Source organism: Megalobrama amblycephala, linkage group LG1, assembly GCF_018812025.1.
Source record: "Megalobrama amblycephala isolate DHTTF-2021 linkage group LG1, ASM1881202v1, whole genome shotgun sequence".
Classification (NCBI taxonomy): domain Eukaryota; kingdom Metazoa; phylum Chordata; class Actinopteri; order Cypriniformes; family Xenocyprididae; genus Megalobrama; species Megalobrama amblycephala.
Window position 1 is genome coordinate 14076734 of NC_063044.1, and position 72089 is coordinate 14148822.

At 37.7% G+C, this 72089-nt stretch overlaps 1 protein-coding gene and 1 long non-coding RNA gene across 3 annotated transcripts in view; one reads left to right on the forward strand and one right to left on the reverse strand.

Annotated features, from left to right (window-relative positions):
- Positions 1 to 26168: 26168 nt before the first annotated feature.
- LOC125263616 lies at positions 26169 to 36663 on the reverse strand. Its single transcript, XR_007183863.1, has 3 exons — positions 36399 to 36663; positions 33363 to 33608; positions 26169 to 27311 (listed from the first exon to the last, which is right to left on the reverse strand). It is a non-coding gene; the product is annotated as an uncharacterized LOC125263616 (long non-coding RNA).
- Positions 36664 to 56760: 20097 nt separating this feature from the next.
- Positions 56761 to 72089, forward strand: part of LOC125263621 (fructosamine 3 kinase related protein) — an 18987-nt gene continuing 3658 nt past the window's right edge. The window contains exons 1-7 of one of the 2 annotated variants that reach the window (XM_048182686.1): positions 56761 to 57008; positions 67746 to 67834; positions 67909 to 68063; positions 70533 to 70684; positions 70814 to 70905; positions 70982 to 71064; positions 71168 to 71290. In XM_048182686.1, the coding sequence (XP_048038643.1) occupies positions 67923 to 68063; positions 70533 to 70684; positions 70814 to 70905; positions 70982 to 71064; positions 71168 to 71290 (591 nt within the window). In that variant the 5' untranslated portion in view covers positions 56761 to 57008; positions 67746 to 67834; positions 67909 to 67922. The remainder of the gene's footprint in view (positions 57009 to 67745; positions 67835 to 67908; positions 68064 to 70532; positions 70685 to 70813; positions 70906 to 70981; positions 71065 to 71167; positions 71291 to 72089) is intronic. The other variant, XM_048182676.1, reaches the window with a different exon arrangement.

The following is a 72089-nucleotide window of genomic DNA, read 5'->3' on the forward strand; positions in this document are numbered from 1 at the left end:
TGTGCCGCAATTCATGCAACACTTATTCAGACCCGGCCTGTTAATGCAAGTGATAATGAAACAAGTGCAGCCTGGCGCACAACCCCAAAAATCATGCGAAATATTTCTGTCCTAACACCTCGCATCTCGCTTCGCAAATCTCACACGCCCATTTCCTGGACATGGGGCGAGAGTATTTTCCTTCCTTATGTGTTGATCGCTCCCTCCTAGGAGTTGTATCATAACACTAATCACTGTCAGCTTTGGAAAGACAGCGTTCCCCACCGTCAAGGGAATAAAGGGAATACCTAGCTAATTACTCTCTCGTAAGCACGGACCTGCTGAGGGTCTAATGAGCTTACACGAGTCTACCGTTGAGATCTGATTTCAGATGAGGAAAAGAAGTGTCGAGTTAGCTGGAGAGGGCCAGAGGAGGTGAACTTGTCTCCCTTGATGTGCACTTAATTGACAGGAAGCCAATGTGCGGGAAGAAATCCCCATGAGCAATTATTAATAATGGAAGACGGAGAAATATTTATACACACAGAATAACCTGATCTAGCGGCTTTCCTTTCACTAACTCACCTGCCTCCATCCAGTTACATTTCTCGGCATTCGTGGGTGTGCGTTGCCGTGCCTATTCTCGTCGTTTAATGTGAAAAACACGAAAGTGCTGTTCGTTCCTGCCGGAAAATAGAGTTCTTTGTGGGAGAGAGAGCATGGTGGAGCATGTGAGACAGCTGGGGTAGTCGGCCAGCAAAGGCGTTTAACCTTGAGACACCTGAAATGGACCTGATACTCCTGTGTAATTTTGCCAGGAGAGCAGTTCAGATATTCTCGCCTGAATTTCACATGAAAAGTCCAAATGTCTGAACAGTTCGTGCCAACTTTTACATTTCCAAAAAGCAGTCAGGGAGGAAATAACTTGATTTCTCTAGAAGCTTATGGGTGCTGAGAAAAGAAGGCAGAACACTGCTGCTGTAACAGATGTTACCATGTATTTTGGTTTCCATTTGCGGCTGCGGCTTTAATACCAAATTACAGTTTACTCTAATGGAAGATTGGCTCAATTTTCTGGCCATTGAATGGGCCAGCTGGAACAGATGTTGAACACGTAAGATGCTAAGATTGTTTATGGATTGTTTATGTTTGTTTGCTGCCTTGTTATGCGCATCTTTCCTCTTGTTAACATGTTTATGGTTAGCTGGTTTTGCGGTGCACTCTGTCCATGCAGGATTTGGAATGTCGTTTTATGGTGTTTGGGCGTAACAAGGTATGAAGTACAGAATTTTATGGGAACATCGCTTTATGAGAGTAAACATTGGTGTGTCTCGAAACAGCTGAAATCCCACACAGATTAGCCCACACAGAATATTCTAGGACAAGAGAGGTGGCAGCAAGAATAGTTTTCCCCAACAGACAAGGCTTTTCTTGGTGGTACAACACCTGCCTGCCAGTCTACCTGTCTTCATTTTGTTGCTCTGCCTTCAACATTTATGTTAAAATTTGAGTTTTCAAGATTCAGAGTCCGACTTTCCATATGTTGTTGCTAGTGGATGCAGATGTTTGCTGGCTAACAAGTCTTGGCTTGAAATGGATGTGTTACGCTTTGTGTGGAAATCCAAGTTTGATGTGAATGGCAGCATGATGTGGCTTTACGGAAGAAAAGAGGATGCAGTTTATGAAGGGACTTTACACCTCCACACACAAAGAACTTTTCACTTAGTGATCTCCTTTGGGAACACTTTACAACAAAATATTATCTCCCTAACTCTTCTCTTCCTCTCTCTCCCTCCATCTTCTCTTGCTCTCCCTTTCAGGGGTGGCTATCTAATTCTGTGTATTAAAAAGTGCCTGCGGTTCTTGGCTGTTGAATATTTCATGCCTTTTAATTTTTTCTTGCTGCTAAGAGTAAATTTAACAGTCATTCTCTTTCTTTCCCGCCTTCCCTTCATCCCTCAAACCTACCATGAAATCACATTTGGATTCATACATACATTTCATTTCAGTAATCTGTAAAACAAACCCAGCCCTGTATGGTGTAAATTAACAATATATCACGGAGAAATTAGCATCTTTGCACTGCTAACATATACTATCGCTACACAATCAACATTGCTTGATATTTAGAGTGATACAAACAACAATTTCTATGCAAATTTCCAAAGAAAATTCCAAAGAAAATCTTCCAAAGAAGAGAACTCAATTTAACAGGCTATTCTCATGCTGTCTGAGAATAGCCTGTTAAATTGAGTTCTCTTCTCTTACGTCTTCTTGCTCTTGAACGGACAAATTCACACATAATTATGTCAAAATTCAAGTATCCTTGTGAAACATGTTCGATTGTCTTAAGTGAACATAAACAGTTGAGAAAGAAAACGCATGTGTAAAAGTATAGCCACGTTTCCACCGCAGGAACTTTCCCCAGGAACTAGGGACTTTGGGGTGATACTCTGTGTGTTTTGACAGCAGGGACGAGTCTAAATGAAGTTCCAGGTAAAAATTTCCCCCTCAGAAAGTCCCTTCTCGCTAGGAAGTACTTTTTCAAACGTTCAGATACTTTCGAGGGCGGGACTTGGGTGCTGAACATGCTGATTGGTTGAGTTCACGCAGCATTTTATTTCAACCATTATTTTTAAAAGAGATGTTTGCTATTCGAATCAACAATGGAGTTTAAAAAATACGACAGATGGACCGATGACAAGGTTCAGGCTTTATTAAGTTTATATGCGTAGAACGAAATCCAACGGAGAACTGGAAAGTTGCGTGCAGTCCTACGTCACTTGCCTAATCTTCACGGTACTTTAGACCGCGATGGAAATGCAGACAGTAACAGGTCTGGGGGGGGGGGAAAGTTCCTGGGAAAAAAGTCCCTCGGACAGATAGTTCTGGGTAATTTTGGTGGAAAAGCAGCTTATGTTGGATACGTGCAGCTTTTAAAGTGACAGTAGCCTTATAAACCTGCTGTCTTTGTCATCAGTGATAATCTAACAAAAGACAAAGAGAAGATCACTCACTGCTCTTGCCTGAATAACATTTGCAACTTAAATAATAATTCATCTACATTTATTTTATACTGTGAAGACTATGCAGTTTTGTTTTACATTTGATTACGTTTTAAATTATCAATTTCTAAATTATCAATCTCTGTACCTGAAAATTGTGATGTTTCACTGGTGTCTAAAAATTTGAAACACTGGCCCATCCAAACTAGTAGAAAAAAGTCTGTATCATTGAGCCCTGCTGGAGCACCTCGATTCACTGTGCTATTAAATTAAAGATACAATATGAACAGCGAAAGTAACAGTAGCTCCTACAATACATTTTAACATGCATAATTAGGTGTGAAAATAGCTGAAGGAAGTATCTATTTGCTAGGCCAACTCATTTGATTCATATTCTTTTGGTTTTTATGTCCAATATTTTTAAAAATGAAAAATGCTATGAAAATACAGGTATCAGTACTCGGTATCGGCAAGTACTAAAAATGATGGTATCAGACTCATTCTGGAAAAAGAGATATCGGTGCACTCTAAAAAATGCTGGGTTAAAAACAGCCCAAGTTGGGTTAAATATGGACAATCCCAGCTATCGGGTTGTTTTAACCAAGCAGTTGGGTTAAATGTTTGCTCAAAGTGCTGGGTAGTTTTAAAATGCGATTTCACTTTTTTAACTTCAGTTAGTGTGTAATGTTGCTGCTTGAGCATAAACAGTATCTGCAAATTTACAGCGCTGAAAGTTCAACGCAAACGGAGATATTGTCTTTTAAAGTTATGGCAGTTTATTGCCTACAAAAACGACCAGTTTGGACTACAACAAGCTTCTTCCCGGGTTGGTGAGGCCATGTGGCGCAGCATAATGAAAGCAGAAGAGTTGTGCACACCGGATGCGAGCGACGCAATGCGTCAATAGATAATAGAACCCATTATAATCTGTGATATTTTCTACACTGGATGCGGCGCTGAAGACAGCTTCCACAATCTACACGAGTTCAATGCTGGATTTGCACAAAGGCTTTTACTGAAAGATGGAGCAGTTCCCACTTTAACCCTCTGGAGTCTGAGGCTGATTTGGGGCCTGGAGAAGTTTTGACATGCTCTGACATTTGTGCTTTTTTCAGTTGTTCATAAACATATAAATGACAAAAGTGTCATTAAACTGTATTCAGCACAAACTAGGCTACAATAATATGTGAGGAACATGTATGTACATGTTTGTGTTTTTGAAGGAATAATGTTTATGCGTGGTTACTGAAAAAACAAAAAACTTAAGTTACTGAAATAAGGCCAAAATAAGTATATTAAATCTGTGTTCACAAGACTTTTGGGTATTGGAGGTTGTAGACTAGAGTTTTTGCTTCAAAATTATGTAAAAATTATGCTGCCTACTCCTTCATATAAAACAATATATTGATTTAGTTTTTGTAAGACACTTTTTGCCAAGAAACACCGTATGCATGGAGGCGTGAATCACCACTGAAAAATGGGCCATTCTCACCTGAGAAGACAAAAGAATTGGATAGTAATGAGCTGAAATGACTTGCATATTAATGAGGCATTTCAGTCAGGTAGGCTGTGAAAAAAACCTTCTGTGATGTCTCAAGCTCATCATGATATATGAAACATACAGAAAAATATTATTACAATATAAAGTAATGGTTTTATATTATACTTTAAAATATAATGTATTTCTGTGATGCAAAGAGTCTGAATATAGGCTTTTAGTTTAAAAGCATGCACATTTGGAGAAATATTGGAATCTCATATGCTTATGTCAATTTTCTATACAGAGAAGTTATATTTATTTAATATTCATTGTCATTACTATGAGCGCTGGTGTTTTCAATTCATCCTTGAAGTCGGAGGGCGCTCTCTGTGCATTTTTAGTCCACAAATTCATCTAAAAGAAGAAGAGGCTATTCCATGAATGGAGTTTCCAATACATACTGCAGCCGGAGGGCGCTAAAGAAACAAAAACTCATCTAAAATTCATAAATAGAAGAAAAGAAAACAGGAACTAACTGCATGTCTTCTAGAGCTCCCTAACCATGACTTTTACATTCAGATAAACACTTTTCAAGACAATAAATACACGATTGAGACGATGAATGCATGTATTGCCTCTGAATTTGCGTCTGAATAGCGCTGGCTCTGTGGGCGTGGCCGCATTAGCAGATAATGAGCTGAATCACGGACTTCTGACATGGCTCTCTTTTCATACAGATTACATAAACACAGAAGGTTTGTTTTCGATTTGACTTACATGATTTAAAACCTGACATCTTAACGTTTTTTTAGACATAAGTTTAATTTTTCTGTGATTAGTATTCACTAAGTTACAGTTCATTTTCTGAGAACTATCAGATTGGACTTCGTTCAGAGGGAGAGGAGAAATCACGCATCATGTTAGTTTTCTTTATTTTACAAAAAGCACAACATTGTGTTTTTACTCTGAGTGTATACAAATAAAAGAAGATATTCTATAGTTTCAATTGATATATTACTTATGTCTCTATGACAAAAAATGACGGAGTATTTTAAGTCTGTTTTGCTGCAATGTGAAAAAAAACCTGCAAAACGCGCCGGCGCGTTTTTAGACCTCAGAGTGTTAAAAGCAGAAGTTGCTGTTTATTGGCTTCAAACTGTAAGTACGTTTTATTGTTTGAACATGTCTTTTAAACGTATAGTTCTGTTGCTATTTTTGGTTGCATCAAGGACATATACAAAGAGCAACTCGTTTTTGCTTCGGTAGCCAGTTAGCTGTATTATAATGCATACTTCTCCAACAAACACCAACAAACAGACAAACAGTTGTTCATGCTGTAAATTAAACGCTACCTTTACAAAAATGCAACTACTCAGTCATGTATTCGGCTACAGTAAAGCTTTAATCAGGATAAAACTGTATATTGAAAGCTAACAAACAGCAGTGATAGCATATCCAAACACTTTGACACAAATACCAAATGAAATACCATTCTTAAACGTCCTTTAAAAACCGGGATTGCTGTTCATCTGGGTCTGATTCGGGCTCAATTTGATACAGCAATATAATCAAATTGAGCATACAATATAACCGAAGCCCACGTAACCGGTAACAAATGTGGCCTTTCCGGGCTCTTGAGCAAATCATGGTGGCTCTGGATTACACTGGGCCAGCTAACCAATCTGAGCACATTGTGTATTTCGGAGGGAGTGGCTTCATAGAAGCAGGAAGTCAAACGAGCCGTTCAAATGACAGTGGAAACAGGTGTAGAATAAAGCTAAAACATATGAAAAATACAGCGTTTTCAAAAAAAACGAAGCATTAAGACATGTTAAACTGCGCCCCAAAAACACAATCAATCCTAGAAAAAATCCACTGAACCACCCCTTTAACTCAACTATTTTTAAAAAATTTACTGTATTTCTTGCTTAAAATGAACCCAAGATTAAACTAAATTAACATTTTTTTAATAAGTTTAATAAATAATAATTAAATAATAAACATTTATTAAATTGCTTATTAAAAAAAGGTTAACTGTTTGATTATTATTGTTGCCTCTAGTGATTATGTTTCTAGGTATTATGAACCTATTTTGGGTTTATTTTAAGCCAACCATATAGTTATTTTTATTGGGCAAACATTTAACCCAACCGCAGGGTTAAAACAACCCAATCGTTGGGATTGTCCATTTTCAACCCAACTTGGGTTGTTTTTAACCCAGCATTTTTTAGAGTGTGCATCCCTAAATGAAAGTCTTACAGCTTTGGAACGACATGAGGGTGAGTAATTGATGACTTTTTTTTTTTCTTTCCATTTATTCATTTTTGGGTGTACTATAAATGTGTAAATTCCAATAAACGTGAAATGAAACAGCTCATATTGAATATGAAAATCAACATTTTCTCCTTTTACAGATTTTTAGACGCTATTGGTAACCAATTTGTGGAGAGTGCCTAAATACCTCTCAGCAGTGGATTAATTTAAAGTCATGATACTTAATTCTAAAAGAAGCGTTTTGAAGAGTTCTATTGGACGCGCCTTTCATGCACACAAACGTTCAAAGCTCTATAATCGCCATTATGATTAAAATGAACACTAAGTTATGTCTGGCATAATAATGAAACATGAGCGTGAGTCTGAGTCTCAGTGGTCCATCCCCTCTTTATGAATGGAGGATAACATGCCAATCAAATAAAAGAGGGGGTTGAAAATCTAATTACAAGCCAGCAAAGCCAGAGTTTAATTAAATCACCTTTTGATACTCAGATTTCTTCTTCTAATAACTCACTTTCTCCTCAAAGTATTCAATTGGATGCACCTCTTGATTTAACCTGTTAGCATGCTAACTGCTTTAATGAAGTGAACTACTTTATTCAAGTAAACACTGTGTCCTTGATTTCTTCCTTGAGTATTGTAGCCTATTTGGGAGAGAAAATGAGAAGATGGCCATCAGATAATAGGAGCCCACCATGTTGTTTTGTATGAAAGGCTTGATTGGACCTTTAACAGGATGTGGCACGTATGAGCAGCAGTCTTAATCTTTAGCTTCACTTTCGGCCTCATTACAGGCTGATTGATCACCTGAGCAGGCAACATCAGTTTTCTGCTACAGTATATAATTACGCTGTAAAAATAATATTCATTGAGCCAAACACACAGACTGCAGGCGATACAAAGACTCAGTGGGCATTCTGAGGGTAAATAACTCTGGAAGAACGGAGGTTTTATGCAAAAACTTAAACAGAAAGTCCAGTTGCTTACACAGCCTCTGGTTGAAATAGTAGCATCAGAGGCTTGTTGTGGTAATTTGTTTGTAAGATGTTGTTTTGCAACTGTTTCATCAGATTGATTATCATATTGTATTCAGAGGATCGTCCCCTATAGGAATCATCAAGGGGACAACATTACCAAAATACGTGAGCGCTTCTTTTTAGTGGAGAGCAGTGCAGACGGCATGGGCAACACTACTGATGGGCTTCGGGGATTTAGATGTTTTTTTGGGAAAAGCCCTAAATGTTTTTTCATCATCTTGTTGTGTTATGCTTCATTTTTTTTTTTCTTCTTTGTCTGTAATAAAATAATTCAAATCTGCAATTCTGCTTTATAAATCAGATGTAGTCTTGCGAGCCAGACTTTCGACTACTGGCACTGTGTCTGGTGTATATTGATGTTTGTTCTGAAACAAAGTGAAAGCTCTTTTAAATGATGCTGCAGCTTTTTTGTTCAGCAGAGAACACCACAGAAATTAGAGGAACCTGCTTCTTGACTTTTTGGACCAGGGTCTCCTTGCATCCATACATAATAAGTATACTGAATCTTTCAGAGACATAATGTGAGCATTTAAGTTTAATGTTTATTTCACTGTGGCATGACGATTGAAAACTTTAGCAAACGCAGCTACATATACATAATATCGTTCTAAAGTTTCATGTCAGAATGATTTTTTTGAAGATACTTTTATTTAGCAAGGATGCACTAAATTGATTACAATTCATTTATAATGTTAAAAAAGATTTATTTCAAATGAATGTGGTTCTTTTGAACTTTGTCCATCAAAGAATCCTGAAAAAAAATGTATCACAGTTTCCACCAAAAATATTAGGCAGCACAACTGTTTTCAATATTGATAATAATAAATGTTTCTTGAGCATTAAATCATATTAGAATGATTTCTGAAGAATCATGTGACACTGAAGACTGGAGTAATGATGCTGAAAATTCAGCTTTGTTATTTTACAGCTTACCGTTATTTTAAATTGTAACAATACTTCACAATATTACTGTTTTTTGGTCAAGTAAATGCAGCCTTGGTAAGAAAAATCTTGTTGACCATAGGCCTCTGAACAGTGTGTATTCTCATAGCTTACATACACTGTTGACTTAAACATACTTAAAAACAATCATATACAATTAAATAAAACTCTCTAAAAACATTCTAAAAATGTAAAGTGATAACATTGTTAGAGAATTATCCCCTAACGTTCTTATAAAGTTTGCAGCAGGAAGTTTCTCAGTGGGCAATGGACATGAAAAATTTGGGTTGACGGGTTTCTTTAGTTGGACAGTTTCACTTTGTAAGGTTATTTTTTCTCCGGCTGTGTTTGTTATGGAACAATTCTTCAGGTTATCTGATTAAAACACTGCTGGATCTCATGCTGTGGAATCACAGGCTTACTATAATCAATGATGTAAAATTAGTAACATATCTATATAGATTAGATTTTGGATGAGGTCAGTGAATCAGACCACTACAACTGATTATATCTTTATCATCAATAAGCAGCCAAGCAGCTGTTCTTGCCATAACAAACACTTACAGCAGCCAGAGAAAAACTAACATTAAAAAAAGTCAAACAGCCCAACTAAAACAAACACTAATCACCATAATGGTGACCAAATTATAATTTTCAATAAAACAAAACCTCTGTTAATTCTCAATGAGAACTTTGACAGAAATAAAGTCAAACTGGTCTGAAATAAGAGAAGCTAGTAATGCTGTTGTTGGAGTTATTTAATCTTCTTTTGCTGAGATCTTAAGAGGATAGTCTATAGAACAGAGAACAGTCTTCTTTTATCTTCAATTGATTTCATCTAAGGCTCTGTCTGGAAGTCAGTTGTAGTGTGAGTTTCAGTGTGGTGTTTATTCCAACCAAAATGCAATGTTTGCCCAACATTGGAGCTTGACATCAAACAAACACTGGGTTTAGACATCAACCCAATTTTCATTTTCAACCAAATTCATTCATTTCCAGTCCATGTCCAGGGCGAATCGGTAAACTTCCCTCTAAAAAAAATATAAGAATGTTAGGGGATAATGTTCTAACAATGTTATCACATTTTTTTAGAGAATGTTATCCTACCTTTTAGGAGAACATTCTGGGGGAAAAAAATAAAACTTGCCACTGAAAACATTACTAGAACACAAATCAAATTCTAGCTGGGTTACTTTTACTTACAGGTTTCTGAAACATCCAATGGAGCAACTTGGACATATCATCAGTGATTAACACACAACTGACCTGATCTATGGTCATACCTGAGACTAAGACTAAGGTCAGTGGGATCCTATTATTTTTAGTTCCAGCCACATCATGTGAACGAAACCTCAAAGATTCACTGTATTACAATTGTTATTAAAAGATACAGAGGTCTGGGCTAAGCCCTGAATATCCTCTTAACCTAGAACCACCCATGACAGACTCTACTATTGTTCCTTAATTGGAATGCGACACATTTTGTTGTATTAGTCAATACAGTGCACCACTAATTGTGAATTTGGTCTGCCATCAACATTCATAAACACAATCCATACAGTCACATGGATGTTACAAGAATGAGATTAATTTCCCATTTCTTACTCCTTTTCTTGCGGAAAGAAGTAATTATTAGTAGTATTATTTTAAAAACCGTCTTCACTGTTATTCCTTTGGCATTTGCATTCAACCTCCATGCAATGTAATACGGCAAACAAATAACCTCATCATTAAGTCCATATCAGTCATAAGCATGCTTCATTGTTTAGAAACACTTTTTTGTTTTTTTCCCCTCACAAAATAATGGAACTTTTGGTAGATAATGTGTCTGTTTGAAGAAAAGACCAGTGGGTGTCAAGCTGAATGTAATGGTTTCATAAATGTAAATTCAAGCAAGATTATACTTCCCCACATTAGTTACCAGGGTTTGCCCTTAGTTACGAAATTAGTTATTCATGAGTAAAACCTTTAGAAAAGGTGACAGAAATGAATTATTAATAGCCAATAGGTCCAGACCAGGACAATATATCTCCTGCTTCCCCTCTGCCACATTATTAATAAGTCATTTAAGTGTCATAAATAAGCAATATGAAAGGAGAATACGGGAGTCGCATGATTACATACTAATTACCCAATAAGATGTATGCTAATTAATTTCTCAACTCACATGCGTATGGATTGGTGTACAGTAAATCATGATCAGATTGAATAGTGCACAGTAGTTTCATTTAGCAAGACATTTGACTATCGACAGAGTCTGAAACACATTGTAGCTTATTCTGGTCTGCTTAGGAAGAGACTGCCTGACTAACATAAGCGACCAAGCATAGTTTTCTTTTTTACATCAAGGAATGAGCACCCTGAAACAAAACATAAAAGGTTAAAGGTTAGTCCACCCAAAAATGAAAATAATGTCATTTATTACTCACCCTTAATGTCGTTCTACACCCGTAAGACCTTCGTTCATCTTCGCAACACAATTTAAGATATTTTTGATGAAATCCGATGGCTCAGTGAGGCCTCTATTGCCAGCAATGTCACTGAAGCTCTCAAGATCCAAAAAAGGTACTAAAAAGACATATTTGAAACGGTTCATGTGAGTACAGTGGTTCTACCTTAATATTATAAATCAACGAGAATACATTTTGTGTACCAAAAAAACAAAATAATGACTTTTCAACAATATCTAGTGATGGGCAATTTCAAAACACTGCTTTGAAGCTTTACAAATCTTTTGTTTCAAATCAGTGGTTTGGAAGGCCAAAGTCACATGATTTCAGTAAACGAGGCTTTGTTTATGCGATCCGAACTACTGATTCGAGACAGATTCGTAAAGCTTCGAAGCAGTGTTTTGAAATCGGCCGTCACTAGACATTGTTGAAAAATCATTATTTTGTTTTGTTTTTTGGCGTACAGAAAGTATTCTCGTTGCTTTATAATATTATGGTTGAACCACTGTAGTCACATGAACTGTTTTAAACACGTCTTTAGTAGCTTTCTGGATCTTGAGAAGTTCAGTGATATTGCTGGCAACAGAGGCCTCACTGAGCCATTGGATTTCATCAAAAATATCTTAATTTGTGTTCCGAAGATGAACGAAGGTCTTGCGGGTGTGGAACAACATGAGGGTGAGTAATAAATCAAAGAATCTGATTTTGGGTGAACTAACCCTTTAAGGATTTACATTAATTCATTTAGAAAACGCTTTTATCCAAAGTGAAAACTAAACAAGGACTGCTTCAGTATAAGCAAATCATCCTGAAAAGACAGGATATATCATGTGCTTAGTGTTGCAACTCTTGAATATCTTTCAAATTAAATAAAGTGAAGTTCCTGGTAGCTTATATGACTTTGTTTCTCTGCAGATCAATAAAAACCTGCGCACCTGTGCAAAATAAGAAATTTTTGTGACCCCTGCTGAATGTCTAAAAGCCAAGACAGAACATAACATCTGACACACAGTGCAGGTAAAATGGTGGTGTATGTCAGATGGATGACTGAACTGATGTCGGGGCAGGACTTCCTGCTGGGGAGATGGGCGGCAATAAATATACACCAGAGCAAGAAAGAGACAGAGAAGGAGAGATGCCATGTTCAAAATAGCATACTACCGTACAATTATTCCTACAGAATGTAGTATGTGTATTTGCCAAAATATGCTGTATACAACAGTGCCCACTGCATGGAATATTGTATCCCACAATGTAATGCCCTTAACTTGACCTTCAATTTCCAGTATGATCAATAAACCAGAAGTAACATATTTTGTTGATCCTGGAACAACATTCCTGTCTGAAAATGTAGTCCTAAACCTATCCCTACCCCTAAACCTAACTCTACCCATAACTTATCCCTAAAATCAGAGGGAAATGATAGGTGAATAACACTGATTAAAAAGCACCTAACCCTGGTTGTAAACCTAAAATGACATAAACTGTAAACTTGTCCCTCAAATTGGATTGGTTGATCTGAATTTTATTCCAGAATCAACAAAGATGTTGATCAAGCAACATGTTGTACTTGGTGAAATGTTCACCAAAAAGTATGCATTATCTTTCCCATACATGTCAATGTCAGTTGCTCAGTTGATGCAGGATCTTCTCACGAGTTTGCAAATTGCCATTTTTGCTTAAGGACAGCACTGACTGGCTCCAATTAAAAGAGGCTATTCTGAGTTGTAATGTCTCAAAGTACAAGCAAAAAAATAATTGCCGCGCAGAGAACAGACATGAAAATGATTGTAGTATTTTAAATGAGAAATAATTGCAGTGCTCTGGACAACCGCTATAGAGTTATTTTCACTACAGAGTTGGAACCGGTGAATGCGGTTTACAGGTTTCACAGAAAGAGAACGATTGAGCGCGTGTGAGCTGGCTGGCCCTGAGCCAAATCAGTCGCGGTAAGAATACTGTCATGTTTGCGGACTAAATACCTCAATACGAGAGGCAACGCGAAACGAAAAGAAATGTGAAATAAAACGCCATGTTTAATGAAAAGTGGTGGAAATAACGGATGATGGGCACAGAATGCTAACAAAACTCTGAGACATTTACAATCACACACCCACCACAGGTGTAGCTTGCAAACTCAAAATACATCAGTGATATACCTCAGTTTAAATAGATTTTTGTGTGTGGTGGTGGTGTGGGTTTCAGGGATGTTTAGATAACTATACAAGAGTTAACGTTCACTTTTCTTAAAAATATTTAGCTATCAGATCTGTTTAAATGCTTCAGTTTATTTTCATATTATAATATATTAAAACAAATTGAAGCATTTAAACTGATATAATACTGTATATCAGTTTAAATACTTAAATATTATATTTTATTATATTATAATGTAAGCCTAATAAAAAATTGAGCTCACAAGGGGATTGTTTAGGGCACCTTGCCACGAAAAATCTTAACCTCCTGGTATATAAAATCTGGGAAATTCATAAGCAATAGACATGTAATTTTGATGGTTTAACACTGTCTGTTGCTAATAATTTACGGTACAAAAACACATTATGGTTGTCTCAAACCATCATTGTAACTGCTCATATTATATTATTATAAAGAATTGAACTGTCCTGCAGGAGGACAGAAATTATTTTTTAATAGAATTTCTTGGTAAAGACTAGTACAGTTAATACAGCAATGTGAAAAATCTCAAGAAACCTAAAATGTGCTTAATTTAGTGACTGAACTGCTTGTTTTCAAACAGATTATTTAATAAATCACTAAGTTACATCAAGGGTCAAATAAAATAGAAACGGCACATTAAAGTTAAATGTTACAGTTGCATGATGAAACCATTTTTTTTGTGCGTGTGTTTACGTTCATTGTACAGGTCTGATTTAAAGTATGTTTTTGCTCAGGTGGCCAAAATGTGCGCTCAACAGAGAAAAGTTTTGCTCAGCCAGAAAAAAAATTAGAGGGAACATTGCTAGTATTATATTCTGAACATAGTGGAGGCTTGAGACAGAGCCGATGAGATATGAGATGAAATGAGGAAAGGATAGATGCTCTTACTCTAACATTCCAATGCTGATTGTGACTCTCTGATCCACACACACACAGAGACACACACACTCACACTCTAATTAAAGGTTAAGCCGATTCCACCACAGTCTGATAGCACTGAGAAGCAGAGGATGTACCATTTAAAAAACCCAGTAATTAATGCTGCTCACTCTGCAATCATACGAGAAACGAGGTTGAAAGGCGCAAAAGACTAAATATACGCTCAAATAAGAACGGCGGTACATCACGTTTTTTATTCTCCACTTCAATAGAGCTCTATTCCATCAATGACACTCACCTTTCACAAACAGAGCAAAATTCGTCCACACCTCACTTCCTTTGAACCAGAAAAACTATAATTATTTCTGTAAAGGGAAAAGATATGGAGACGGAAAAAATGTGTTTAATTAAATTTAGAGCTGAAACAGGAAGTACCTGCTTTGGTGATATCCAAGTAAAAGGTTTGTTTAGCTCTTAAGGTATTTACAGGAGGTCAGTAATCCCTCCGTATACTGCTAGCAGTAAAACACATAACCCCGACTCATGCTCTACGAAACACGGTATTGGTGCAGAGCTTAAGCTGCCAGCCGCCGAGAAAAAGCCCCAGAGTTTTTTTTCCCCATCCAGGCAGGTTTTTCTCCTGCTCTTCAGTCGTGCTGTTGGACGCCTGTATTTTGGGGATTAGTAGCTTAATCGACCTTGTAATGGGGAGATCAGAGCAGCGTGGAGCCATGGAGAGGAGTTCTCACACACATACTGTATACACACACTTTTCTCGTACAAACACACTTATACACAATCTACCCTCACCCTGCTGCGTCTCTCTAGTATTTTTATACGTTATGTTCCTTCTAAAATGCATAAGCGTTTCAAACACTGTCACAGTCTCAGAGGGGGGATAGAGATAAGGTCGCCTCGCAAACATGCATACGCATGTTCACTTCACATCATTAATTGGCTCTTCAAACATGCAGCCTTTTCCTGTAACTCTAACTCTAATTTAACAGCTTTCTTTTTTCTAAACAGAAATGTGCACAAGACCCATTGTTAAAATGTCTATAAATCAGCTCTGTCACTTTACTCGTTACACTTACAATTCCAGTTTGTATTGATGCTGTGTTTGACCAAAGCAGTAAGATTAACAGTTTGAGCGAGTATGAGGTTAAGATGCTCTGACATTATAAGTCGGCTGTCAAATTTCTGTTGTCCTGTGATGTGGGAGTAAAAACTTTCTGTCTGTGTTGTGGATAGAACTTACATCAAATTGGACAGATGCTTAAAAGAAAAGATGTATTTCTATTCAAGTAAATAAAGAAAATAATCAGGGCCGTAACCACAATAGTCATTGAGGGGGACAAGTAAGCTGGTCTGCCTTAGTGGTCTAACAGTGCTCATCAATGTCAACATGATGGCCAATCAGATCAAAGAAGGCAGGGCCTACTGTTCACTGAAGATGAGTGTGAATTCCAACGTGACGCTTTTAGTTTTTACAGTGAAAGAGTGCGTGCCTCAGTGCATGGTAAGCTATAAGTAGCTAAACATTTAATATTTGACAACAATGGATATGTTTAGCGACCCAAAGTAACATACTGTGATGCAAACTACTCAACTTTATGGATTTTCTCCATTTTGAATTGAAAATATGCTATCATTTAAACAATGTTATTCATAACTGAATGTGACGAGATGAGACTTTTTTTTTTTTTTTTTTTTTTTGACATTTTTGACATATTAAACATACAAACAAGTGTGAACATGCAATATTTTAAATGAAATATTATTTACAAAAAGTTTAAATGGACTACTTCACAACTGTAGGCTATTAGTAAGCAATAAGGTATGAGAGGCTGTGCTGTATCGTGAATAAGTACTTATTCACAATACAGCCCTAGCCTTGAGTACCTTATTGCTTTTAAAAAATGGTTACCACATACAAATATTAAAGCCAAAAATATGTAACAATGTAACTTTCATGAAGTAAAATCTTACTAAAAGCCTTCCTTCCACCTGAAAAAATAGTCCCTGACCGTGAACAGCAACAGAAGTTACATTATTACGCCATTAGGTGGCGGCAAAGATTGTCTTTATGAGTGTGTCAGTCAGTACCGAAGACCTTTACATTGAAAAGACTGAATTGTTGTGAACACGGAACAAGACGCAACTGACAAATGCTTTGACTAGTGCTGTCAGTCACGGGAAAACCCCTTAACTGTTAAAAGGACAAGATAATACATCGGACATTTAAACAGATATTTTATTTTGAACATAGGACTGACCTGCTAAAATGCTAAATCTGAATGCAGGTAATAAACTCGCTCACTCGATCTCTTTCTCACAACACACTTTTACATACAGTAAGCTTCAATGAACAATATCAATTGAGAACATACAATTTACGTTGCTAAGAGTGGTTGCTAAGGGTGTTGTGCAGTGATACACAGAACTGTTAGGTGAAGCGGTCATAGCCGTGTTTTATTGTGAACAAACAAGGATAGGAACTAACCATTTTATAATTATACCTATAACGTCTTTTAGCATTCTTATTTCATATTCCCTTAAATCCCTTTTAATCCTTTAATTATTTAATTTATTTATAAAAAAAAAAATAAAAAAAACTTTGGTCCCCCCTCCAATGTTCAAGACATGGTTACAGCCTTGAAATGAATCAACAAATTACTGAAACAGTTATGCTGCTTTTACAGTTCACTATTTCAGCCCTAATATTCCACTCGTCGACAGTTAATGTAGCCTGAAATCAGAGGCAAATCGGTGCTTTTTCATAAGGCCGTGAATTTAAAAAAAAAAAAAAAAAAAAAAAAAAATTGCAATCTCAGAGGAGTACTGATGTGTCACAGATGCCCAAGAGATATTTATCAGGTTAAATATCTAGACCTGTCTGCGACTCCAAGTCCTGCAGAGCAAAATGTGTTTTGACTGGAAAAGACATCAGCGATGTCAGACAGTTGTGTAGTGTGAAAAGAACAGTAATCTGACAACTTTGAAAGTCATATAGTGTGTGGGCAGCATCAGAGATGACAACATAACTGAGAAACAAGGTATACATAACCAAGGCAGAAGACAACACTATTTTATTGGCATTTTTGTGTGGATGTGGATGGTAGCAATACAGATAAAATACAGAATTCCACTGCCTATGTCTGCAGAAAAAAACATAATCTGGAGATTTCACTGCAATTGATTGGATTAGTTATGTGAAAGTAGCTGTTGTATACTGGTGGTCAGTGGCCTGTTGCACAAAGCTGGTTTCAGTTTCTACTTAGGTACGTTTGAGATTAGTTTGAGAAAACTTGTTTTTCGGGCTCAAGAAGGATTGGTTTTTAGCGGTGTTTATCACCATGGTAACTTACGCTACACGGCTAACCTGCTCCGGAGCAGGTTTTATTCTGGGTTAGAGATTGCAAACCAAAACTGGAGCAATCAACTGTGTGTGACATGTCTGTGATGCAATAAAGACACTCCCCACTATTACATTTTGCACACACTTCAGAGTTAATCGCAAACCCTGGAACAAACCTGAGTTGACGGTTACCGAGTGTTGTGAGCCCGGTGAACTTGATCTAAACCAGGTTGGATTTATCTGGATTTGTCAACTCTAAAACTACTCTGAAACTCAGTGTTTGTTCAGCTAGCTTCATGCAACAGGCCACAGGTCACCAAGACATGTTTTGCTTTGGATGCTATGTCCCAGCAATGGATACTGCTGCGTGTGTTCCCACCAGGATTTTTAAATAGCTAAACCAGCATGACTCAAGCTGCATAACCAGAATGATAGCATATATTGCTCCAGCAGCAACAACAGTACAAAAGCAGCACGAACCAGCATGAATTAATTTGGTTAAGTAGGTCTTTTCAGCAGGGTGGTTTGGTTTTGTTGAGGGCCGAGGCCTGGTGAGGGGTCACAATAGTGCATCTCTTACTGGTGGGGATTTGGCTAATGTCTGTCAGGGAAACATGGGAATGCATTGTACAGTCATCCTTCTCTCTCTGGGGCGTTAATCCTGTGTTATCTCATATCAGAGATGGTGTAGGGATCAGGTGCATGAGGGATGATAAGATGAACAAACACTGCGGCTCATTAGAGCGAAGACATTGTGTAATCACTGCTCTAATCTCCCATAATCCCAGCATCTACAATCAGCCACACTCTCACAGCGGGTTTTCTCCTCCACCTCTTCTGCCCTCTCACTCCAGACATAAAGGTCAGCTTTACATTAAATTGAAGCCTGAACCAGTTGAGACCCTGTAGACCCTGTAATGGGTGTCCAGTCCAAGGTCTTCTGGATTACTACAAATCTGGGCGTTAGGTGCCTTGCTCAAGGGCACCTCAGTTGTGGGTAATGCAAGTGTAAGAGAGTGCTGTTCATTTACTCCCTCTACCCATATTTCCTGCTGGTACTAAGACTCGAACCCATGACCTTCGGGTTACAAGTCCCCGAAGGATTTGTAACCCAAAGATTAGGGTTAGAATCTCATCTGCCAATCATGACATAAAACCCCCATTTTTATAGTATCAAATAACTTGATGGTTCCAATGTAACATCTGTTTAACTTATAACATCAAAGTAAGGTTAATAATATAACTTAGATTACACATTTTTAAGTTTTACTCAAATTAGGGTGATGCAAAAATGAGTACACCCCACAACAAAAACTACTACATCTAGTACTTTGTATGGCCTCCATGATTTTTAATGACAGCACCAAGTCTTCTAGGCATGGAATGAACAAGTTGGCAACATTTTGCAACATCTATCTTTTTCCATTCTTCAAGAATTACCTCTTTTAGAGACTGGATGCTGGATGGAGAGTGATGCTCAACTTGTCTCTTCTCCATAGGTGTTTGATTGGGTTCAGATCAGGAGCCACTGAATCACTTTCACCCTGTTCTTCTTCAGAAATCCAACAGAGGCCTTAGATGTGTGTTTAGTATCATTGTCATGTTTGAAAAGTGCACAACGACCAAGGGCACGGAGTGATGGTAGCATCTTCTCTTTCAGTATAGAGCAGTACATCTGTGAATGTATGATGCCATCAATGAAATGCAGCTCCCCGACACCAGCAGCACTCATGCAGCCCCACATAAGGACACTGCCACCACCATGTTTCACTGTAGGCACCATGCATTTTTCTTTGTATTCCTCACCTTTGCAATGCCATACAGTTTTGAAGCCATCAGTTGCAAAAACATTTATCTTGGTCTCATCACTCCAGAGTATAGAGTCCCAGTAGTCTTCATCTGTGTCAGCATGGGCCCTGGCAAACTCTAGGTAGGCTTTTATGTGCCTGAGCTTTAGGAAAGGTTTCTTTAGTGGACGGCACCCATGCATGCCATTCCTCTGCAGTGTACACCGTATTGTGTCACAGGAAGTAGTCACCCCAGTTTGGCTTTCTACTTCTTTAGATAACTGCAGTGAACTTGCATGCCAATTTTCTTCAACCCTTCTCATCAGAAGATGCTCCTGTTGAGGTGTTAACTTCTGTGGACCACATGGACGTCTCTGTGAGATGGTTGCAGTTCCATTTTTTTTAAAATTTTTGTACCACTTTTGCTACAGCATTCTGACTGATAAGTAAAGCTTTGCTGATCTTCTTGTAGCCTTCACCTTTCTGGTGTAAAGAAATTATTTTCTTTCTCAGGTATTGTGACATTTCTCTTCCATGTGGTGCCATTGCTGACAGCATGAAATGGGAAGGGGTTTTACCACCCTTTTATAGTCAGCTGTCTGCTGGACACCTGTGTAATGAATAATTAGACTCACCTGTGGTTGAATTCTTGTAAAATTAGACATTTGTAGTCTAAAATTTAGCTTTGCTCCAGAGTCTTTCAGTGGGATGTACTCATTTTTGCATCACCCTAATTTGAGTAAAACTGAAAATTTTGTTCTCCAAGTTATATTATTAACCTTACTTTCATGTTATAAGTTAAACAGATGTTATATAAAACTTAGTCTTGTCAACATTTTGTAAATTGTTGACAAGACTAGGCATGCATTCCTTCAGACCTGGACAAACATCAATACGCCTATCGGACCAACAGATCCACAGACGATGCAATTTCATACCATCAGTCCAATAAAACTGGTCAATAAACTACAAGCACTGGGTCTGGGACCCCTTCTCTGTCACTGGCTCAAAAGTTTCCTCACCGATAGACCCCAGCATGTCAGGTTTGGCCACCACTGCTCTACAACCTTCATTGTTAACACTGGGGTCCCTCAAGGCTGTGTTCTCAGTCCAGTACTTTACTCTTTTCACACACGATTGCACCTCTTCCTACAACGCTAATACCCTTATCAAATTTGCAGATGACACAACCATAGTGGGACTCATAACTGATAATAATGAAACTGACTACAGAGAGGAGGTCCGGACACTTTCTATCTGGTGTAAAGACAATAACCTCATTCTCAACACAAAAAAACAAAACAAAAGAAATCATAATAGACTTCAGGAGAAGTAAAAAACATCCCATGATGCTTTGTGTATTAATGGAGAGGAAGTGGAGAGAGTCCCAAGTTTTAAGTTCTTGGGGGTACATATCACTGAAGACCTGACCTGGAGCTTAAATATTTCCTCCATCATTAAGAGAGCCCAGCAAAGGCTGTTTTTCCTGAGGACTTTGAGATGCAATAAGCTTCCCCAGAGACTGCTGATAAGCTTCTACCGCTGTATGATAGAGAGCATTTTAACATACTGCTGTACTGTGTGGTATTCTAGCTGCACTGTTGCGGACAGGAAAGAGCAGCGGGTTGTGAGGACGGATGAAAGGATTGTCGGCTCTTCTCTTCCAAGTCTGGGTGACATCTACTCAAACCGTCTTCTCACATGAGCTACAACATCCAGCAGGACTCTTTACATCCTGGGAATCCCTTTTTTGCCACTCTCCCCTCAGGTAGACTAAGAACCCCAGGAACACAAACAAATAGGCTGCGGAACAGTTTTTTTTTTTTCCCCAGGGCAGGTTGCAGAAGCTTAAGTAATCCCAGACACAAATATGCAATACACTTTATTAGGGGTGACCCTGAATAGTTGATGATTCCAATATTCAATAGGAGGAGCCTGATTCGACTACCAATCTCATAGTTGAATCTTCGCAGAGGTTTTATGAAACAAGATATGGCACCGCTCATTATCTGATTTTACATAGACATACCGGTTCTTTCCCAATAGGTTAATATACAGCCTATTATGTTAATACTACAAATAAAAACGTGAAAAGAAAGAAGCTTTTAATAAATATTTTTTAATGTGTGTGAATAAATCCAACCACCCCTGTGACCGATTTAAGTTTCACTTCCATGATCCGTGACCGGCAGAGGAGCATCTTTGCGGCAGGGATTAAATCTGTAACAATGTCTGGGATAAAGAGTACAATTGGATGCACGTTGAAATGGTAAAAGATAATCCAAAAAACGTATGATGCAAGTTGAATGCATGAAGCTCATGTCCTAGAACTCAACAACGACAAACATTGCGGCGCACTTCTGTCGGCCAATGAGCTGACTATAGCGCTATTTGAAAAAACTCAAATGGACAAAGGCAGATTGCGTGAAAGACTGGATTTTTCTCTCTCAATCAGGTAGGGTAGCTACAAGTGATTTCAAACTATTTCAGCCGGATGTAATTTGATTTTTGGATGCTGTGAATGTTTAGCTAAAAAGACTGCCACTCCAGTTTAGCGTTTATTGTCTCTGCAGTTAAAAAGACAAAGTTGACAATTCTGGCTATACTTTCGTTATTTTAATAATTTCTTTAATTTTAATTTATTTATTGATCACTCTGGGTTATCTAATTTAACCATTTGTGGCTTGTGTTTTCAATATATGTTCCCCTGCACTTCAGGCATTTTGCATTTTGACTTGATCATATTTCATTTTTTTTTTTTTTAATTAGGCTATTTTTATTTATTAGAATGGTATATTCTGTTCTAATTCAATTATGTAAATTAATGTTTGATAAAAAACATTTTTTTATTAAATTAATTAAATTTTTTTGGTGCATCGATGTTGCGATGTAGATTAGTTAAAGCTTGCTTGCACAATTTAGCCGATGTAATTTGATTTGCTGACATATGAAATGTATATCTATATTTGCAGTGTGGCCTTTCTGCAGTTATTTATATATATATATATATATATATATATATATATATATATTAAGGTTTATTGATCCAAAATGTTTTAATTCATTTTCTTCTATATCTTTGAGTGTGCTCTGTACATCGTGGCTGTGAATGTTTATCCACATTGCCTTTCATTTGTTTAAAAAAGATAAATTCATTGTTAGTTTCGTCTATCACTTGACAGGCAGTTTGGTTGGTTTATCAGAAAGATGTTTCTCTGTGCTGTGTGTGAAAAAAAATAAAAGTTGTCTTAAGCCGCGGGTAGGCTATAGGCCTTACTTCATTTTCCATCTCGTGCACAGTTCAGCGCGCGAACCTTTCAAAGTCCGTGCGCACTCTCTAGTGGACTGCTGTTTTTCATCGGATTCGACTATGTAAATCTGTAGTCGAGGACACCCCTAAACTTTATGCATAATGCACTTTGCTTACTATTATGTGTGCATAGACTGTATCCAATCAGACTGTGTGCAATAATTTGGACTCCTGGGCAGTAATAATTTTGAATGTGTACTTTTATTTATTTTTTTATTTATCTGGGCAATAACTTTTTAACTGTGTGTATTTTTAGTTATTTATCTATCTGGGCATCTATTAGGGCAATAATTCATTTTAACTGTGTGTATTAATTTATCTGTTCTTATATATATATATAAATATATTTTTATTGTGCTGCATACTGGATTGCTCCAAACTGAATTTCATTGTATTAAATATGCAATGACAATAATAAAGACCTTGACCTTGACCTTGAATTTTTTTTGTGTTCATTGACATATTGTTTAAAATGTTACTTTTCAAAGGGGGTGTACTCATTTACGCTGAGCACTGTACATCAGCGTGATAAGAACTACCAAAAATGACAGAAACCATATTTGGAAAAATGTATTTGAAGTGTAATTTGATTGTTTAGTTTGTATAAAGTACCATTAGATTCCATCAGGGGTGTCCAAACTCGGTCCTGGAGGGCCGCGGTCCTGCAGAGTTTAGCTCCAACCAGCTTCAAGACACCTGCCTGGAAGTTTCTATATGCCTAGTTAGATCTTGATTAGCTGGTTCAGGTGTGTTTAATTGGGGTTGGAGCTAAACTCTGCAGGACAGTGGCCCTCCAGGACTGAGTGTGGACACCCCTGTATTACATGGAGAGGGTGGGATTCATAAGCTAAACTGCATCCAGCCACCTGAGGGCAGTCAAAATGTTTTGGCTTCACTTTTCGTAGGGATGGGTACCGAAACCCGGTATTAAATTGGCCCCAGGGATAAATTATGAAAGACCGGTGTATCGATAAGCTCTGATGTTAACGGTTCTACTATCGGTACTGGAGAAATTATGACGAAAATACACATACATTTATTATTGCTATATAGACATTATATTGCAAATACTATCTCGCCAGCTGTTTCTTTATGCAATAATATTAGGGCATTGATTTTTTTTTTGCTTTCGCAATCCAGAAGAGAGATCGCAGAGGAGCTTACACTTTAGGCCTGTGATATTAAGCTAATTTTATTTTTGATTTCAATTTTGGCTTCCAAGGGTCATCAGAAAGAAGATATCTGAGGTAAAACTATTAAAAAACTAGCCACGTTTCGTCTAGCACACCTTCATTCTCTTCACAGCTGTGCACGTTCGTTCCTCCCTAAACCCAAATTTAACGTCAGAATCAGCACAATCGGTGATTGTTGTAAAATGGAGTCTTTACTGTTGCTCAATTGCAGTAAATGTTTGATCATTATTATCAACGTTGAAACCGTTGAAAGCACAATAATCCGCGCAATAGACGCTGTTCCTCAGGCTGAATTGTGTGCATGCGCGCTCCAAAACGGATCACAAATAGACAAACAAATTACACTTTGGGCTTCAGGTGCACGTCCAAACAATCAAATACACACAAAAATAAGTTAAGATGACTTTGGAGCGCGTTTAGCTACTTAAACACAGTTTATTTCGTAAGTGTACATGAACAACTGGGAGAAAATCCGATGTGTGTTAATATCTATTGTCTTAAAGTGACAGCAGTCACCTTCTGACAATTATGCCATCAGTGTAAATTACACAACAAAATGCAAAGAGAAAATCACTCACAGCTCTTCATCTGAATATAGTTAACTTTAATAAGCATTAATCTATTAATTTATAATGTGAAAACCATGCAGTGTTATTTTACATGAAAACATGAACAAATGAAAGCACTTTATTTCATTTGTATCTTTGTTTTATTGTATTTGTCAGTTTGTTTTACTTTGTTTCTTTGTTCATGTTCTTACTGTATCTTATATAAAACACCAAAAATGCTATATATATAGCAATGTTAATTCAGCTCTTATATATATATATATATATATACAAACAAAAAGTACTGATAAGAATACCATTAAAGTACCAGATCAATAAGCAGTATCGATAAGAGTAGTAATACCATTAAAACCCTAACGATACCCATCCCTACTTGTGCGGCACACTTGATTAGAACTGAAGTCTGCAAAAAGCCTGACCTGAACAAGGAGGTCCAAAATAACCTGTTAGCATTCCTATTCATCTCAATGGCCATCTTAGTGCCAGTCACAAAATTAAATGCCATGTTAGTGATCACTATGGAGCCTCAGGAAAATTAAGCAATGACAACACTGATTGGCTGATGATACCACAGGAATACACAATCCCAAACCCTAGACTGGTGACTGTCCTGAGGGGTAGAGCCATGTAATCTAATGGAACTTGAGACAGACTAAACAATCAAATTACACTTCAAATAAATTTTTCTAAGGATGGTTTCTATCATTTTAGGTAGTTTTTATAATGCTGATGTAAGTTCAAGTGTTTGTTTTTAAATAAGTTTGGTTTTAGTTAGTTATCTGATACTATAAAAACGGGTGTTTGACATCAGGCAGATTTGTGAATATCAAACGTTCAGCGTCAAACTAACTTTATGCCAGTATCTGCTTTCTTGGAGCATATAGTATAACCTTCATCACCAATAAGATGCGTTTGGTCTTTTATATCACTGTACGAGTCCATTAAGCTGTGTTAAGCGTTTTATATGTCTTGATGGCAGGGGAATCCTATGAAGTCCCTAGTATTACAACAGCGCCACGATATAAAGTTAAGGAAACTTAACAACAGAGAGAAATATATGTCTACCTCAGATTTAACGTTTGATCTGTACACCAGCATCGGGCAATAACGTTATAATCTCGTTCACTGTATAGAAAGCTGTAGCCTACACAGGGAAAGTAACCGTAAAGACACTGAATTAAACATAAATGCAGCTTTTGTGTCTTTATCAGCTTTTCTGCATTTATACTGGCCCTGATAATCATCACACATTCACTTACTCTTGCTCCATTTCTGTAAATCCGTTTTTTATGAATGAATGATGACTTCACAAAGTAGCCGTTGCTGGTCTTTGCAAACAGCCGCTAGCGGCACCTGCTGGTGAAGTCGACTAACAGCAGATGGAGATCATGCATCGGCACTCTACTGCTTTTCCTGCAGTTCCCGGATGTGAAATGTTGAATTTTCTGCTGAATTTGAACCACTGAATTTGTGGAAGCGAATTTGTAAAGCAAAATAAAATGGACTGAAAATTGCTAGTCGAATCTGATAGGTTGTATTTTTAAACAGAATTAATATTTTGGAAGTGAAATCTGAAAGGTGAATATAACTTATTTAATTTTTAATAATGAAAATGTGTGTGAAATATTTTTAATTGAAATATTCACAGCTTAAATATACGACCATGTTGAATTTCAGCCCATAATGCACAGTTAATGTAATGCATTTTTTTTTTTCAATTAGTGCAATTCAACAAGCTTTTTATTTCAAAAACATTTGGCATTAATTTACTTCCATACATTAAAGACAATGTAAACTAACACTTTGAGCCTCCTGACTTGTACGTATGGTAAGGAACATAAAATATTTAAAAGGACCAAATGTCCAAGGGGAGTTTGAGTGAGAGCTGAAAGAGCAGTGCTTGGCCTGGCAGTTCCAACATGATTGGGCATGGAGGTCAGAAGCTCGACCTCTCTAATGGCTTGATTAAAATATAGGACAATAACGGTTGCGGCATAGACCTGCAAGGACATGAACCTGCCTCACCTCTCTCATCTACAAGCTACATCTGCGTGCATTGTGGAAATCGAAGCCATATTGCTTCATGACAGCATTCAAAAACTGAGTCAAGAAAAATATGGTAAAAATGGCGTCTTCATTCGTCCTCTGGTTGTATCCTGCACATTTCTGCTAATGTACTGTAGCAGGTCTTCCAGGTAATTCATGAAAACAGAACATTTGCATGCTGAACAGCGTATACATACCGCATGTCTTTCACATGTCTCTCATCTTTCGCTCTCAGTGGCCTCTCCAAGTCTTTCTGCTGCCTGTCTCGTTTTCCCCACTCCCTTCTTTTACTTTTCTCATCCTGCACTCCCTCTCTTTATCAATATGTCTCTCTCTCTTTCGTGTATATGCCGTTTTCTTTCTTTTTTCCCTTCTCTAAACTAATAACAGAAAGGGTGCTCATGGGCAACCCAGTGGAAAAAAAATCAATACTCTCTCATACAAAATCAAGATTTCTTTTATCCTGCCACTTTTGTTGCTTTTCTTTCTCTCTTTCTCCTGCTGCTACTCTTGTGAGCTCTTCTACGCTGGTCTTTATAGTGTCGTGGAACACTGTCGTGGACTTTTACGAGGTGCTCTTTCACTGGTATTTGATCGATTGAAAATCAGATCTTTTCCCTTGATGCATCTCATCTGAGTACTTGCCTGACCTCTCGGCTCTTCAAGTAGTTTTTCATGGCCGGGCAAGCACATGTGAAGTGTTGGCGGGGGTGTTAGGCAGGTCGGCCTTCTCTGTTTGCCACCCCATCATACACACTCAAGCCTATTACTCCAACCCAGAGCCAGACTGAAGAGAGACAGGTCAGCATCTATCCTTGCACACTCTTCAAAGAGAAAGACAGAAAGAGACAATAATGACATGTTGAGCAAGAGGTGTTTCAGGTAGTAGCATGTGGTGGACTTCTGAAATGAGAAAGCAAAGACCTCTCCCTGTGCTCTAAATTCATATTCAAGTTCCATTTGATGTTACATGGTTTCTAGGTTAAAGGCTTTTGGAACCGCATTTCCCTTACACTGTCAACAACAGGGATGATAAACTAAAAGCGGTTCTTATTCACAATCGGTTTCATTTTTAAAACAACAACGTAACTAATGATTTCCAAGGAATTAGAGTGGATGAAATCAAACACAAACTCGTTTCTGTGTTACGCTGTGCTTAAGGTGTAGTTACTGACTGACTCATTGTAGTTACTGACTGATATGACAAAAAGCAGTTTAAAAAAAAAAAAAAAATCACGAGATTTGTTGTAATCAGGAGTATTTCATAAAAATGAAAAAATGGTGCTATATAATTATTTTGACTGAATTTATGCTGACCCCTTGCTACATTTATTTCTGATTTGTTATCTGAAATGATCTTATCATACAGCAAAAGACTGCTGAAGGCAGTAAAAGTTTTTTCGCAAATATTTTCTTCACAAATAAAATAATTGTTAATCAAACCGTTATGAAACCAGAATCATCAATCAGAATCGCTACACTGTTCCATACAATACCCATCCATAGTCAACAAGAAACAATTTATTATGTCTCTTGTATCCAGGGCTTGACATTAACTTTTTTGCTCACCAGCCAATGTGGCTAGTGGTTTTCCAAAGTTACTAGCCACTCAGCATTTTCACTGGCCACAATTTTGCTGTTGGGAAATTACATTTTATATGATTAAAGTTGACTCTGGCATGCTTAAATTACTTGATTTTGAGTCATTTTACTTGATTTACAAGATTTAAAACCCTTCAAACTTACAAATGCAGATTGACCACCCAAATCAAGACTATACATGAGGTATACAGTTATTTTTGTTAGGCTAGAAGCAAATTACAAATAGTAATTAAAAAAAAATAATAATTCAGATACATATGTTTATTTAGCATACATGTATACATGTATTTAACATTTTTTGATGTTTGATTAACATTAATGACAGAGGGGTATTTATTTGGGGGCTGCTGAATGCATGGACGTCATATACTGACACATATCCAGTTTTTACCCACCTGTTTACGTCCACTTAGCCGTAAGCCATAGCCGACTGTATTTACGCGAGATACTCCACACGATGCATTTTGACATCTGTGTGTGCGTGTATTCAGGCGCAAGGAGAACTGAATCGCGCGCGCAACAGAGAGAGTGCGCACGCGAGCGCTTCTGTTGTGTCATTTAGCGCGATTACGCCTATCCCACCTTCACTAACCTTAAGTTAATCGATAAAGAATTGTGACTGACTTGTAATTTTGTGATACGACGAGATTGGCTACTTTTCATTTGGCTGTAGGCTGAAATTATATTCAACCCGCCAAAGTGGCTAGTGGGAGTGGCTGTCTTACCCGCCACAGCTGAAATCTACCCGCATTTGGCGGGTTGGCGGGTGTTAATGTCAAGCCCTGCTTGTATCACTTCAGTCCAGTTATTATTATAACATGAACCATCTTTTCAGACCATTAGACCACAAATCCCCAGTAAACACAATTTTGCCATATTTTGCCATTCCCAGTGGGGCCAGGCCATTGGGAATGGTTGGTTAGCATGGACCCATTAACCCCTCCTGTTAGATGGTGTAACTACACTATCTGCTTCTAAAAAGCATCTTTCTCCATTGATGGCCATTCAAAAAAAAAAAAAAAAAAAGTTTCTGCGGCGAGTTATCAGTCAGTCAGCACTGATAAAGTGTCATATTGCTGCGACTCCTGAGTGATTAATCATGAGATATTTACTGCTCAGTTGATTGGCTCAACAAGTTCAGAGGTTACCACAAGCACTGGGGGAGTTCTTTGAGATGAATTGGAATTCTGAACAGATAGCTTTCTCCAGCTATAAAACAGCTCTATTTGGTTCAGTCACAACATGCTTAAAGGGTTTGTTCACCGCAAAATGAAAATCATTTATTACTCCCCCTCATGTCGTTCCACACCCATAAGACCTTCATTCATCTTCGGAACACAAATTAAGATATTTTTGATAAAATCTGATGACTCAGTGAGGCCTCCATTGACAGCAATTTAATTTACTCTTTCAAACGCCCAATGCATTATTGTTGTGCGGCAAAAAAACAAGTCTAGTGGTTCAGAGAGAGAAAGTCACGTGATTTCAGTAAATGAGACTTTGTTATGTCATAAGTGTTTCGAAATTTCAATGGTTCGAGTGACTTTGGCAGTTTGATTCACGCTCTGAACCACTGATTCAAAACAAAAGATTCGTAAAGATTCGTAAAGCTTCGAAGCTTCATGAAGCAGTGTTTTGAAATTGGCCATCACTAGATATTGTTGAATAAAGCCGTTATTTTTATTTATTTATTTATTTTGATTTTTTTGGTGCACAAAAAGTATTCTCGTCACTTCATAACATTAAAGTCCCTGTAAAGTCATTTTAAAGTACGTTTCGAGTTTGTCACACCACAGAAAAATGTGTTATTAACCACCCAGCCAAATTTGAATGATTAAAAAAATCTGCAAGTAAATGAAATAAGTTATCAAAATCTCGAAAAAATAGGCAGCGCTCTCCGCTCTCAAACGCTGGGGGCGTGTCCGCTGTCGGCGCTGAAACCACACCCACTCGCGAGAGCTACCGTCTCAACTTACTTGTAATGAGTCAAACATACTGATGCATATAAAAAGAATCATTCAGAGGGTTGCAAATTTTAGTAGTTACTGTGGACTACCTACTAATTATAACATAAGCAAACTCGGCAACGTAGCCTACACTCATTGGTGGGCACGTACTGCCGACTGTTGTCGAGTCGACAAATGATGGTGCCGTGAGACGGGAGGATGAAGGTCGGGACAGGAGAGACTCTGTCCGGCCCCATATATCATCGGTTATCGGTGGGAAGGTAGGAAGGCCGAGACGGGAGGGGGCCGAGGTCTGTTCAGCCCCATTCACCAAAAACAGCGGATTATCTGTGAATCCCAGCTGTCTGATGAAAGTTTGTAAAATTATCCGGTGTAGAACGATCACTTTAGAATCCTTCATATCATCGTTTTAGGAAATTTAAATAAGGAGACGGAGCATATTGTATATTATAACAACCATGTAATATGCATTTGCGTGACGAAGGCATTATTAGCTAAATATGTGCAAAGGGCTGTATAACTGTAATGACACTCGAGATTGAGCGAGTGAACCGCTGTAGAGTTAGAGGCGGCGCCACGCTCGGTGCGTCATCGACAATTATATAGTGTTAGGGGAGGGGCTATGCTCGGGGGTCCAAGTGCGTCATCAGACCCCCGTTTTAGCTCCGCCCAAAAAATCCTGAACAGAGACTTGGTGAAAAACTGTTTAACGCTCTAACTTCACAATTAAGCATTACACAATTCACAGTCTTTGTAATGTGTTTCAGCAATACATTTGTAACATTTATAATGTGTTTAGAAAGAATTCTCAGAATTGACTTTACAGGGACTTTAAGGTTGAACCACTGTAGTCACATGAACTGTTTTAAATATATCTTTAGTACCTTTCTGGGCATTTGAAAGAGTAAATTAACTTACTGTCAATGGAGGCATCACTGAGCCATCAGATTTTATCAAAAATATCTTAATATGTGTTCTGAAGATGAACGAAGGACTTACCAGTGTGGAACGACATGGGGGTGAGTAATTAATGACAGAATTTTCATTTTTTGGGTGAACTAACCCTTTAAGGATCTCATTGAAAACACAAGAGAGCCAAATTAACTCTTTGTCAATCTTTATCCACTGGTGCCACTGTGTCAACTTTAAAGAGTTGTACATTAGTCAGTCTCATATATATTTGCTGAACCAATAGTTTTGAGGAGGCACTGTTTCTCCTGCTTCATCAGAGAAACGCCACTGGTTTATGGGTGCAGTTTGGTGGTTTGTGTAGGTCTAATGGGACGCACTGCTCCAGTATTACTGTCAGATGGCACAGATGGACAACAGAGGGAGAAAAGGCTCTCATAGATGACTGAGAAAATGGGAAAAGGGAGGGAGGGGGAGAGCGTGTTCTCTCACTTGCCGACGTGATTACACGCTGGCAGAACAGGGGCGAGGAAACGAGGAGCGGACTTCCAGAGACGGATATAATGTGCTATTTTTTTGGTCTGTTTCTAAAAGGACTGGTGATGCCACAATGCCTCTGTCATGCCAATAATGCCCGTCTGAATTGGAATGAATTGACAGAGGCAGGCAAAGAGACAGAGGGAAGGGGATGGCCGAGAGAGAGAGCGAGAAAGAGAGAGAGAAAATGAAAAGCTCATTATAAGCAAGGCTCTCTTTTTTCATACATCGCTCATTTTGTCTCAGCAGTTTGTTTTATTTATTTGAAGTTAGTGGCTTAATGAGATCCCAGAGGCCCAGAGCTGAGACTGAGAAAGAATGGAATGACTGGGAAATGGAGAGGAAAATGAAAAAAAATTTTTTTTTTTTTTTAAAAAGGATTGGAAGGAAGCTGAAAAGGAGAGATGTGGAAAAGAAAGAAGAAAAAAGAAATTGAAATACAAGAATCTAAAAGGTGTAGATGGTTAACTCTCTGAATACCTCTCAAGAACATGTTCAGGTCAAATCAAAAGTCAGAAACTATATCTTGTTTGGAAATATAAGAAATGCAAGCAAATTAAGCCTATTTTTAGTACCATGATAAATAAGTATATTTCACTCCCAATTATCATTACTGTAATTCAACATTATATATATATAAAATACTTTTTTTTCACATATTATTTTTTTAAACGTATACATCATGATAGTATTTGTTGTACTGCCTTCAATTTATGCTAATTTAATAAACTGCTATATAACATGTAATGTGAATCTAATGAGAATCACCTTTGGGAATAATTGCAATTTAAACATCTTAATTGTCATAAAATAGACTTCACTGATGTTGTTTTTCTTTTTTTCTTTTCTTTTGACCTTGGCAAGTTTGCATAAGATCCCCCAGAAAGAGGAGAAGTTCATAAATCATTCACAATCATACACTCTGTAAAAGAATATAGTGTGTACAAAGTCATCTACCATCTAAAGGGGTGTCCACCAGCAGCAACTAAGTAAGAGTCAGTGATTATTGATGTGGGCATATTTAGCAATGTGAAAAAGTAGAGAAAAGCTCAGTTTAATGCAAACGAGCAACAATTAGAAGTACAAATGGAAGAAAAGTTTCATGTTTTCCATCTCCTGTGAGAGACTGTAGTGTCGGCAACAAGTTACTGATACTGTGAATGAGTCATTGATTTATATTATTTGTTTCTGACCATATATGGAGAAGTAATAAAATCATGTTGTGCATGAGTGAGATTGATTCATGCATTGATACAGTAATTGTTCATGTTATATGACACACTGCTGCAATTTATATACAATTGTTTTTTTTGTTTTTTTATCCATAATGCATTTCATGAGTTCATACTTAATCTGATAGAGTAGAGTATGCGTATTTGGCGTGCTGTCCGAGGGGAGGGCTCCGAGCTCAGTATTTTGGCCTGAACCCAGAGTACTCCCCCCATATCCCTGGCTGGGATAGGAACCAGCTGAGAACGAGGAGTCGGAGTGGCAGAGGGATGCAGAAAAGTGTCAAGGAACATAGGTGAGTCGGCTGCTTATATATAAAGGCCTCCTCTCATGCTGATTGGATAGATCATTTGAACATGTTCCTCCCAAACTTTGTTAATAAAACATTTTATCAGGAAGAAAACACACAGTACATCTTCAGTGTCACATGATCCTTCAGAAATCATTCTAATATGCCAATTTGCTGCTCAAGAAACATTTCTTGTTATTATTAATTTTGAAAACAGTTGTGCTACTTAATATATTTGAGCAAACCATCCATTCATCCTCAATTGCTGCTTATCTCTGACTGGTTAGCGGCAGAAACAGGCAAAGTAGCGCTGCCCACTAGTCCTTTCCCTGGCAACTTACTCCATTCCTGTTCCTCCAGGGGTTCGTTCCCAGGCAAGCCGGGAGATAAAATCCATCCAGTGCATCCTAGGTCTGCGCTGGAGTCTCTTGACAGTTGGACATGCGTGGAGCACTTCTACCAGGAGGCATCATAACCAGATGTCTGAACTATTGGTTGCTTTTGGCAGGGAGGAGATTGGATCTACTCCAAGTCTCTCCCGGATGTGAGAACTTCTCACCCTGTCTCTTAGGTTTAGCCCCGAAACTCTGCAGAGAAAACTCATATCAGACACTTCAAGCCGATTTGTGGAAACCATGATAATGTTTTTGTCAAGATTCTCTGATGAATAGAAAAAGAGATGCACAGAAACTGAATTTTTCTGCCAATACGATTACTCAGAATGATAGCTGCTGACACTGATACCTTTATTTGAGGAAACTAAAATATTCTCCCAACTAATGCTATAAACTATACAGGAAACTGTCTCATTTGGTACGCTGCTAAAATAGTTTTACTGAGACAATGCAAAACCTCAACCTAGTGTGATCTGGAAGCTGAGCAGGAAAGGCTAACAGTTATGTTTTAGGTTGCCAAGTGATTTTAGCTCAATTTATATGACATAAAATGATATTAATTCCTTTGACTTGCACCATATTACTCTCTAGGGGTGTAACTGTCCATTCAACTGGATCGGAACCAACTATCCAGTGTATCCCATGATTCAATGTGTAATGACAGTTTATTCAGGCCACCAAAGATGAGCTTTTTGAAAGAAAAAATATTTTTACAAATTTATTAGAAGACTTAAAGGATTAGTTCACTTTTAAATAAACTTTTGCTGATAATTTACTCACCCCATGTCATCCAAGATGTCCATGTCTTTCTTTCTTCAGTCGAAAAGAAATTAAGGTTTTTGATGTAAACATTCTAGGATTTTTCTCCATATCATTCATTTCAAAGGGCACCAAACGGTTGAAGGTCCAAATGGCAGCTTCAGTGCAGCTTCAAAGGGCTTTAAACGACACCAGACGATGAATAAGGGTCTTATCTAGCAAAACGATCAGTCATTTAAAAAAAAAAAAAAAAAAAGTTTTATAAGCACAAATGCTGGCTTTGCTCTTTTTCACCGATGCACGTTCGTGACGTCACATAATACGGTTGACGTAGGCGTAGCAACCACAGTTTCATTCGCTCAGGATTGTGTATAGGAAATCTCTGAAAAGTCACAAATTTCTGTCCTGACAAAAATTTTATTTTAGGCTTTCTAATATTAAAACACCCAGGATACGCACACCTTTCAAGCGTGAGTTTAAAATAGTCTAACTGACCGCCAGAGTGAGTTTTTTTTTAAGGCGACCCTTATTTTAGAACGTTTGCCCTTATTGTTTCCATGGCGACGCGTGCGTGTCACGAGCGCTGAACGTAGCCACAATAACACTGTATGAGAGATGGATCACTATTATTTTGTTTTTCCTTTTTTATTTAAAATATTCGCAAACTTGCTTACATGTCTTCAACTATATGATATTCCGATTCTCAAATATGTGTGAGTGAGTGTGTTTTGTCGTTTAAAAACCATTATAAATGATCTTTATCTTGATCTATAATGCGAGATGGGCGCCGCCATCTTAGTTTGCACTGCAGTTCACAGAGTTCTGTCAGTCTGATTTACAGCAGGTGAATACATCAGTTTCTCCTGAAATATATGCAAGTAAGTGGCTGGTGAACTGGAAGAATAAGAGAGTAAACTTTATAGTTACTTAGACCCATTATGTGTGTCTGATATGAATAAATGTCGGCAAATTATATTTGAATTCACCGTTTATTGATGCTTCCACTGACGTCTGACATCAGTGTGTATTTTATAAACTCCAAATGTATTGTTTAATGGTGCTTATGCGTATTTAAATGTCTGAAACCTTAAAAGAAACATTATGTGGCTGAAAATACTGCATAGCTGTGATGACAAGAGAGCGCGCGTCCGTCTCGCAGCCAGAGCGCGAAAGCACAGTTTGAATCTAGCAGTTATGTGACGTCGCTGAACATACTAAATCTCATATGTGGAACCGTACGCCCAGGGGCACAGAAATAAACATCCCATATGTGGGAACGTACCGCTCAAAGCGTTAAACAATAAACTGACACAAAGACATTTGAATATACGATCCTCCTTCCGCACATTTGTAATGTAAACACTGACTCGATACTTCCGCCTACGTCAACCGTGACCTTTTCAACGTAATTGCGTATTACGTGACGTCACGAATGCGCATCGGAGAAAAGAGCAAGGCCAGCACTTCTTGTGCTTATAAAAATTAAACTTTTTTTTTTTCCCCAATCGTTTCGCTAGACAAGACCCTTATTCATCGTCTGGTGTCGTTTAAAGCCCTTTGAAGCTGCACTGAAGCTGCCATTTGGACCTTCAACCGTTTGGTGCCCATTGAAATGAATGATATCGAGAAAAATCATAGAATGTTTACATCAAAAACCTTAATTTCTTTTCGACTGAAGAAAGAAAGACATGGACATCTTGGATGACATAGGGGTGAGTAAATTATCAGCAAAAGTTATAAAATGGAGTAATCCTTTGCACGCTATAACAGTTACATGTTTGCAAGCAGATGCGCTCAGAATGTGCAATTTATTATGTTGGTTATATTCTAATGTCATCTGCTTTCCTGTATATGATCTCTATATGATCATCATCAATAAGGTGTACTTAGGCTACAGACTGCTGCTGAATTCGATCACTGTCTTGATGTAGTAAGCCATGTTAGTGTGTTCAATGTTTGAAAAGAGATCATAATTGCGGTACTACCACATATGAACAAAGACCTCATTTACACTTTAACGGACTTTGTTATAAATAACTAATCTTTCTTGGTTTAAAACAGATGGAAAATTGAATGACTCCTGCTGCAATTTTAAGTGTTTTGCTCCGAGTTATGTGACTGAACACCGTTTAGAAATGCTATAATAGCTTCGAAACTATCAACAACACAAATGTGCAGCCACACGATATAAAATTTTACTCAAATGTAGAATGAGAATCTTACCTCAGCCATTTGATCGGTTGGTATGATGTCCGCTGTGGCCTTCTCGCTGAAAGGGAGCGTATTTTTCCTCACACTCGGTTCCGAATTGATCGACGGAAGTGTTCAAATCAGTTCGCCTGCTCACTAATGCTCATTAAGATTGCTTTAAACTAATATTAATCTCACGGTCCACTTCGAACTTAGCCTGAAATAAATTCAAATCACCCGCTCGCCCTTCCATCACTGTACTGCACGAACTAATGTGGGCGGGACTAACGGAAAAGTAGTCGGCGGGAAATTTGAACCTGCGTACACACACACACACACACACACACACACACACACACAAAGCTGCCCATTTGCAACTCGATTTGAAGAAACATAAAACGCACATAAATAATACATGTGAGGGAAGAATAAGTCAATGCCAAATGATCAAAATGAGCATCTATTTGCAAGACAAGGTTAAAAGATTAGTAAAACAAACAATGCATAATTTAGGCTACATGGGCCTACTGTACAAATACTATAATTAAACTCACCTTAACCAACACAATTGTCTTTAAACGGTAAGAAAAATATGTTGAATGACTGCACATTCAATACATTCATTTCCTTTTAATCAACATTTTATGTAAAATTACACATTCTATAAAAATACAGAAAATTACCTTTTTTTTAAAAAAACGAAATTTTATGTAGGCCTAATACCAAAATACTCCCTGTAAATTTAATAGAGGAAATTTAAAATACAGCAAATATCTGTATAACAACAGGTATTTCATTGTATAATGATAAAACGGGAAAATTCTGTAAAAAAAAAAAAAAAAAAAAAAAGACAATTACCTGTAAAATTACATTTAGTTTAACAGTGTAACAGAACCAGCATTAACTTCTTTGAGCTTCTTTCAATTTGAGCTACAGTAGCTCATCTGTTGGATCGGACTACACGGTCCAGCCTTCGCTCCCCACGTGCATCAATGAACCTTGGCTGCCCATGACCCTGTCGCCGGTTCACCACTGTTCCTTCCTTGGACCACTTTTGATGGATACTGACCACTGCAGACCGGGAACACCCCACAAGAGCTACAGTTTTGGAGATGCTCTGACCCAGTCGTCTAGCCATTACAATTTGGCCTTTGTCAAACTCGCTCAAATCCTTACGGTTGCCCATTTGTCCTGCTTTTAACACATCAACATTGAGGACCAAATGTTCACTTGCTGCCTAATATATCCCGCCCACTAACAGGTGCCGTGATGAAGAGATAATCAGTGTTATTCACTTCACCTGTCAGTGCTCATAATGTTCTGCCTGATCGGTGTATTTTCAGATATAATTATAAAATAAAAATAAAAACAAAACGTTTTTATACAACTCAGCTGCACATAAGGTAGATTTCATAAACACTGACCTTCATGACAAATTTATTCAAATATACACATATAATTAACAGTAATAAGAGCTCCTCTCTATAGTTTTTTTTTTATAGCTAACAAAGGAACTGTGACACTGGATAACTTTCCTGAGGTAAATACAATGTTAAGTGACATTTTGTTCACAAGCTGTTTTGACATTTTTTTGCAGTTGAAACAAATAATGGCTATAGTGTCAAATGGAGCCTGCTTTAATGTTGCTTTTTTTTTTCTTTTTTTTTTAACTGTTAATGCATTATTGTTGCATTAACTTCGACAATTCAACAACACATTTTCTTCACACACAGTAAGAGTTGCAGTCTGACATGTTTTCCTGCCCTCTTTTGATTGATAGGATATAAATTGGCCCTGATCATCAGCTGTTTTTAAACAACCAGCCAATGCCGATAGTGAAAATAATTGCTTTTTTTGGCCGATAACACATTTCTATCTGGAATAATCGATTCTAATTGGTCAATTGCAGTGAAAATACTGTTTTATAATGATGCTAAACTGTACATCTGACTGTTGACTCGGGTAGCTGATTTCCTACATGCCTGCACTAGTTTATCGTCACTTTTCTCACATCATAATCAATACACTTCACATTAGAGGCATAAAAATACAGCACACACAATTATTGGGCAAACTAGTCCATTTTAGATACATTTTAGTATTATATTTACAGCCAACATTTCTCTCACCTTTTCCACCTTCTTAGATTTTTTTCCCGCTGAGTGTGTTATGGGATTGCCTTCTCATTGATCTAAAGGTGGTGTCGGCAGTGCTTTAAAATGTTGGTTTTACAAAAGAGTTACTTTCTCTGTTTTTCTCTCTGAGTTTCTTTCCATTTCCTTTTGTCTCCCCATCACTCTCTCTCACTCTCTTCCCGTTCTTCTCCAAATTTGACAGAAATACGCCAGAGACAGGGGGGCTCACTGTGCAGCGTGTGTGTTTAATGAAGCCCGCAGCACTTCCACACCCATGCAGGGAAGCTTTTGGCTGTGGCTCTGAGACCTCCAGCCAGTGCTTCATGTAGGCAAAAACAAATCGAAAAAGGACGCCACATAAAACACGCAGACGGGAGTCGTGTTTATTCATTCATTTGATCTATTTGCTCTCTTTAAACAATGCTGTTTTATGGTGCAGCCAAATGGGCCCAAGGGTTGTTTGTATGCCGTGGGGGATGCATGTAGTGTGTCTCTGTGTAATATATATATATATATATATATATATATATATATGGGTCATTGATGAATAAGGTTTTTAAAAGTATAAAAAAAAACATATAGGAGATATAATTAATTTTGAAGATTTATAAAGTGTTAACAATGAGATTATGTGTTTTTTTTATAATCAATTAACACTGCTTTTGCCATTTTTTACAATAAGGACAAAATTTGTCACCAAAAAAAGTCATTCGGTTTAACCAAAATTTCGGTTTTACCGAATGACACTTTTGATTATACAGAATGATGATATTTTCAAGCAATTCTAATAGGCTGATATCTAGCTAGTAAGCTAACTACTAGCAAAAGGACAATCAAACATTTTATATTTAGTACAAGTTTTTAAAATATTACAACATTTTCCATGTTTTATAACGGTTGTACCGAATGACCTGATGTTTCGGGATATGCGTATGAACAAGTGAAAACATGAGTGAGTTAGTTAGTTACTTTGCTTCACAACCATGTGATCCTTTGCAGGTGTCTGAATGATGTCACATCCTGTCACATGATACTGACCACATGGCTTGATCCAAAATGGTCCCTTTATATTGGTTACTCCGAATGACATCAATGAAAGTCATTTTTCTGGACATTCTTTCTCATAAAAAGCAACAACTTCAACACATAATTTTAATACCATTTTGCACTATGTTATTATATGATGTTATAAAATCATGCCAGAATAAAAAATAGATACAAATTTATTACATTTTTAGATATTTTAATCACAAATGAAATGGCTGTATTGGCCTTTGGACGGTTAAACCGAATGACCTTTCGACACTTTAACATTTTAAAACCTTTATATGTAGCAAAATAGAATTAAAACCTTTTGGATTCAATAAAAGAGATCTAGTTGTACTACCTTACTTTGGATGTCATATCTTTGTTTTTTATTATTATTAAGGCCTTTGGACAAAAAAAAAAAATTACCCGTCACATCATTGACCCATATATGTATATATATATATGTAAATACACACACAAGTATATTCAACACAGGTGCAACCCAAAATACACTCAGCACACATATGCTGTCAACCATCAACCATCCTCAGTGGCAAGTCCAAGAATGCTTTTGCCATCATGTAATACACTCTCACTTGCAAAATTGCCAGCCAAGATCAATTTAGCCTGCTCCATGGGCTAAATTGTGTAAATTGTGTAGCACTACTACACAATTAGCCTAATAGCCTAATAGCACTAATATAACCATGGCTCGTCTTGCAAGAGAGGCTGGCAACAGAGTGCTGATATTACCCCAATAAGCCTCTCTTTCTCTGTTTCCGTCTATCAGGGTGGACGGTTCAATAGTTGAAAGTAGCTACTTGAGCTGCTCTCCTGGCGTGAGTCACTGAAAAATTTTCCACTTGTCTCAAGAAGAGAATGTTTACGTGGAGTCCATCCAGACCATCCACACTGGACCCCCCTCCCGCCCCGTCTTCTGGTCCTAGTTCATCCTAGTAAGCCTAATCTTCCTATTTTTACTCTAACACTCCATCTCTCATAATGGAGAGGAGCAATTTTCTCCCATAATTGCACTTGATTGGGTGGGTCACTGTGATTTTATATTTCCTTCTGTCTTGGGGTCTTCGTGAGAGACACTGTGGCTGGTCTCGGGTTGTTCTGAACACGTAATTGACTCATCGCTAAGCTCTGCCCTATTACTTGTTGCTTGCACAGAGAAGCCTAAAAAAGCCTAAAAAAATTAATGGGTTTTATTCTTACATGGGCCGAGATGAATTGTGACATTAGCATTTTTTTTATAAATAATCTGCCATTTGTCTTTAAAGAAATTGTTAAATTATGCACTAACATGATTAAAACCTGCAGTGTCTGCAAATTCGGAATCGAGGCAAACGCTTCTCGCAGTCAGCTGATAAGAGAAAAGCCTCATGTGACAGTGATTGCAAATGATAACATTAATGCTAGTGAACATAACTGTTCTCTAAACTTTCTACAACACATTCACTTTGATTCTTTAGTTATCAGCACCTCTATTGTGGCCTAAATCAATCTGTAAATTAATTCAGTTAAATAAGTAGTTCAGTTATTAAAGGGTTAGTTGACCCAAAAATAAAATTTCTCTCATTAATTACTCACCCTCATGTTGTTCTACACCTGTAAGACCTTCGTTCATCTTCAGAACACAAATTAAGATATTTTTGATAAAATCCAATGGCTCAGTGAGGCCTCCATTGACAGCAAGATAATTAACACTTTCAATGCCCAGAAAGCTACTAAAGACATATTTAAAACAGTTCATGTGACTACAGTGGTTCAACCTTAATATTTTGAAGCGACGAGAATATTTTTGTGCGCCAAAACAAAATACAAAATAACAACTTAATTAACAATATCTAGTGATGGGCTATTTCAAAACACTGCTTCATGAAGCTTTGAAGCTTTACAAATCTTTTGTTTCGAATCAGTGGTTCGGAGCGTGTATCAAAGTCTGCCACAGTCACACCCCCCAGTGGTGAGCCATTGAAATTTCAAAACACTTATGATGTAATGAAGCATCGTTTACTGAAATCATGTGACTTTGGCAGTTTGATAAACGCTCCGAACCACTGATTCGAAACAAAAGATTCGTAAAGCTTCGAAGCTTCATGAAGCCGTGTTTTGAAATCAGCCATCAAATCTGTTGTGAAGTCCTAAGCGTAAACAAACAACGAACAGTTACATTTTTTCTAACATTAACAAAGTTATAGTTAGCTAATGCATTAATTAATGTTAACATTATTATTAAGTGCTATCGATAATCTTAAATAAAAAATGCAAAAGAAATACTCTCTCAATCAGTGCCCCAACAGCAACATTTTACAGTATTATTGTATATTCTTGCAGCCCCTTTCTTGTCTCAAACAGCCCCTCAGATCCTCTTGTAAAAGATCAGGCATCGCCCGTGGACCCAAAGCAGTCAAGAATCTCTTTTTTCCATAAGGTGCCTTTTGACACCGTTCTGTTCTCATTGACCAGAGCCGAGCATGAGGGACATGAGGAGGAGAGGAATAAAGAAATGAAATAGAGGAGAGAGAGCGAAAGAGGCAGAGGAAAATACAGTTGCTTTTAAGGGCAGAAACAGCCTGTTCAGCACATATGCAAACATGCTGCAGCAGTGGCGAACTCTCGCACTCAGGCGCACGCTCATACACACGAGCATAGATGCCTGTTCCTAGATTATGTGTGTAAGTGTGTGTTAGAGGCTGTTATGTCGTGGAGACTATCATCCATATCTTGGTGTCATACAGGGATGAGTGTGGCCCTGGAACAGTGCGTCTCTGTTGCGCTGTGAGACTATTACATGGTCTAACAGAGCCTAACTAATAACCTGGACCAGATCACCCAATTCCCTCCACCTCTCCACATCAGCACGTGAACAGGCCTCTCTTGCTCCCCACTTCCTTGCACTCTTTTACCAACTTTCTCTTAATTTGACTCATTGAACCACACGCCTTCCTGCAGCTAAAACAGTAGAGCATGCAGCAACTTTCCACGGAAAGCGAGAACTGATAAAAAATGCGTACCTTGAATGCACTGTAAGCCACTTTGGATAAAAGTGTCTGCCAAATAAATAAATGAAGAGTTCATTTGCAAAAACCAATAAATGCCACTTTTAAAAAATAAATAAATAAACTGACTATCGTGCGTTATTCTCTACATATAGCACATTCTGAACCCCCAAAAAGCTGGTATTGTCCATTGTCAGCAAAGTCCCTTTAAGACAAGTCATTTCACTCGGCAGCCATCTTTGAAACGCCTCTCTGACATTCAAGTGCAGCTCCTATTCGGTTGTTAAGTCTGACGTCACACGGCAGCGCTTCCGGGTCCAAACGCTCTATCTCATACCACAAGAAAACAACAAATGGTGCTAATACACACACACGATGTGGTGTAATACTACAAAAAATATATAATTATAACCTTTATCTCCATACCAAAATCCCAGATGGCCAGACAATGATTCATCTTTTATAAATCCTTAAAATATTAATGTCTGTGACGCTGTGAGCACAGAGACTGTTGTGTAGACTGTAAGTATTTAAAATTGTTTAACTTTTTAAAATGTTTGATGTATAAATAGCGCTTATAAACGGCCGTCGATGGCATTCTCAAGTGAAACGAGTCGAGGCTTGGACCCGGAAACGGCGTTCCTTACGTCACGACTTAACAAGTGGATACCTTTGAATGAGGAAACATCAAATTCTCCAAAGCTGTTCACTAAGCTTTCGATTAAATTTCATATTTGTAATCACCAATGAAATCTGACAACAACATAAATTTTGTTTCTAAATGCTCGAATCATGACAAAAATCTATATTTTTCAGGCTGGATCAAGCTAATGCGCATACACAGACCTAAATGCGCGTCTCTTGTGCCTCATTTCGAAGGCGTGAGTCTGACTGTTTCTATCAGGAGCTTCTAACGGCCGCTGCAGTGACGCGATGACTTTACCAATTGGCGATTGGCTCTTACTTAGAAGGCGGGACTAATATTGCGCCATATTGCGCGTTGCACTTTCTCCCATTCAAAACAATACGAGTAACACGTCTTGTGTTATTTTATAGTCTTTGCTGTATGGCATCGCAAGTTCACGTTTTACAGCAGAAATCAACAAGCGCCCTTGTTGTTTGTGTACAGAAACCATAAGTCTGTTTTAGCGAATCAGCACGCAGTATTCAGGTCAGGTGACAAGGCTTCTAGTCACTTCAAAAAGATGTGCTAAGAGGAGTTTCGTCAAAACGGACTAAAAGTGATCGAGGATTTATAATTTCGACTCCTGTAAGTTCTTGTATACTATAGACGTCTTACATGCTGAAACCTTGGTTGTCCTCTTGCGTTTGTGCGTGTGTGTGCGTGCACTTTAAATACAATTACAAAGCAAATACTTGATTTTGTTTAACTCTGAAACATGAAATGTGGAGTTATCTGCTTTTGCCAAAAAAACGACTGTTGGAGTTAGCTGCTTTTGTTAAAAAAAAAAAACAACCTTTTAATATATAAAAAAACATACTAAGAGTTTGGTTCCAAAACGCGATAAACGGCATTTTCAAAAAAAAAAAAAAAAAAAAACGTTTCCGCCAAAATCAGTATTGTATCTGATCGGTATTGAAAAGTCATTTATTAATTTTGCACAAAATGCGATATCCGTCTTGTTATTCTGTCATGTTTTTTCCCTTTCTTTCCAAAACGCGACAAATGCCAGTCTCCTTTTTCTGCAGAACGCGATATATCCGCTCAACCAATCACAGCGCTCTATTCTGTAAACCGTAATGGCAGCGCTCTGAATACACCCGGCATTCTAGTTTTCCTTATCTGCTTTGTACTTTGTGATCAACAAAAGCAGAAAAATGAATATTTTTGACGGCATTGATGAACCTGTGGTGGTTTCTAAGGTGAGGAAGACACGCAAGTCATCGAAATGTAATCATTTACGTGAGGAGATTAAGAAGATGAGGCACTCGGTAAAGCTGTTGCTTGTTCTACGACAGCATCAAACTTCTGTCGCGGTCCACAAAACTGAATCATGAACAGTTTTTAAAAGCCGTTTTTAAAGTCTGCGTGAACCAGAAGTTGCAAACGACTTTTCTCCAGTGTTGTCACGTATTTCCAAGTGAAATGGAATATTGAATAGAGGGTAGAGTTTTACTTCAGCGCTCCTCCTCTCCGTCTCTCACTCATAGCAGACTAACGGTTGGAGGGGAGTGGTTTAAGCGTTTTCAGCCCAAGCCGTCAAACTGACGTCATTAGAGAAGGGGCACCGTTGCAGAGGGGAGGAGCATTGTCAGATTTTGATTAAATATTACGAAGCCAAACAATTTTTTTGTGTGGATTGACTTGCACGGATGAATTGTTCACCACAAAACTAGCAATTTGAGCTAACAAAATAAATAAGGTCAATTTTGATTTCATGTGTACTTTAATACCAATGTACTCTGCAAATGTGTTTATTTAACCGTGCGGTGGCGCCAGATACTCTTTAATCGGTAATGACAAATCATTTATAACCTTATGACCCGTTGAATTCATTTTTGGGAGCGACGGCTTAATGTATTTTTAGTAAAATGCCTGTATAGGCTACAAGATAAATATTGGCAAAGTTTAGAGGTTTATATTGATTCACATATATGTGAATCAACTTACTTTGTTGTGTATTTTCAATTTAAAAAGAACTTTTATATTGATGGATTAATTGCATTTGAAAAAAAAAAAAAAAAACGTGTCATGGATTTATTGCATTTTGGGAAAAAATAATACTGAAAATACTTTGAAAAAAAAAATAATTTTATAATAAACCTTTTAAAATCAAAATGTAGATTTGAGTTTTTAATGTTTTCATTACCAAAAGATGCTATGTGAAAGTTTGAAATAGAAAATAGTGGTTTTCATCTTGCCAATTTTCTTGGTAAACAAAACACCTTTTTACTCAAAATAATCAAAATGGAGTTATTGCGTTTTGGAACCAAACTCTTCATACTTTCAATGAACTTTAATTTTGTAAGTTACCTGTATTTTTTGGAGTTATTATTTCTTAATCAAAGCAACCCAATATATGAAAAGGCATGATTTGTGAGAATTAATAAAAATGGATTTATCTGTTTTTGCAAATGAACTCTTCAAATGTAACCATAATTTGCCTCTTTTTATCATTATTTTATTATAGTGTTGTCAAAATATAATTTATTTTCCCCATCAATACATACCAATTCAGAATATTTGAAGTGGTTTTAACCAGACAGTGCACTCATATCATTTATGAAGAAAGTGCAAAACACAATATGGCCGCCTTCTAAATAAAAGAGACATTCGCCAGTTGGTAAAGTCATTGTGTCACTGCAGCTGCCATTAGAAGCTCCGTTTGCTAAAAGAACAGTGTTTTGAGATGCGGACTTAGGACTGTGCATGTACTTTAGTGGATCTAGTCTCAAAATTATGACTTTTTTATGCTATTTGAGCATTTAAAAAACATTTATGGAACAGTTCATGTCAAATTTTGAAAAATATGTTATTTAACTATGAGATCAGCAAGCAGATTTTGAGATTTCGGGATTTCCCCATTCAATTAGGCGCTGTTTACACGACACCGTTTCCAACTAAAAACAGAAAACTTATGCATCTTGGCCATTCATTTACACTACAACAGTGTTTTGGTGGCCTGAAAACATACATTTTTTTAAATGGGTTTCAAAATGAAAGTTTTTGATAACAATACCATTATCATTTCTGTGTAAACTGCAAAAATGCAAACGCAATCGGTGTAAAAGGGAAATAATGAGAAGAATATCAAAGTGGACAGGCATGCATGTTTGGTGCGAGTACTCTGTAAAAGAATGCGTATATGTACAAGCGTGTAGTCTTTCTTTACAAAGTGACATCGCTTTTTACGTTTTTAGCCGTTTTCGCGGATCCTTGTGAACAGGGATTGTTTTGATAAGGTTGTCATCTGTACAAAAAAAAAAAAACGTTTCCATTTTTAGTACATTGTTGTCGTGTAAACAAACCCTTAGTTTTGAATGCCTGAATATTTGCGATGCAAATATGGCTGCCGAGTGAACAGGCATTCCTTGAAAGGGACTTTGTTTCAACTCATTTTCCACAGTATCTATACACTAGTACCAGCTGCATTCTATACTTTCTACATTCTCGCTCTCTGTTCTCTCCAACATCAAGCTGACACACATCTCAGTGTGTATTATAAATAAATAAATGTATAGTCCGTTGCACTGCATGTGCAAATGCCTCATGATCTGGTGTTTTCAGGGTCTCAGAGTGGCTCAGTTCAATCTCTGCATGTGCTGTGAGTTTAACTTGCATTTGGGAATGCAATGGGCACTAGGCACGCTTTTCACATTCACATAAATTGTTAGCGTTTGTAAACCTGTTGCCAGATACTTTAAAGGGTTAGTTCACCCAAAAATGAAAATTCTTTCATTAATTACTCACCCTCATGTCGTTCTACACCAATAAGACCTTCGTTCATCTTCGGAACACAAATTAAGATATTGTTGATGAAATCCGATGGTTCAGTGAGGCCTCTATTGAGAGCAAAGCCAATCAAACTGTCAAGGTCCATAAAGGTACTAAAGACATATTTGTTCATGTGAGTTCATGTGAGTTCAGTGGTTCTATCTTAATTTTATAAAGCAACAAGAATACTTTTTGTGCACCAAAAAACAAAATAAAGACTTTTCAACAATATCTATACGGGCCGATTTCAAAACACTGCTTCGGAGCTTTACGAATCGAATCGGTAAATTCAGTCATGTGATTTCAGCAGTTTAGCCGTTTGATAGGAGATCCGAATCACTAATTCGAAACAAAAGATTCGTAAAGCTCAGAAGCAGTGTTTTGAAATCGGCCCATAGATTGTTGAAAAGTCGTTATTTTATTTTTTGGCGCACAAAAAGTATTCTTGTCGCTTTATAATATTCAGATAGAACCACTGAACTCACATGAACTGTTTCAAATATGTTTTTAGTACTTTTATGGACCTTATGGAGCTTCAAAAACTGTCTTCAATGACAGTATTCTATAAAAAATGAAGACTATGCTTTTCGATTCTGACATCCAAAGGCACAACAAAACATTTTTCTCTTATTATTTTCCTCCACTTGTTACCGCCATTTTTCTCCCACCACTATGTGCATGCAGCTGCAAGTGACGTAACTGTGATGTCTACTCCAAATTGGTCTATTCTTACTCTGTTATCAGGCCCGAAGAATCTCAGAGACCAGAGTTTCAGGTGATGATAAAATACTTTTGCCAGAAGTATAAATGATGTTGTCATTTTCTCCATGAAATAGAAAGTAATATCGAATATCAATATTATTAAAAGTATTGTATCAAAGTTAGAAATTACAGTATTGTGACAACAATATGCCAAACGACATACCAAAAACAACTATTACTACAACTATAGCCTCTAAAGTTAAATGTTCCACTGTTTGCTGCTGTACCTTTAAGATCTGAATGTAAATGGCCTCTTTTACGATTGGCTAGTCCGTTCGTATGTGAAATTAATAATCATGCTCACAGTCTGTCAAGTAGTCAAAGTTTCCAAAGTCTGCGTTGCAATTTAAATTCACCCTTTCTCCCTCATTCATTCATACCCCCTTCAAAATGTGGATATTGGTCAATGAGCTGCCAATCTCTATTTGTTTTGGAGTACGATCCCTCTGGATGTGTTTGAGTGATTTTTATGTTCCTGTTAATCTGTTTGCAGTGTTTTTGAGGGCTTTCCAAAAGCACTTGCCTCCAAATTTTGCTACTGGTGGCTGAGCACACATCTGTTTCTCAAGCAAACACTGTTCACGCAGAAACCACAGAATCGCTGCACCCCCCCACCCCCCATACTTAATGTGCTTGTATGCTCACACAGCCATTTTTATGATACGTGAGCATGGTGCACTTGTGTTGTTTGAATTGCGTCTGTGCTATAGTCGAGGTGACTGGATCAATGTTATTGGCGTATCTATGCAATGAACTCGTAAAAAAAAAAAAAAAATCTGTGGGACTCTATGGTGTTATCGACCGTAAAAGGCCCTTTCACATGACTTCAACACAAGAGCTTGGCCTTCACATGAAAAGCAATGCAGATAGCATCACAGACAGGTGATTTTGCAGGGTTGCTAGGATCGGTAACCTTAGCTAATCATTGGAATGTGAGGAAAAATATGAAGGAAATTTATATTCATATTGTATTCAGTTGTGCATTTTAGAATTCACAATTGTCAGTGGAAATGAACTTCTGAAAGACTTACTTAAAGGATTAGTCCAGTTTTAAATAAACGTTTCCTGATAATTTTCTCACCCCCATGTCATCCAAGATGTTCATGTCTTTCTTTCGTCAGTTGAAAAGAAATTAAGGTTTTTGATGAAAACATCCACTATCCATATAGTGGATTTCAACGGCTACCAACAGGTTGAAGGTCAAAATTACAGTTTCGGTGCAGCTTCAAAGGGCTTTAAACGTTACCAGACGAGGAATAAGGGTCTTATCTAGCAAAACAATCGGCCATTTTCAAATTCAACTTACGGAACGAACGCAACGGCAGTTTCGTTTTTTTCCGTAAGTAGAATAGGGAAGGCGTAGGACATACAGCGTAAGTGTTTTGAAGAATGCGGAAATGGGAAGTACGTTCAAGGCGATATTTTGTGTTTATAAAGCTTAAACGGTTGTATTTTTTTTGGAAAATGACCGATCGTTTCACTAGATAAGACCCTTATTCCTCGTCTGGTATCATTTAAAGCCCTTTGAAGCTGCACTGAAACTGTAATTTGGACCTTCAACCTGTTGGTAGCCATTGAAGTCCACTATATGGAGAAAAATCCTGCATGTTTTCCTCAAAAACCTTAATTTCTTTTTCGACTGAAGAAAGAAAGACATGAACATCTTAGATGACATGGGGGTAAAAAAGTGGACTAATCCTTTAATGTCACAATCATCGAATACTAAATCATTCTGCAAATGTTTTGTTAGGTTTAGACGCACGTTATATTTGTTTTAGAAATGAAACTGAGGGCTGTTTGCAGTCATGAAGATGAATTCTCAAGTGGTCAGTCTCCAATGGAGATTGGGGCTGATGAGTTTAGAGACTGGAGTCCTGGAGTCCCCATTGTCTGCAATACACTTTTTTTTTTTTTTTGGCAAAGCACATTCTTTCTTTAGGGATGCGATTGTGTTACGCTGGGGAAATCTCTTACCAGCACTCTATGGTTTCGGTGAGATGCATTAAACGCCTGTTGTGTTCTCACCAGACTGAGCCATTTTACACCACCCTCACACCCACAGGCAACAGATCCGTGTGTTTGTGTGTGTCTCTCTGTCTCACATGCACACAAACACAGAACACTCGCTCTCTTTCCCTCGTCAGTCCCTCGCCTCAACCCTCCACTTTTTCCCTCCATCACTTTGGTGACGTTCAGCACCGGGCCGTGACGTTACAGAAAAACAGAGGGCAAATCGACAACGAAGGCAAGACAGAGGAGAGAAAGAGATGAAGTGGGGTGAAAGGGCTTCTGTGAAAGAAATGTTGATGAACAACAAAAGGGGAGAGAGACAATGAACGAGTGGATCTATTTCCAGTGGAAAAACAAGTCTAATTACATTTTAGAAAAGGTTGTTGCAGCTAAGATAATATTAACCCTATAAAGCCTACTATATCATGAATATTTCTTCATCTCTTAATCATCATTGTATTGTGATGCATTATATTTTGACCCCCACAACTGAAACTAAAGATCTTTGATCATAAATCTAATCATTTAAATATTATTTTACTAAGACATATTATTGTGAGATATAGAGTGAACACTGATAATTATATGTAAGTAATCTGCTATACTGTTATAAAGATCTCATTGATCTACAATGTCAGAATTTCATCTTACTTTTTGGCCATATAAAAAACAAAATCTGCACCAAATTTTTCTCAGTTTGGGCCTCTGAATAAAAATATGTTTGTTTTTTTTCTCCTCGAGTATGAGATCCATATTCTCCTATATCATATTATTTGAGCCATAAAAGCTTAATTTTATAAAAAAAAACAAAAAGGTTGAAAATAAAATCACTTAAAGCCTTCTGTAATGAATCATCACCCAGGCTGGGATCCATTTGCATGCTTTTATTAAACAGAGTGTAGTCGTACAGGCAGGGTAGATCAGGGGCAAACAGGTATAACACAGGGCAGGCAGAATCGTAATCAAGGGACAGGCAGAGGTCCGGGCTGGCAGATAACACTCAAAGAACAATATCCAAAGCACAGGTCAGGGAAAGGCAGCAGAGGTTCGTCAACGTTAAACAGCAGGTTCAGCAACAGGTAATCAGTCAGACAATGAAATAGACCGCAGCAATACAAGACTTCGCGTCTGAGTGTTGTGAGAGTGAGTCTTTTATAGTCCAGTAAATGGGGTACAGCTGGCGGGTAATTAGTCCAAGGCAGAGGATGATGGGAAATGTAGTGTGTGTGAATGTTAGTATTCGGGTGAAGGCTCCCTCTGATGGTCAGAGGAGGGAGTTCGTCTCTGTGACACCTTCCTTCCGCTGGAAACAAAATAGTTCCTGACCATGAACAGCAACAGAAGTTACATTTATTATGCCATTAGATGGCGGCAAAGATTGTCTTTATGAGCGAGTCACTCAGTCACAAACACTTTTATATTGAAACTTGTGAACACGGAACAAAACGCAAATGCTTTGACTAGTGCTGTCAGTGTCAGCAGGGCATGGGAAAACTCATTAAATGTTAACAGGACAAGATCGCAGAGGACATACAGATTTTTTATTTTGAACATAGGACTGATCTAAAGGAAAATGCTAAATTTGAATGCAGGTAATACACTCGATATCTCTCTCACAATACTCTTCTACATAATGCAGTACACTTCAATGAATGAAATCAATTGAGAACAAACATATGTTTACGTTGCTAAGAGTGCTTGCTAAGATAGACGCAGCAACATACACACGCAGTGGTGCAGCGATACTTATGTAATGCGGTCAGCTTTATGTTTTTGGAAATTTTACAACGGCTTCGAACGCGGCACAACCAAACAGAATCAAGAGCCGGAACTATCCGTTTCATAATGAGAGTTAGTTGACATAGTTGCAAAGTTACTTAAGGTTAGTAGAATGTCTAAAGTGGACTATCAAAACCAGGAAACATACTAATGAAAAGCATCATTTAACTAAAGATTGCACTATATTGTATTACATGCTATTTTGTTTATAGAAGAAAGACTTGTGTCTTTGCAGGGACTAAAATACAACTGATTCATCTAAATGAACCATCTGAACAAATTGATGACATATCGAATACTGTCCTGGGTCCAATTCTCTTGTACTCCATTTCAAGTAAAAATACAATCTCAACAGCCATTTATGAGACTATTCATTTATAGCACACCTTTAAGAACTCATGGTGTACACTAAAGTCCCCCAAGCTCGCAGTGTCCTGGACACCAAGTGTTTTATGATTCAGAGAGGATAAAATCACTTTCTGGCCAACTGAGATTTCCGTATGAAGATAAAGGTTAAGATCATGATTTTTCGGTTGTGTACTACAACAAACCGTGAGTCTATATAATGTATAACCATTTGTTGTTTGCTTTATGATCTGAAGGTGCATTTGGACCTGAAAATGACAGCGCTCCATTTCAGAGAGAGGGGACTGAAGACTTTAGATATACAAAGATGGTGCATGCACACGTATTACTATTGGAGAAAGTGCAACAAGAAATATATCACGGAACTAGTCCCGCCTTCTAAATAAAAGCCAATCACCAATTGGTAAAATCATTGCATCACTGCAGCTGCTGTTAGAACAGGGGTGTCCAAACTCAGTCCTGGAGGGCCACTGTCCTGCAGATTTTAGCTGCAACTTGCCTCAACACACCTGTCTGGAAGTTTCTAGCCTATAGTATAGTAAGACCTTGATTAGTTGGTTCAGGTGTGTTTAATTAGGGTTGAAGCTAAACTCTGCAGGAAAGTGGCCCTCCAGGATCAGGATTAGACTGCGTTAGAAGCTCAGCTTGGTAAGTCTGATGTCACTTGTCATGGTTTCCGGGTTCAAGCACTCTATTAGATACCAAAAGCAAACACCAAACAGTGCAAATATACACTCACAGACTTTTATCTCCATAGCGAAATCTCAGTTCGCCAGAGAGTAATTCGTCTTTTATAAATCTTTAATATATTGGTGTCAAGGACACCATGAGCTCAGAGACTGTAGTGTAAACTGTAACGCAGTTTTGTTTTTAGTTTTTTTTGGTCAAGATTTGAGCATTTGGAAACTAAATTTATGAGACAGATGTTGTTGATTTCAAATATGAAATTTAATTGTAAGCTTGGTGAAGAGCTTTGGAGAATTTGATGTTTCCCCATTCAAATAGGAGCTGTACTTGACTGAAAAAGCTGCCAGAGAAGAATCTCAAAGATTGCCGCCAACTGAAATGACTTGCCTTTGTAACCCTTCCTATTTGAACCACCCACTCTAAGCGGAACTCGAACCCTTTCCGCTGGCACGGGAGTCGGGTGCTCTAACAAGAAGGCTAAACACCGCATTCTCTAGCATCAGTCGCTAGAGCGCCTCTTGAGATCAGGGGAGTGAGGTTTACATGCACAGCTCTTACCGGCCTATAACAGCTACATCTTAAGCCGGGCAAACATTTAACGACTAGCTAAAACACTCTAAGACTGAGCTCAACATACAAGGGATTGTTTCCTGTGACTGAAGCAGATTTATATACTCACACACGGAATTTGAACACCGGCTGTAATTGCAGACTGAACGCAACTGGCTCTGACTGGACGCGTTTGAGCGCAATCAGTCATAAGTATCAATTTACATTCATAATCGGCCTTACAATCGTTAAGTGTGTGCACGGCTTTAAAGGGACTTTGGAAGGGACATGGGCACTATGTTTAATTATGCAGCATTTTGTCACAATATACTGCTACTTAATGGAAATAAAATGTTATTAGAAAAGCTACTGTTGCTATTGTTACTGAAAAATGTGCTTTAGCATTGCAGATTTTATTTAGTTACTGTATTTGCAAGCACTGATTAAATGACTGTGTGCCAAGAACAGGAAAAAGGTACAAGAGTGTACATTGTGTGTGTGTGTGTGTGTGTGTGTGTGTGTGTGTGTGTGTGTGTGTGTGTGTAAGGGCAGTGATTTGAGTGATTTCCTGTCTGTCAGGAGGCAACATTGCGAGTGTTGGCGCTTGAGGTGAAAGAGCGGTGAAGCAGATGAGATGGCCTACAGATCTGATGAGAGACGGATTCCCTCGGAAAGAATGACAGAGCTTAATAATTCAGAGAGTGATGCAATGGAGGAGGGAAAACGAGAGACAGAGATAGCGATAAAAAGAGAGGAGGGTGATAGGTGATGGCCTGGGGTGCAATAGTGTGAAATCACCAGTGTTTTGTTTTTAGGGCAATAAAAGAGTCGCATTTCTTACAGACTCTCTACACTGCAGGTGAGCGGAACAGCATGATGCTACTAAACTAGATTGCTCCTATTATAATCAAGTACAACCTTGCTGTTAATACTGGGAATGATCCAGATTCATTGCATATACTTACTATAGCATCCAGGGGGGTCAAGGTTTAGCTAGTTAGTAGCTGACCCCCACTGGTAGACTCTATATATGTACAAGTGCAATTAAAAATCAAGCTACTGCAGGTTTTTTTGTAGTCAAGCTTTAGTTTTCATCCATATCCAAATATACACGAGACAATACGTTATCAAATATTTTAATTATTAAATAAATTTTTTTGGACGTGCACAATTGGGCTTAAATGTTTACATGACATTTATTTAAAAAGACAAATTATTGTTCTAGTCTGCCTGAAATCAAACTTCTAAAATGTATGCATTGCTGGAAATCAAAGAAAGGCTACTGTTGGTCTAGTTTGGGTTCTTACTGCCCCTTGATGCTACAATAGCTATGCAACTAAATAATCGGTTTGATGAAGCTGTTTTAATTATGTCTTTTTGCGGTTGAAACACTGATTGAGCGATTACTTGAGACATGATACATTTCAGTAAGGTGTAATGTATCTTTCAACATACCTTCTGATGTTCATTCTTGTTTATTTCGTGCTATAACTGGAAGTAAAGAGGAAGAGATGATCGGTTCACGTGCCGCTTGAACTGAGGTGCTACAGCGATCTGTCACAACACATTAAAGAGCCATAAAACGGTATTTATTTTGTGAATTTCATAATAAAATTGACCGAATTTGAAAGCTGAGATTTTGTTTCATATCAAAAGTAACCTGCTCTATTTTGTCTCTCAGCATGAGAATATGAATGTGTGGCGTGAGAAGTGTTCAAAGTCAATTGACCTTTCGCAGGGAGTTTGATTGACAAGCGATCTAACCAATCAGAACGCCGCATCCGCCATTTTGTCCGACAAAGCAGCCAGTAGTTAAAAGATTAACCTCGGTGGAGTTAAACTTGAAAAATGGTGTGTATTGACGTCTTTCCGCGTTTGAAACAACATTCATTCTCATGTTCATGGACTAATAGGAAGAGATGATCGGTTTTTACGAGCGGTTGAGCTGAGGATCTACAGCAATCTGTCACGACACATTAAAGAGCAACAAAACGGTTTTTATTGTTTGAATTTCTTTAATAACTACACGGTTTGAAAGCTGGGACTTTGTTTAATATCATAAGTAACCTGCTCTGTCTTGTCTGTCGATGTGTGGTCAGTATCCTCTTTGTTCCGCGATGTATTTTTCACTGCGTGTGGAGTGACAGCGCCACGGCTTGTCGGACAAAGCAACAGTAACTAAGGGGGGCGGGGCTCGGCGAAAGGCTAATTGCGTGAGTCTCACGTTGAATACGTGAGAGTTGGCGGCCCTAGTAATATTGTTAGCGACCCAACACAACAAATTATAGTGCTGCCATTAAACTAAACTGAAGTCAGCACCTGCTGTGTAAAAAAAAAAAATGTATCATTTAAGCGTTCACACTAACAAACTGCGCACAACTTTGTCATCTCGGTCACCTTTGCCAGAAAGTTGGAAATGTAATAAACGGGTGCCAGTCACTTCAGCGCTGCTGCTGTCCATGCGAATCCTCCTTGTGCATAATCACACCCAGGTTGGCCAAGCTAACTGAAGAGAGACACAGCCTGCTCTAATATTTTTCTCATTTTACTACCAGCTCCTCATTATGTTTAAGTAGCAGGGCTCTCAATATACCATAATACCCATAAGCCCAATTCCTTTCAAATAAATAGCAGCGTTGCCATTTTGACTGTAACAAGTTTTCTTTAAACTCATTAATTTCATGCATTGGGGCCTAATTAGGAAGGTCCTGTCGAAGCATATGCATTGCCAAAATGCAACCAGTGAATTAGTAGCAAAAGAAAAAATTGTTTGCTTGTCATATACCACTGAATAGCAACAGAGAGTCAATGTTATTGCTCAAGTTGTACATTGAAGTGTAATAAACAGAAGTTATTCCCTAGTGTTTGGAAACACATCATGTTCATTTCAGCCCAGTTGTTGCAGCCTAATGCTCAATGGATGGGGGCACAGCAGCACCCAGTGGTTATTTATGTTATGACAACAGACCCATTTACTCTCTCTGCTTGTCTTGTGGTAGGTACATGCCGGGTGTATCCACCTTATTCCTGACGAGCCTACTGCGTTTTGAATTATGGGTGGCTCTTCCGGTTTGGGGAACTTCCATTCAAAAATCTATTAAATGTGTGATATCTGAAAGTCATCAAAAAACATAAAATAGAAAGTATGTAAATAAATTGTGTTCTTTTATTAATTTATAGTTTTGTGTGTGTTCAGGTGTTTATTAGGCCAAAATAAATAAATAAATCAAACATTTAAAAAAATGTTAAAAACAATTCTCGCCTCTTTTTCCCTTTACGCACACTTTTGTCCTAAATTACCAAAAAGCAGTTAAAAGGGTCATGACATCAAAAATCAAATTTGCCTTGATGAAGAGTTATTTACCATCAAAACATTCTGCGACTTTCACAGCCTAAAACGTTCTCCTTATTATAAACAAAGCATTTTTTAATCAAGCTCCGAAAATGTCTCATTTTGGATATTGCGGGGTTTGTTATTTTGGGCAAATAACATTTGCATATGCCTGCCTCCAGAGAAAGACATTGACAAATAGTTGTACATCATCGCACCATCATTGACTCTGTGTACACTGTATGGATTCAGTAGATGCCGAGTCTGCCGACAAGAAGACAAATGGAAGTGTAAAGGAACTTTGATGCGCCCAGTTTAAACAGCTCATTTGCACAATTGGAGACTTCAGAAGGATACCAGAGTAAGGAAAGAGTTTAGTGTTTAGTTTTATTGGTGTCAAGGATAGCGCTGGAGGATGTTTGTTGCAGAATTTGACTGCAGAGTCACAGTGTAATGGAGAGTTTGCAAGAAACTTTTGTTGACAGATGAAAGCAGTCAGTATTGGATCTGACAGAAGCTACATCGCAAACTGTAAGTAAATTCTTTCATAATACTTTGTCTGTAAATGATGATTTTATATGCATAATGTGAAACATTCATAAACCCTTACTCGCATGCAATAGTGAGTGGCTTTTATACAAGGTGTGTTGGACTTGAGGCGGTGCTGCGTCTGAATACATAGCCTAGCTGATTTGTTGCCTTGCTGCTAATTCAGGCACTGACTTTGCAGGCAGCGTTTGTGAACAAAGTACTTCACAAAACTGATTTCTGAGGCAGTGTAACGGTTTCATGATCTACAGCAAAATAGAGAGAGATTTGCTGATAACTTAGCGAATAATTACTACAAAAGTAATTTCTTGCTAGAAATGACATCAAAAGTGGAAAATGTTGGCCCTGTTTACCCTGTTTACACCTGGTATTAAGAAGCGTTTTGGTGGATCGGCTCACAAGTAGACAAGGGAGACACATACCCGTTTACACCTGGGGCCCTATTTTAACGATCTGAAACGCAAGTGTCAAAGCGCGAAGCGCAAGTAACTTTGTGGGCGGGTCTCGGCGCTGTTGCTATTTTCCCGGCGGGATAAATGGCTCTTGCGCCCGGCGCAAATCTAAAATGGGTTGGTCTGAAGTAGCTTCATTATTCATAGGTGTGGTTTGGGCGTAACGTGAAATAAACCAATCAGAGTGTCATCTCCCATTCCCTTTAAGAGCGAGATGCGCTCGCGCCATGGCGGATTGCTATTTACATGGCGTACACGCGATGAGTCAGTTAATATATATGTGTGTGTGTGTATTGGCACGATTGTTCAATTAATTAGCCAATTTTGTTCATCATTATAAGTAGTAATAGGCTGAATTGAAAATAGGTAGCCTAATTCTATACACGCAATGACTATTCATCATTACATTTTTATATTTATGTACACAATAATATTCTTTTACACTGTAATCCTTTTGTTTTTAATATTTGGCATGTTTGTGTGATGCGCATCCCTGTGTGTAATAAGCAAAGTCAACGCGCACTGTGGACGCGCCCAGAGGCGCAGTTTCTACCAACGCGCTCTAACAAAAAAATATTGCGCCATTGACTTTAGACCAGGTTTGAGTTGGTCTATGGCGCAGTCTATTTTCAGCTCCTTAAAATAGCAATGCGCGGACAATGCGCCTGAACACACCTCCTTTTTTGCGCTGAACCGCCCAGGGAGCGCAAGTTCATTCACTAGTTTAGCGACGTGCTTCTGTGGAGGGAAAAGCGCGCTTTGCGCGGGTGCAAAATAGGAATGACACATGCGTCGGTGTACAAAGTCAATTGCGCTGGGTGCAAGATAGGGCCCCTGGTGTTTTAATCTCAGTCTCTTTTGTCCACTTACAAACACTTCTTTCCTGATTTCGAGGGGAGTGTCTATAAGCGGGTTAATGAATAGGTTATTTCTGATCTTTCAATCTAATGGACAAAATAAGCTTGCACAATTTACATACGAATGTGACTGAGACAATAGAAAAACATACGGAGAGCTGCAGCTTTCATTTGTGCTCTGACAGCCGCTAGACCACGGCGAATGCTGCACTAAAATATATATATATATATATATATATGTGTGTGTGTGTGTGTGTGTGTGTGTGTAAAACCTACTTATTTTTCTTTTGCAAGTTTTTGCATGCATATTTTTTTAAGGAAATTTCACATATGGAATTAAGTAAACTCTACTTAACTAACTTAAAGGGATAGTTCACCCAAAAATGAAAATTTGATGTTTATCTGCTTACCCCCAGTGCATCCAAGATGTAGGTGACTTTGTTTCTTCAGTAGAACACAAATTATGATTTTTAACTACAACCGCTGCCGTCTGTCAGTGGTATAATGCAAGTCAGCGGGAACTTGGACTATAAAAGTAAATAAAACACGACAGACAAATCCAAATTAAACCCTGCGGCTCGTGACGACACATTGATGTCATTAGACACGAAACGATCGGTTTGAGATTGTTTCTGCCGCTGTCAGAGCGCGATCAGACCTCACGAATCGAGTGATGAACACAGTTGGACATAGTGGTGTATTAGAGGTAAAAAATGATATAAATACTGTTCGGTTTCTCGCACAAACCGATCGTTTCGTGTCTAATGAAATCAATGTGTCGTCACGAGCCGCAGGGTTTAATTTGGATTTGTCTGTCGTGTTTTATTTACTCTTATAGTCCAAGTTCCCGCTGACTTGCATTATACCACTGACAGACGGCAGCGGTTGTAGTTAAAAATCATAATTTGTGTTCTACTGAAGAAACAAAGTCACCTACATCTTGGATGCACTGGGGGTAAGCAGATAAACATCAAATTTTCATTTTTGGGTGAACTATCCCTTTAAGTAAAATTTACAAAGGAGTAATTGTAACTTGGTAATTTCTACTTTAGTTGAAGTTTCTTTTGCAATACATTTTACTCAAACAATATAACACAGAATTAAAACATGTTTTAAAGTGTATGCTTTACTTGGAAACATCTAAGTAAATAATACAATGGATATTGCATAAACACCATATCTACATATTAGAAATAAGGTGGCACCTGAACACAGAGACCTCAATACTTGGTACACAATACACAATGACGGTAACATTCGATCGATAATTTTTGAGTGTGAATGTGCCATTTTGAGTAGAAAATGAACTCCAAATGTCACAAAATGGCAAGTTATTAAACATAACCACAAAAGCAATGATAAAACAGTGTAAATACAGCTAGAAAACAGTGAAAAATCGACCTCATTAATTATTCAAGGCCCAGTACATGATGAAAACACTAGAATAGTTAATAAAAGTTAAGTAGTTTTACCTAATTTTATAATGTTGATATTTACGCTTTAATTTCTACATGCTTAAATTGAGTACTAATATAGAATTTGCTGAGTTTTTTTAAAAAATTCTTGCCTGAACTAACTTTTTCATGTCAAAATTACATTTGTTTTTTCTGTAGTATTTACTTCACCATAAAATCATTTTTTACGTGTGAGTGAGTGTTAAGGCAGGAACACACCAAGCCGACAGTCGGCCGTCGGGCAGTTTTTGTTCGTCGGCCGACTAAGTTTTCTCAGTGTGTTCTGAATCTGCACCGTCGGCTGAAGTTGGTCCTCGTCGGCTTTTTTTCGGCCAATTCGAAATGTTGAATCGGCGTCGGAGCTCGTCGGTCCGTCGGGCCATCTGATCATTCTGATTGGCTGTTCAGATACTGCCACCTGCTGGTACGGAAAGACATTTCATCTCACGCAGGCGCAGAACTGACGTGCTACTTGGCCGTCGACTGTCGAGCGTCGGTTTGGTGTGTCAGGGCAACTTTGGACATAGACGCTGCCGACGTGAGCCAACCCCACAGTCTGCTTTCGTCGCCACTAGTTCGTTGGCGTCGGCTTGGTGTGTTCTGGCCTTTAGAAATCAGGAATGGTGAGAAAACGTTGCGCTTTGTACGTTTTTCGTCTTTAAACCAAACTTCGGTCTACGGCGGACGAAGTTTAAATCCCATCTGGCTAAGCGCTTCCCATAATGTCAGTAGGTCTTTTAGTGCTGTTCAAACACATTCGACGACGTGACTGTCTACACTACAAAAGCAATCTGGTCAAATGCGTTTTCGACTACCTCTGGACATGGCTGAAAATGAACAAGCTCAAAACATTGTCCACTTGTGAACTGATGATTGACCAAAACACATCTTAATACCAGGTGAAAACAAGGCCTTATAAACTGTCTTCCAACTGCAACTTCCAGATGCCAGCTTTATTTTTAGCTCAACTGTCACAGAATGGAAAGCACAGGATTGTGGAATATCAAAGGCAGTGAAGGATATGCTGTCTTCAAAAATCGATCAGATGAAGGTATCTCAGGAGACAGGAAGTGAAACAATCATTATATTCGGACGTGCCTTGATGCCAACTTAGTGAGTTTGTTACTAGATTACTAAGGATTAGCAGTCCTTTTTTGTGACAAATGGGTATAGCGACATTTTGGACTGCTGGTTAACATAAAATACAGTAGCACAGATTAGGAGAGAAAACATATATATTCCTTATACTTTAAATAAAAGCTAATTTTCATGTTAATGAATCAGAATTAATAAAATATACAATGTCTGATGGGTTTAAGAGAGTTTAGGACCATGGCTCCTGTAATCCCTCACTGGTAAGCATTGGTGAGGATTCGTGAACACTTGATACTCTGTGTCTCCTGATGTAATCACAGCTGTAGCAATCATGCTCAGCAGGGAATGAACTGATTTTCACTTCAAAATGTCGCCTCCAGTTGAAGTACTGGCTGTACAGTGCCTCATGTCTGCTCAAAAGGAGATACTTCTCTAGAGCTCTCAGAGGGGAAGTCATCGACGTAGATAAATGCATCTCAGGGATGAAAGTTCTGTCTAGATGAGCCCGGTACCACTGGCATCGCACCAAGCTGTAGAGTGTTGTAGAGGTCCTTGGTAATGTTGTCTTTGTGCTGCAAATATTCAAAAGAAAGATAAAATCTACAGCTAGCTACAATTTCCTGATAACTCTCTTCAGAAACAGGCAAGTTAAAGGGGCTGTCAAAAAGTGGATAAATTGCTCTTGCATGTCTCATAACAAATGGGATGCAACAAGTTTGAATATGTGGAAGTAAATATTGCATTCCTTCATCTGATCATTAAGTAATATTTTTTAACAATTTCTTAAAGGGATAGTTCACCCAAAAATGAAAATTTGCAGGCATGTCCTGATTTTGCCGAGTTAGATGCATTCCTGGGTCAACATATTTTCTTGATCCTGGAACATTCCTGTCCATATCATAAATCTAACCCTACCCATAAGTTATTCTTAAAATCAAAGGGAAAAGATATGTGAATAACAGAGATGTAGAAGCACCTAACCCTGGTTGCAAGCCTAAACTTGATATAAACTGTGAACCTGTCCCTCAAATCTGATTGGTTGTTTGGAATGTTGTTCCAGGATCAACAAAGATGTTGATCCAGGAACATGTTGGGTCCCACTTTATATTAAGTGGCCTTAACTACTATGTACTTACATCAAAAAATAAGTACAATGTACTTATTGGGTTCATATTGAATTGCAAAACACTTTTGCTGCTATTGAGGTGGAATACGGGTAAGGTTTGGGAAAGCTTTGGCGGTAGTGGTAGGGGTAAGGTGTAAGGGATGGGTCAAGAGTGTAATTATAAATGTAATTACAGAAATTAATTACAGATGTAATTACATGCAGGTGTTTTTAAAATATAAATACAATGTAAAAACATGTATACACACAATAAGTGCATTGTATCAAATCATTAATTTATATGTAAGTACATAGTAGTTAAGGCCACTTAATATAAAGTGGGACCACTTGTTGCACTTAGTGAAATCAGGTTCTGCATCCTGCAGAGTTTAACTCCAACCATAAGTTAACCAAGGGCTGTGTCTGAAACTGCCCCCAATGCCCTTAAAGTCCTCCTGTAGTCAGTAATTCTATTCCATAAAATGTATCTTTGATCACCAAATCATTCAAATTTCCTGTTAAAAACTTCTACATGCCTTAAAATAGCTTGAATGTAACTCTACACCTTTGCTTCATTTATTATACGTGTAACGTGGATCTATGAATATGCTAATTAGTCCCTCCTCCACTCACTCGCACCAGCTCAGAGATCCACTCGGTCAACTTAAGCCCAAAGTATACTTCGCTTTTTATGCGTACACGAGGGTCAATGTACAGCGTGCGTGAGTTTGTACGCGGAGGTCGCACATGCGCGTTTATTTTTTATTTTTTTGCAATAATTACTTTATCCACAAGGTGGCAACTGTGCCCTGGGGGTGTCGATTCACCAGGTAGTCAAAGAAAAACTGCATAAACAAAAGGTCTTTAGACTCATTAGAAACTTCCAGGCAAGTGTATTGGCGCTGGTTGTAGCTAAACTGTGCAGGATTGGCCCTTCAGGAGCAGGATTGGACATCCCTCATCTAAGAGAACATCTAAGTGCTTCTTCTGTTGCCCCAGATCATATTGGCCTCACAGAAAGGTCACGTGTGATTGAAACCTTTGCTTTTCATTAAAGCAGTGTCGTGCAACTGGTGGTTCCCTTTCATTGTTCAGTATGCAGGCTTTTTTGAAGTGATCTACACATCACATTTGGAGAGTTTTAAAGGCGTTGTGAGTTTCTGGCACTATACATATACCTTTACACACTTCTGCTTCATCCTCCTGGCCTTCTACTTGCACAATTCCCTCTCCCACAACACAACTATAACAAACCCATTGCTCTATAGAGAGTCTGTCAGTGTGAAGTCTTACTTACTCTCTCTACAGGGAGCAGGAAACATGTAATTGTGTTCCTCCCTTGATTATGACACTGCAGTAGTCTACTTTAATGCATACATCACTGTCATAATAACAATCAGGATCAAATCAAGCTTAGAAGGTGAATGAATGTCGTTAATGCTGCTCTTTAATTCAATAGTCCTCAACCTTTGTAACACCAAGGCTCCATTATTCAAGACATATCCATTGCTCCGCTTTTATTTGAAGTTGTGCTTTAGCTGCAAAGATGACAAAGGTGCTTGTTTTCCATCTACAAAAAAAAAACAAAAAAACATATATATAGTATGAAAAGACAATGATGTTTGGCTTGGAATGAAGTGTCAGAGATCTGAAAGCTCATGTCATCCTAGCAGAAGCAGCTCCCGTTTGATAGAATGGCTAAACATGAATACTTTGTATTTACAATGTTTACACAAGGGAATCGTGGGACGTCTGTTTCTGTATTTTAGCACTTTGCATGTGTTTTTTATGCATGAAGGACTGGTGTTTATAACAGTAAAAGAAAAAATGTATCCGCTCCAAAATTCAAACAGCCTGGTACTTAGTGACAGCAGGTGAGCCCCATCCCAGAGATTAAATATGTGACATTCACGTAAAACAAGGTCAGTTTCCAATGTTGGCCCATGTCAGTTAGATAAAGAGAAAAACGTGCAAAGACTGAACCCAGATTGACCCAACTTCGTAAAGGCTTGGCTAGTAAAATGCCATAAGATGACCACATCATATGTATCATTTGTGAGGAAATGAGAACTTTGAACAATGAGATCACTGCAGTGAAGAACAGGGCTTGCCACTGGTAACTGAAAGGCCATTGGAGAGGAGAGGCGAGTTCATTTTGTGCCCTTTTTGGATTGTTCAATTCAGTTCAATTTTGCTTAATTGTACACTTTCACCAAGAGCACATTTGTGCACATTTTCCCTCAATTCATCAATGGCAAAGTGTTTTACTGGTTTTGAGTGGAGGAAATTTTCAGTTCAACATGCTCCTGCCATGAACTATCCCTTTAACTCTTTCTCTGTCAGCATAAAAAAAAAAAAAAGTTGCCAGCCAGCATTTATTTTTTTAGCATTTTCACAAATGTTTAATGGCCCCCAGAATATTTTGTTGTATGAATATCTGAACATGCAATATATCAAAAGTAAGAAGAGTCTCTGCTTTGTACAAAAACCTACGGAAGAGGATTAGGGCCAAGCAATAATAAAAAAATAAAACCATCTCGAGATTAAAGTTGTTAAATTTCGAGAAAAAACTCGTTAAATTTCGAGAAAAAAATCTAAATAAAATGTTGAGAATAAACTCATTAAATTGTGAGGGAAAAAAGTCGTTAAATTACAAGAACAAATTCATTAAATTACTAATTTGTTCTCATAATTTAACAACTTTTTTCTCGTAATTTAATGACTTTATTCTCAACATTTTATCTCGACTTTTTTCTCGAAATTTAACGAGTTTTTTCTCGTAATTTAATGACTTTATTCTCAACATTTTATTTAGATTTTTTTCTCGAAATTTAACGAGTTTTTTCTCGAAATTTAACAACTTTAATCTCGAGATGGTTTTATTTTTTTTTTATTATTGCTTGGCCCTAATCCTCTTCAGTAAAAACCTCTAAGTTCGTCTGCCACTTTTTCTTTTAAATAAGCATTTTTTTTTTTTTTTTTTTTAAATCAGGCTTGTATGTTTAGGTTAAGTAATTTCACTTTAATGGCAATATCTGTTTTTTTTTTGTTGTTTTTTTTTGTTTTGTTTTGTTTTTTTGCCAAAACCTCTAAGTCCACCTCTTTGGACAGCTATAAATAGTAAAGAGTTTCAACATCACTAATAGAGCCCGACCGATATGGATTTTTGGGGGCCGATGCCGATATTAACTCGAAAAGAGCCGATTTATAAACCGATATTTTGATTTTGAAAATAAACTGGATATTAGACCCATTTCCTATAAACTACACTTACACGACATTCAATAGCAAAATATCTGCCTGTTCTATGTATGTGGGCTGTATAAACCATTTTCCAGAAGGGATTATGTTAAAAAAAGCCTTAGATTACAGTCTCAATGACTAAACAATTGCACATCAAAAGTATATATTTTTTAATGATCAAAAAACAGTCTGGTTTTAAACATTTAACAGTTTTACTTACTTCCAGTTGAAGCTGGTTTTAACAGTCTGGGTGTGTACTGTAAATAAATTATAATACTAAAGTTAAAGTAAAAGAGCTATACCAAACAAATTCAATATTCCACAAAACCATGTCAATGAATTGAAAATAAAATTAAAATAAGTTAAATGGGAAACACTGCAGATATATTTAGAATAAGTTAAACGCTAACGTTATAATTTGACCTCTTATTAACGTTCGCGCTCTTCCACTGATAAACATGGTATTAGCTTTGTGGGTAATCTAATATAGCAATGCATTAGCAGCTGTAAGTGATGTTACAGAATATTTATAAGTGATAATGATAGGACCGTTAGCTAGAACTACCACACTGTTTTTATATACAGTGTATGAACTAAATCTACAATCATTTCACATGACGAATGACAGACTCACCGTCAAAAGAGTACAACAATACTTTCTTCTGTAGTGGATTTCAGGCGCTGTTGTCAACTGGGGAGTTGCAGAGCTCCCTCTGGTGGGCAAACTATGCAACACTCATAACATGTTTCTCATGTTTCATCGGCCGTTATAAACGCCGATGCCGATTTAAATGCAATTAGCTCATATCGGCCGATAATATCGGCTGGCCGATATATCGGTCGGGCTCTAATCACTAAAGAGGCGCCACTGCTCTGAAGAGCACATTCAGGCTATCATAACACTAGTTGTTTTTACACACTAAACACATGCTTTTTTTCTGCATGCTATATAATTGTTAGCTCCTAGAAAGTTGATGCCCAGCTAAGTTATGAAAACGTTATTTCTGAATGTCCTCTGAATGTTCAAAACTGAATGAATAATGTTTTGTTTTATATTAGTCATATGATGGTTATCTTGGTTAAATTAGAGAAATTAAGAGAAATGTTCATTTGATCATTTCGCAAAAGTTATGGGAAAGTGTTCGTGTTCTGTGACACATCTGAAACTATTGATGTTTATAAAAAGTTTGATGAACAATCAACTAAAATGTTTCAGAAAAAAAAAAAAAATTCCATCCATAAACAGTAAGCTAGTGCTATCACATCCACTATCCAGTGGGACAGTCTCTGCTTCATAACTGCCAGCCCTTTAGAGTGTGATTATCGTGCGTGCTTATCGCAAACATTTAACGCCTCATGAGTCATGACTAAACAAAGGGCGCCAATGTGAGTGTCCACACCGACAGACAAAACGGCAGGCGTAAAAGCGTTTTTTTTTTAAAAAAACGCCTTGGTTTGTTTTTTTGGTTTGACGCGCAGTGTTAAAAAACCGGCCGACCGATTAAATTGGCTCTTTTGTTCACATGCCTGGAGCTGCTGAAGTTACAGTAAAACACGACTTGGTGGCGCTCAAGCACAAAATAGTCCTGCCGATCACACATTGATACCTAAAAAGAAGATGACGAGGTAATGCTGCCTTCACGTACTCTCAGAATTATCGTAAATACGAATTTCCTAGGTAAAAAATGCATGAACACCCTCCCATTTCAAAACTTGAATGCGATGAGTTCGTAATCACGACTTCAGAAGTGGGAATTATCAAATTTCCGATAGCACGTGAAGGTAGCATAAGTAGACGAAGGCTGAATCCCAAATGACACACTTCATAGCACTTTCGGTCTTGTCATGTTCGTTAAGTCCACGAGACCAGAAGCCTCGCGAGCGCCCCCTTTGCGGCCTATATGCGCCCTCAATGCTTACTTTTGCTGAGCCCGCACTGGTGCGAGCTCCGTGGCAGACTTCTTCCCGACAGTCAAAGCGTCGTTATGTCACGAAAGTGCAGACTCGTAGGAAGGCCATGAATGTTTAGGGTGCCATTTGGGATCCAGCTGAAGAAGTACCCTACAAACTATGGGTGCTCTGCCAGTTATGGCCACACCAATAGATGTGTACTATATGCCGTTTTATTTCTGTATTTTTATTTATTTTTTTACATTCAAGAAATATTATTTAGAATGTCTAATTTATAAATATGCTTATTTGCACTACCGTTCACTTGCACTAAGCACAAGCACCACATACTGTTGTACAGCAAACAAGCTAAAAAACACAGAACTATTTTTTAAGCCAGCCTCTATAGATTCATCTGGGTTTCATCATGTTTATGCATTTTTATATCTCTTAATTTTAATTTGCAGTCTTTTAATATATATATATATATATATATATTAATCCCTACAATCTCTATCAGAAACGCGCTATTATAGACAATGCAGAAGCGACAGAAAAGAAAAACAGGTGGAGCATCAGGCCTACGGCACGGACTCATGACTTTTATTTTGACATCTCAACAGTAATCCTGCACAGTGCTCTGCACACACGTCTGTGTTGTTGTAACTTGTACGAGCGCATGTCAGCACCTGAAGATATTTACTCAGCACTTGTAAGTAAGAAATGACAATATGAAGCAGTTTTGCAGAAACGAATAGTTTTAAATTGATTTTATGGTTCTATGAGCATTGTGCAGTGAGATGGAGGCGCTGCTGAAGAGAGAGTTGGGCACGTCTGTTCTGAAGAGCACTGGTCATTCAGGAGGAGGATGCATCAGTGAAGGCCAGAGCTTTGACACTGACACTGGAAGAGTGTTCGTCAAGATCAACCACAAGAGCGAGGTGCGCGCGCACACACATCATGCACATACTGAGCTCCACGCGTTGCTTTTACATTGCAGTCTTGCAATGTTACTTTATATGTGTTTGATGTATATGTGCTTTATATGATTTGGTAGGCTATTGTACAGTACAGTTTGGTGTAGTTAAGTGCATTACATGCGTATCGAGCGTAAATGAATGCACACCATACTGTAGTATTAACTATAGTGAAGTGATAAACTGTAATAAATACTGTAGTATACTTTAGTTTTTACTACAGTAAACTAGAGTATTGTAGTATAATATACCCTATAGGGCTGTAACGATATGCGATATGAAACCGAAATCGCGATACGCAGGTCCACGAACCTGTATCGCGATGTGAGAAGGCAGAATCGCGACACACCCCTTCCAACTCCCAGAGTTATCCTTCCTGTCCAGATCCAATGCTACCACATTTTTAAATTACTATAAGTATTAGGGGTGTAACGATTTATCGTAGATGGTGTGTCTCAATCAGCTCTCTAGTTCAGTAAGTGTTTCGGGCACACATTGAATCTTGCAAGCAGGTTTAAACGTTTCTCATGTAAGTCTCTTGCATGGTCGCGTGAGAAAAGTCGTGGCTTTCTTTCACCGCAGTGCACAGGAACAGCTGTGCTCACAGAAAAGCAAAAGACGCTTGCGATGCTTTGCTTTAAGAAGTTCTGTGGGGCCGTTCACATATTGCGTCTTTTCCGCGTGCAAGTCAGTTATTATTTTCAAATGTAGCCGCGCGGCAGGCGCGCTCATAATGGGATCAACGCGGTCGCGACGCGCATGCAATTCTCAACTTCTCAGAATGCCGCAAGCGCACCGCAGGTCGTGTGACAAGAATCAACCGATCAGCTATGGCCTTTCCGTAACAAAACATCAAAAGCTCAGCCGAAAAGCTGATCATAGCTGTACATGGTGGTTTTTATATCTTATCTCCATCAATATATCACGTAGTAAAACTAATGCAAGGGCTAGAAATCATTTATCCTTTGCAGAAACATCCTGATCCTCTTGGAGAGCTCAGTTCATGGTTGCATAGCAACGACCGACGCCACGGGAGCGCAAGCGCTTTGGAAAGAAGGAGAAGCGGTGCGGCCGCGCCTTCCACGCGTTTTTAGACGCGATATGTGAACGGCCCCTATTCATAATTCTAAGTTCATGTTAAATTTAACATTTTTTTTCAGTGACAGACAGCCCTATTCAACTGTTAATTTGAATACAGAAGGTTTTTATTAAAATTTTATATTTATTTATTTTATTGAAATGTGATCTTGTATGTACAACAAGGAAAATTATTGAAATTTGTTCATGTTTTTTTAATAAATCTTATTTGAATTTTAGTTTCATTTTGTTCAAAATATCGTGATACGTATCGTATCGTGAACTCCGTATCGAGATACGTACCGTATCGTGACCTGAGCGTATCGTTACACCCCTAATACCCTATAGTTGTAGAAAACTTAGTACAGTATTGGGTAAAGTAATTTGTTATATTACTATATTATGTTGCAACTATAATTACCACAACAAATCAATTCAAGTTCTTTTCTATAGTATGGTTCAAAAACACTATAGTATTTACAATAAATTACTATAGTATTTTTTTCATGTGGGTTTCTTTCTTTCTTTCTTTCTTTCTTTCTTTCTTTCTTTCTTTCTTTCTTTCCCAGTTCAGTGGTCAGAATACCAATGAATTCTCACATCATATTATCAATAAATAATAATAAAAAAACAGGGACAGTACATTTTTGTAAGTTATTATACTATTATTATAAGTATGTGAAATAAATATATATAAATATATTTATTTATATATATATTACATGTAAATAGTATATGTAAATACATTTCCACTGCAAATAGTGAACATATCAAAAAAGAATTATAACAAAATTATAACTACAAAAAGAAATAACCAAAATTAAAATGAAAAACGTTTTTAAATTAATATTTTCAAAATGTTCTGATTGTCTTTATAATTTTTATTTTCACAAATTGTGAATGTACTGCTTCCATTCATTCACAACTACATCTCTTTACATAAACTAACAAAAACTAACAATGAACAAAACTTCTAAAGCATTTATTAATATTAGTCAATGTTCATTTCAGCATTTACTAATATATTTTTAAAATCTAAATTTGTACCTGTTAACATTAGTTGCTCTGTGAACTAACATGAACAATGATAAATTATATTTTTTTTAACAAAGGTTAATAAATGCTGTAATAATGTATAGCTCATAATTAATTAATTCCGCCCTAATGGATTAACTAATGATAAATACGAAACCTTATTATACAATGTTATCTTTATAACTATTTGAAAGTACATAAATGAATGTTTTATGTTGCATCATACCGTGTAATTGTATATGCTTAGTGTAAAGTGTTTACCTGTAACTATGTGAAACATCATCAACTAATCGTTGAACTTTTTCTAATCTCTCTCTGTAGGCTAGGAGGATGTTTGTTGGAGAGATGGCAAGCTTGGAAGCGATCCTGTCCACAAACACAGTGAAAGTGCCCAAGCCTGTGAAGGTCTTGGACCTCGAGAGAAGTGGAGCTCTTCTCGTAATGGAGCATGTGGATATGAGGAGCCTTAATAAGTAATCATGTGAACCCATAGAGCCTGTTTGGGATCATTGTAATAGGAGTGAGAATTGGGTTAATATCACATTAACATTCTGGGCGTTGTTGGAAAGTGCTCTTTTTTTAAATAGTTTATGTTTGTGTAGATACTCATCAAAACTGGGGGAACAACTAGCTGACCTGCATCTTTACAACAAGAGACAGATAGAGCAACAAAACAAGGAGCAGCAGACTGTTGGTAATGTTTTATTAATATTGCATTGATAGACTTTTCAGTGCCATTATTGTTTATAATAATTTCTGTATTTAAAAAGGGAAAGGATCGGGACAGTCTGAGGTTGAAATAGCCAACAGGTTTGGGTTTCACGTGAATACATGCTGTGGTTATATCCCTCAGGTCAGCATCTCTGCTCTGTATGGTGCCTGATCATAAAAACAGAGTGATTTATATTAAAACATACTTTGCAATGAGAGGTTTTTATCTCTCCTTTGGTTTTCAGGTAAATGACTGGCAGGATGATTGGGTGTCCTTTTACTCCCAGCAAAGGCTGCAGCACCAGCTCAGCTTGGTGGAGCAGTCGTACGGAGACAGAGAGGCCAGGGAATTGTGGGCCAAACTCCAAGTAATTATTATAAATTTTGTAATTATTGTCTAAAAATTAAGTAATTATTATTACTATTTTGGTTCTATTGTGAAGTATGTTATTCTTCATAATCTTTTGTTGAGATGCTATACGTTTCTGGGCCTCTTAAATTAATTTTCTTTTTTGGTTTATGTAACCAAACCATCTTACTTTCATCTTTTCCACTCCAACCATGTGACTCAATTCTGGGTTAGAATGACCACTTTTGTCAGTCAAATCAATTACTGTTTGTTTCCCAAATCATGATCAAATCAAATGGTATATTGTTCTATTGTTTTAAAGTGTAAAAGTACACAAATTAAATTAGTAATTTGATATTTATATATAATGTTAATCCAAAACTTGCTCAAAAATATTTGAAAACAGAAAATCTGCATTATATGTTGACTGGGACAAACAAAATATTGTTTGTTAATGTAAATGTAATTAAGGAAAACTATTATAAAGCATCTTTTATTTTTCTGACAAAAGAAGACACTAGTCTTTCTCTCAAAAGTGTAAAGGGATAGTTCATCCACAAATTAAAATTCTGTCATCATTTACTCACCCTCATGTTGATCCAAACCTGTAGGACTTTCTTTCTTCTGTGGAACATAAAAGAAAATATTCTGAAGAACATTAGTAACCAAAGAGTTTTGGTTCCCATTGACTTAATTGACCGTTTGCAAAGACCCGCCCCCTTTAGTTACTGTTGCTATGTCCAACAAGCCATGCCGCTCTCACGCCACACAGAATGTTCTCACACAGTGAAAAAATACATTGCAGAGCAAAGAGGACA